This window comes from Euphorbia lathyris, chromosome 7, assembly GCF_963576675.1.
Source record: "Euphorbia lathyris chromosome 7, ddEupLath1.1, whole genome shotgun sequence".
In the NCBI taxonomy this organism is placed as follows: Eukaryota; Viridiplantae; Streptophyta; class Magnoliopsida; order Malpighiales; family Euphorbiaceae; genus Euphorbia; species Euphorbia lathyris.
This window is the reverse complement of record NC_088916.1, coordinates 62,426,179-62,498,267: the sequence shown is the minus strand read 5'-3', so window position 1 is coordinate 62,498,267 and position 72,089 is coordinate 62,426,179. Positions and strand designations below refer to the sequence as shown.

The window sequence follows — 72,089 nt, the reverse complement described above, 5'->3', positions numbered from 1 at the left end:
TTAGCACGAGAACAATTCAACACACTAAGGGAAGCAATTGGTATGTCAAATCCACTCTAAATAATTCTGTATGATTGAATGATTGCTATACTGAGTGGAAATTTGAATGAATGTGCAAATGCCATGCTAAGTAAATTAACAATAAATATCTACTCTCTACTAAGTTTAAAAAATAGAAAAATAACCTCATGCTAAATAGACATAAACATTGAGTGGTTATACTGAGTAGATACAAATGTTGAGTAAATATCCCATGCTGAGTAGATAGACATATTGAGTCTTCATCTTATGCTGAGTAGAAGCACATACTGAGTGCTCAAACGTATGCTGAGTTATTTAGAGATAGACAAAACATTGACACTTAACATCACGAATGCTTCGAATTCTAGAAAAATCAAAAAGAAACCCACTCGCGTAAAATGAACCTACACGTGTAACCTCTGGCACCTTGGAAAGACGCACATTAATGGCAAATCCCATGCGTCGAAGATGTCATAAATGACAGAATCTTTGTCGGTTGAACGTCCCTAGGTAAAAACGGCTAGTTAATGAATAAGGGTCGCCGTAAATTTATATAAAAAGTGGAAGAATCCCCACTCTTCACTCCTTACGCTTGAAATCTCCTGAAATCGAACTTCTTTCTCTCTCTAAAAACCTCAAAACCTTCAAAAATGGCTCCCAGCAAAAACAAAACCCCTAAAAGTCAAACCTCAAACAAACCCACTCAGGCTGACCACGTGGGTCCTTCGACGGAAATAGAAAGGAAAATGATCAAAGTACACACAAAGGTCAACAATCTGGAGGTTTTAAAATGCCGATGGTTTTCTCCAAGTTTTGTCTCGTCTGAGAAACCATTCTGTGAATGGATCGAGAAGAACAAGTGGAAAGGTCTCTTTTCTCTTTCAGGAACAACCTATCCCAGGTTAGTACGGGAATTCTACTCGAATCTACGTGTTGATGCAGATGACTCTGACTATTTGGAGACCACAATTAAAGGTCAGAAAATCATCGTAACCCCTGCCTATCTAGCCACCTTACTAGATTTACCAGACGAAGGAATTCAGTTTAGAACGACGAAGGAGAAAGTGCCAAAAGACACGGCTGAGAAGCTCAAGGGGTTTTGTAAACCTAAGGATCATAAGGGCGAGATACCCAACACTTGTATGGGAAAAGAACAGAAGATGGTCCATTACATGCTGACCAACTTCATCTTCCCCAAACTCAACTCAGCTTCATCCGCATCAAACTTCGAACAGTGCTTCATCTGGCACATGTTGGCCTACACTCCGCTCAATCTTCCCGTCTTCCTCGTTGGCGCTTTTCAACGAAGTGGTAAGAAACTCCGCTTGGGCTCTCTCATTACAAAAATTATTCAGGACAAGCAAATAGAGACGGTGAATGAAACAAGTACACTGGGGAGTGAAATCACTGCAGTTCTACTGGATGGACTGTTGTACAATCAATCCTTAAAGGGATATGAAGGAGCTGGAGATGCTCAGGATGATGAAGAAGCTGAGCAACCAGAAATTGAGCTTGAAACTGAGCCTGCAAAAGATGTTGAGGCTCATGCTGAGTCACCTGAGATAGCTCAGCCTGAGAGAAGGAAGAAGAGAAAGGCTGTAGAAACCTGCTCAAAAGACATTCATGTTGTCCCAAAGAAAGTAAGGCTTTCATCAAAAGAAAAAGCTAAAGCTGACAAGGCTAAGGAGCAAGCTGAGTTAGCTGAGAAAAGAAAAAGGCAAGAAGAGCCTGAGGATAAGGAAGAAGAAACTTCAGAATCCCCCTTAAAGAAAAGGAAAAAGGGTAACTCCTTAAAGATAGTGGAAGCTGTCCCACTAGCCTCTACTCAACCTGAAGGTCATGGAACTGACCAAGAAAAGGAAGCTGTAGAAGAAATTGAGCAACATGTTGAGCACCAAGAAGCTAATACTGAGCAGGAAAAATATCCCAATGTTGAGAAATCTCAGGATGATGCTGAGCAGAGAGAAAAAGAAAATAATGTTGTTGAGGGTCCTGTTGAGCAACTTGTAGAAGAGGAGACAGTTGCTACTGAGTCCAGTGAAGGTATTCGAACTAATCATTCACCACCAAGAGCTGAGACACGGCGAAGACTCAAAAAGAAAGCGCAAAAGCAAATTGATCTCATGGACGACTTTCCCATTGATGAGCTTGAAACTGACCTCTCTATAATCCAGTTTCAGTACTTCTCAAATGAAACTGAGTCACCACCAGAAAATCCAGCAGAAAAACAAGCCTTTGTTACTCAGGATGAGGAACAAGCCAAAAACCCTGCAGATCCAATTCAAACTACTCAAGTTGAGCCAACTCCTGCCTCAACTCCACCTCCAACACAACATGTTGATGACTCAGCTCATCCAATCAATCAAAGTCCAGGTACCAATCAAGGTACTCAATCTGGCAGAGAACCAACTCCTCCACCACCATCAAACTCTGTACCAGCCTCTGAGTCTAATACTGCTAAGTTTGCATACTTGAATGCTACCGAGTCTGGCTGACGTGTCATTGCTTCTGCTCGGTCCTTGCTTCAAGATTTCAATGCTACTCAAGCTGATGGTCACTAATCTACTCAAACTGAGTCCTCCCACCTGTCAAGTATTACTCAGCTTCTGAATGAACTTCGAGGACTAAAGGATCTGGTTAGCGTTATCACTACGGTTCAAACTCAGCAACCGAATCAAGGGCAAATAGCAAAACTGACTGAACTAGTACTTACAATGGCCACCCATATGAATTCGCTTGAAGGCAAAATTCACCAACTGTCAGAAGTCAATCCAGGGTATGCCACTTCCACTGAGCTTCAAAGCTATTTTGCTAAGCTAACAGCGGAACTGACCACCTCCAGCGCAACTGCCAATCCTGAGTCTGCTACATCTGCTGAGTTGCAAGACTGCTTTACCAAGCTGAATGCTGAGCTAACCAAATCAAGTCCACCCGGCAATGCTGAGTTTGCCACCTCTGCCGAACTTCAACAATGCTTCACCAAGCTTCATACTGAGCTGACCAGTACACGTGACTTAGTATCCTCCTCTTCTCAGTGTACTATTGACCAATTAAGTGAAGCAGTCAGACTACTCAACATCGACAGAGCCCAGATGGATGTTGATCCAATCTCCAACACTGAACTCATGAGCTTTTCACAAGCTATCATGAAGGCAATGCGCATCAACAATGCCCAGCGCATGTTTTATGATTCTGCTCTGCTCAAACTATTCCATCAAGCTTTTGGTCAGCTCACAAGCTCACTCACCTGCCTGAGCAAATCTCATGAATGCCTTCTCAGCATGATCAGCAGCTCCCTTCGGGTTCCTAGGCATATCCAGGATGATAGTGTACTAGTCATTGATGGCTTGGGTGAAAGTACCAAAAGGCTTCAGCGCTACTCCCATTATCTCTCCTCTGCAGCACGAAATGAAACCTTCCTCTACAAACCCGATGATGGAAAAACGGGGGAGACAAGTCAAGGAGGAACTCAGCGTCAAGGAGGAACTCAGCCTCAGCCTGCAGGTAATGCTTCTGGAAGCAAAGAGAAAGAGAAAGGCAAAGGAATTGCCCAAGTTGATCATTCGGCTCAGAAAAAGAAGAAGTAGAACTAGCTCAGTCAATATCTAGGACTTAGCTTTATATACTGTCTTTAAATGTATGTGTGTTTTTTGTTTAGGTCAATATGTTTTTTTTTTGTTTAGATCAATATAACAAGTATCAGTTTCCTTCCTGACCTGACTAATAACATTTGAACAAACAAATCAAAAAGATTAAACACACTCAGTATGCATTAACACCAAAACAACTTATGCAATAAACTGAGAGACAACATACTTCCAAAACTGACTTAAATCCAAACAAGCTCAAAACTAAAACTAAGTTAGTATACACAAATGTCTTAAGATCTTGGAAGGTTTAGAATTAAGTTAAAGACAATATGTGTGCAACCCTTACGGGGGAGTCATTTCAAAAATATCAATCATGGGGTAACTTATAACTGAGTTCCATAATTATGTATTTTGCCAACATCAAAATGGAGGAGTTTGTTGAAACACCTTTTCCACAAGATTTTGATTTGACAAAATCATCCATGATTAAGAGGCAATTAAATTTAGATGCTTTGACTTAATTGTACTAATATGTTTGTTCAATATTGAGTATAAAAATATATAAAGTAAAGACAGGACAAAAGTCAGCATAAGCAAAGCTGAGTGGAAAGCAACTCAGCATGACAGAATGGAAGCTGAGTGGAGTAAAACTCAGAAGCAAAACGAAGCTGACTAAAGTTGAGGATTTCTTCAGAAGCGGTTACACAGAACGGAGCTGACCAAGTATGCACTCAGCTTAGAAGTCGAACATCCGAAGATTACGAAGAAAGCTGAATGTCAGTCAGGACAGCATGAAGGATCCGTTCACTAAAGGACAAAGTCTGCCAATCTTCTGCACCAATAATTGGAACCTCGAAGACACCTAAAAGACTAATTCCAAGAGTCATGGGACGTTGGATTATTGGTAAAAGACAACTGGCACAAAAAGACAAGCCAGACGCAAGAAGACAAACCTGACGCCTGAAGAAAACAGTGAAAGGGAATGGCGGAGCAGTCTGAAGACTAACCAGAAATTGTTCCCCAAAAGAGCCGCTTTGGTGTTAACGGTAACAACAATTCAAGGATCCAAATCTACAATTTCCTTCTATAAAAGGACAATGAAGAACCTTGGATTATCACCGAAGTATAAAGAGAAAAATAAAAAGAGAGAAAATCTTGAAAGCACTCAAATACAAAAGGATCTTACACCCACTTTTCTATTCTCTATGTAAATGCTAGTTTGATTGTTGTGTAATCATCTAAAGTGTTCTTTAGCATAAAAGAAACAAGTTTGTGATCAATAGGAATATTGAGAGTGTTAAGCTGAGTGCTTGGTTGTAAGCATTCAGTGGTAGAGAAATCTAGGTGCTGGGTTGTAGCACTTAGTAGGAGTTGAGTAGACGAATAGAGGAAGGTACTCTTGCATATTCAACTGCCTTGTAATTGGTTTGTGCTCTACCGTTAAAGAGCTCAGCATTGGATTCAAAAAGCCCGGAGGACTCTGGGGACTGGACGTAGGCAGAAAGGCCGAACCAGGATAAGTGATACTGAGTAATCTCTGAACTCTCTCTTATATTGTACGTGTTGTTTGCTAAATTTACTCATCATATAAATTGGTTAAGCTGACCTTGAGTAAATAAGTGGTGCTGAGTTAGAAGCTGACCTCCAAGAGTGTCAATTCTCAACTCACAAGAAAACAATTTTAGTCAACATCTGACTAAAGCTGTCTTCAAACATATCTCACCAAGCTGACCAAAAGCAGAGTTAATAAACTCTCAAAATTACTTCCAGTCAGCTTAATTAAAACGCGAAAAAGTTATATTAGTTCCTAACCCCCCCTTGGAACTAATTATCAGGGACCAACATTAGCGACCATCCTCAGTAAATAAAAAAAACTATAAAATAAATAAATACATAAATTATATAAGTCTATAAACTAAGATTCGGAATAAAATAAAACAATAATAAAAAAATCAAATATCAACACCGTTCCCAGTCAACGGCACCAAAAACTTGTTGGGTGAATTCCGCAAGTGCACGTTTTCGCTTGTAGTAATAAAAGATATCGATCCCACATAGAACGTCTGATAATTTGAGTAAAAATTATTATTTTGATTAAATTCGTTTTCTCGAGGTTTATAGAAAATCGTTAATGGTTTAAATGGTTTCTAATTCTAATTTTGGTTATAGTTAAGATTACAATTTATAGAAATTATATTTAGATTAAAGTTCATTTCAAGGTTAATTTATACTAAGCGAAAACACAACTTATAACTTTGATTTGTTTAGAAAGATATAACAAATTATCAATTTACTCAATTTAAAAGCATAGAACTGTAATCAATCTTTCCTCTCGGCCTAAGACTGAAAACCTTAATCAAATTCGATGTTTATATCCGATTAATCGATCTCTCGTAATTACCAAATATAAATCCGAATTTGCTTAAGTGTCCAACAAGTTAGCATGAAAAAATTCCAAGATCATTATAAAAATACTTTGCATGAAACACCCGTTAGAATTACTTAAAGAATATCGCTAGATCAGACTAAAAATAAAAACAACAGTAAAGATGGAATTGAATTAAAAGATATTTATTAGTTTGAGTTGAAACATTTCAAGTTAACAGAGAAGAAGAAGTTTGAATGGCATTTGACTAGGAAGAGTTTCAGGTTGTCAATCCTTTACTCAACTTTGTAGGTTTGTTAGACCGTGGGTCACCCCAACACTGGTTCTTCTCACTGAATCCTCGAAATAGCACATCTCGGTCGATCTACAGAGTATAAACTCGACTTGAGTAAACTCTAATGTAAATAATAAAATCTACATATTGTATCTATAACTATTTGTAGAACTTGTAACTTTTGTAACTTTGTATAACAAGTATGTATCTAACATTTGAACTCTGGATTCTTCCTCTATTTATAATTATCCAAGAGGTGTGCTGAAGAGACGTGTCTGTTGGTGAAGAGTCGCCTCTATCCGGATGAAATGATGCATCGTTTGGAAAATAAAACATGTTAATTGTGCTGAAATTGTTTGTTGTTTCTGTGGAGATTTCAAGAATCTCAACAGAGATTTAGGTGACTCCAAAAACGTGCTAACTCCAAAAACATAGTAAGAATCTTGAGGTATGTTGGGAGCTCATAGTAAGAATCCTCAAGATAAGGTTCTCGCTTATTATGATGGAGAGCACCCATTCAACATTGAACGAAACTGCACATGCATTAGCAAGCTACACAGCTGGCTTAGGGATGAAAGATGAATCAGTGACAATATTGCCATATATGCCAATTTTAGAGAATTATGATCTCCGTGCTACTTGGAAGATCGATTTTTCGCTGTAAGGATAATTGTTAAAGTTTAACTAAAAATTTCATTCAGAATAATAAAATTGTTTGTTGAAGTTTAATTTATATGTTTTTAGGAAGGATGGAAGTGTTCTTAGAAAGGACGGAACTATTATTGAAGAGCATGAGACATGGAAAATCGATTTTCCACGGTAAGGATAATTGTTGAAGTTCAACCGGAAGTTTCATTCAGAATAATAAACATGTTTGTTGAAGTTTAACTAATATGTTTTCAGGAAGTGTTCTCAAAAGTTCCATTCAGAATAATAAAATTGTTTGTTGAAGTTTAATTAATATGTTTTTAGGAAGGACGAAAGTGTAAGTTTCATTCAGAATAATAAAATTGTTTATTAAAGTTTAATTAATATGTTTTCAGGAAAGACGAAAGTGTTCTCAGAAAGGAGGAAAGTGTTGTGGAGCAGCAACCACTACGATTTCATGACCACGAACGAGTTGCTGTTAAACACACACTGCATCAGGTTAGTAAGGAGCTAGCATATGGCAATGCTGAGCTTACCATCAGATTGTTATTTGAAGAAAAGATTCTTCAAATAATTCTTCCATTTTAGGTATACTGTTGATTTTTATAACTCCATCCAACATAACTCAGTGTGATGACGTCTGATATAATAGCTCTAGCTAGTGACTTGTTGCAGGATGCTCATCTTCAGACTGATGTTCAAAGATCACAAAAACCTCAGACAAATATGCTTTTGGTAACTTCTCTTACCATATTTTATATTCTGATAGTTATGATGTCAACTATAAGTTGTGTTGATAAAAGAAGAGAAGGAGTTGAAACTAGGAGATAAAAATTACCCCATGAAAAGATAAGATTGTTTAGGCCTACTAAGATTGGTAAGATTAGAATTTTGGTTGTGCATTATAAGTAGTTTAAATATTATAAAAATTTTAAAAAATCTATAATATGGCCACTATTACTGATAATATGGCAACTGTGCGTAAGTAAACTTTCTTGATTTTTGGAGAAACAATATGCTTTTGGTAACACTTATGGTTAACTGTTTAATATTACCTCAAATATTTTCCACTATTTAATCTTATTTAATGTTTAATCTTCTCCATTATATAAAACTAACACTTTTGGTTAACTACTTAAGATTATTTCAAATCTTTTTCATTATTTAATTTTATTTAATGTTTAATCTTCTTTTTATCTAAGAATAACACTTCTGCTAAACTGCTTAATATTAGCTCAAATCTTTTCCATTATTTAACCTTATTTAATGTTTATTCTTCTCCATTATATAAGATTAACGCTTCTAATTAACTACTTAAAATTACCTCAAATCGTTTATTTAATCTTTTCCATTATTTAATATTATTGCAGTCCCTTCTTCGTAAATTGGACACATATTTTGGGCCAGAAAGACCATGCCATGACAGTTTATGGTGAGTGAGTTTTCTAAAAAGAAAATACATTATCACCCTTATTGTACTAATTAGGTCTATTTTTTAGCAAGGTTGCTTTGTTGGCTTTCCACAAAGCATTGTTGGACAAGCCTAGAGAGCCTTTGGTTGTTATAGTGTTTTGTGTTGTTGTCCACAATGGCGGAAATTTTTCAGCCGCCTTAGGCTATTGGAGGGAATGGATTAGTAAACTTCGTGCCAAAAAATTTCCCGAGTTGGAAGTAACAACAAAAACAAGGAATGACGTGATTAGGGAGGTACTTGATCTGTCAATTTGCATGAGACAAAGTTTGTTTATGATGACAAACAAGGATTCAATTTCTAAGGCAACTAAACAATATTCTGAATTAGTAAGTCCATTTAAATCTCCATTTTAAATTTTGGTGGCTTAATTATAGGGTTGAAGTTGATAGTTACTAAAGTCTAATTCTTTGCTGGTATTCATTACCAAAGAATTGTATGATCAAGCATGCATGATTTTTCAGCATATGAATCATGGTGTAGAGAGGAGATATATCCTCAAACCAAGTGACAACATAAATTATGAGTCACTTGCTTTAGAAAGCATCCAGGAACTCCGATACATATTTAGTAAGATCATTTATGAGACTATATTGGTAGGATATGAGACTATATATCTAGAATTAAACATATAGTTATTGTTGATACTTTTATACTCATTTGAGCTATGTTGTCCGGAGCAGGTCTACAGTTTTTTTGGATCCAACAAATTTTATTGAGTTATTTAACGTGTTTAGACAAAAATAGAATTTGAACTCTTAAAAGTTCTGAAGGTATTTAAAATTTTAAACCAAGTTCCGAATTTATAACAGCAAGTGTTTGAGTAGAGTGGAAAATAACATATACTTGGTTTAAAATTTTAAATACCTTTCAGAACTTTTAAGAGTTCAAATTCTATTTTTGTCTAAACACGTTAAATAACTTAATAAAATTTGTTGGATCCAAAAAACTGGAGACTTGCTCCGGACAACATAGCCCAAATGAGTATAAAAGTATCAACAATAACCATATGTTTAATTCTAGATATATAGTCTCATATCCTACCAATATATAGTCTCATAAATGATCTTACTAAATATGTATCGGAGTTCCTAGATTCTTTCTAAAGCAAGTGACACATAATTTATGTTGTCACTTGGCTTGAGGATATATCTCCCCTCTACACCATGATTCATATGCTGAAAAATCATGCATGTTTGATAATGATATTCTTTAGTAATGAATACCTGCAAAGAATTAGACTTTAGTACCTGTCAACTTCAACCCTATAATTAAGCCACCAACATTTAAAATGGAGATTTAAAATGGACTTACCAATTCAGAATATTGTTTAGTTGCCTTAGAAATTGAATCATTGTCTGTCATCATAAACAAACTTTGTCTCATGAAAATTGGCAGATCAAGTACCTCCCTAATCACGTCATTCCTTGTTTTTGTTGTTACTTCCAACTCGGGACATTTTTTGGCACGAAGTTTGTGTTGAAACACCTTTCCACATAATTTTGATTTGACAAAATTGTTTAAGAATAATTGAAAAAACATATTCTAAACACACTAAGTTTAAATGCTTTGATTTATTCTACTAATGTGTTTTGTTCAATGTTGAGTTAAATTGATTATAAGACATAAGGATTAAAAGGCCCAAGCCCAATACGAAAGTCAAAGCCCAAGTCAAACAACTCAAGATAACTCGGCCCGCGTTTATCAAACGATGTCGCTGTGTGCAAAACGCAACTCAGCATGAGAAGGATCTAGAAGACCTTCAGGGAACAACTTCGGAACGAAGCTGCTGAGTTGATTCGACAAAGCGTACAAGACAGCAGCTGGCTAAGGAAAACTTCCAGACAAAGTATTTCCACTTTGGGTAAGGTTCAGACGACACAGTATGCTGTCTAGTTGACTTTACCATAAAAGGAGAGACATTCTGCCGAGCTGACCCAAAGGCTGACCGAGGACAGAAGATACACAAATCTGATTGGCCAAGAGCTCTGAGCAAGTCAGGATGACAACGACAGGAAGCCGTTTCCCTCCAACAGTTATTTCGAAATTCGAAATGACCGATGCCTCAAGACGTCTCTATAAATAGTGCCATCAGAAGCTTCATTCAACATAGAACTTGATCAAGCCATTACGCTGACCAAATTTCTATACAAGTTCTGCAAGCAAGAAGCAAAGCAAATCTTACACTACATTTCATATATTTGTGTAAAAGTCTAGAGTGATTATTCAATCATCTAAGGTGTCTTAGCAATCATTGTTTAGGACAAACACTTATCATTTCTAGAGATTAGAAAGGAGAGGCTGAGTACTCGGTTATAGTACTCAGCGAGAGATTAGGATTGAGTAGAGGTATAGAGGAAGGTACTCTTGTTATACTCAGTTGCTAAGATTGTAAAAGGTTTGAGGCTCTACCTTTAAAGAGCTCAGTAGAGGATTCGAAATCTCGGAACGTGTTCCGAGGACAGGACGTAGGCTTAGAAGAAGCCGAACCTGGATAAATCTGCTGAGTAACGTATTTCTTACCTTAAACTCCTTATATATATTGCTTGCTTAAATAACCAAAAATTGACCAAGTAAAGAGGTCAAGCTGAGTTGTGCGCATCGAACATCTGAGCTCAGGAATAGACTTAAAGTGCTATCTCCTGACTCAAGTCAAGAAACTGACCTAGTCACCAGTTGACTAAGCCAGTATCTTACTGATCACTCAGCGCCGCTGTTAAAACCTTTTCTCTTAAGAAAAGAAGTTTGCCCAAACTTAAGAAAAAGTTTAAATAGTTCCTAACCCCCCCCTTGGAACTATACTTGCAACGTTATAAGGGACCAACAAGTGGTATCAGAGCCTAAAAACTCACTATAAAAGGTATAACAACCTTGAGCTGATCCCTACCATGGGCGAAAACAGTACTCGGTTTCTCCCAGGAAACCAAACAACTCAGATACTGCCTGAGGGGCTGTCCATCACTCGGCCTCCCCTATTCTTCCGGTCTAACTATACCTTCTGGAAGAATAGGATGAAAAATTTCATTCAGGCTACAAATATGAGTGCCTGGCTATCTATAGTTCAAGGCCCATTTGTACCTATCGAAGTTGTGGCTGGTCAAACAGTTGTAAAAGCTGAGGCCAAATGGACAGAGGATGATCTTAAGAAGCTTCAAAATCACGCTTCGGCTATCAATATGCTTCACTGTGCGCTCGATGCTGCAGAATATAATAAAATCTCAGGTTGTGAGTCGGCGCAAGAGATCTGGAAAAAGCTGGAAGTCACCTACGAGGGAACTAATAAAGTTAAGGAGTCCAAGGTGAATCAGCAGATGAGACTGTACGAGCTGTTCGAGATGAACAATGATGAGGGCATTTCAGACATGAATGCAAGGTTTACCAACATCATTAATGAGCTCAAGAGACTTGGGAAAATCTTCACTGAGGAAGAACAAGTCAAAAAGATACTCAGGAGTCTTCCTAAAGACTGGCAAGCAAAGAAGACCGTTGTTGAGGAAGCTCAGGATTTAACCACCTACAAATATGACGAACTCATCGGCTCGTTGCTGACCCATGAGATATCTATGAAAAACTTCGAGGTGAAGGAAAAATCTGAAGACAAGAAGCAGAAGTCTCTTGTCATGAAAGTTGACTCCACTGACGGGAGCTCAACTGATGACGAGGAGATGGCTATGTTCACAAGGAAGATGAAAAGGCTATTCAGGAAGAATGACAAATATTCTAAGAAGCCTTACAGAAAGTTTGATAAGTATAAAGCTGACTCAAGCGACAGCAAATACAAAAAGGACAGCTCAAAGCCCATTACATGCTTTGAGTGCCATCAAACTGGCCATATTAAGTCAAGCTGCCCCACACTGAGGAAAGACAAGAAGAGCGGCAAGAAGGCAATGGTGGCTACATAGAGCGACAGTGATGAGTCCTCATCTACAGAAGCTGAGGCCACCGAGTCAGCGAAGATATGCTTCATGGCTGACAAACTTGCTGAGCCGTGCGTCTCTGAGCATGCTGACCCATCCGTCGCATCAGATGACGAGGAGCAATCAAATGAGGTAATTACTCTTCCCCAGCTCAGAAACGATATGGTTAATGCCCTGAGTGATCTCTACACACTTGTCAAGAAGTGTAATAAGAAAGTTAGAGCACTCAGCAGGCGCTGTGACGAAGTGGAAGAGGTCAAACTGAGTGACCTCAGATTCCTTCTTCAGGACAATTCAACTCTGCATGATAACATGAAGATCATACACGAGTCTGTCTCTGAAGTCCAATCAGTTTCAAAGAAACTGAGAAAGGACGTCACAACTATCCAGAACCAATTAAAGGTTCCAAATAAAAGAAACATTCCTCTGAGAACTCAGTACCAAGGTACTCAGCAGAGATGGAATCCCCAGCGAAAAGTCTAGTGTGACTTTTGTGGGAAGAAAGGACACACCACTAAGGTGTGCTGGCACGCTCAGCACTGGGGTGCTGACAAGTCAGTGAAACATCCTAAACAGAAGGTCAGCTATGACTTCTGTGGAAAGAATGGCCATACTGTCCAAGTATGTCGCCATAAAATAAAATATGATGCTTTACCTGTTGCACCTAACAAGCAAGGACCCAAAAAGAATTGGGTACCTAAAAGTAACTAGTTACAATACAGGTAAGCCTGAGATATGCCGAGAAGTCAAAGATGTGGTATATTGACAGCACATGCTCGAGGCATATGACTGGTGATGAAACTCAGTTCATCACGTTTGAGCGTAAACGAGGAGGAAGTGTAAGTTTTAGAGACAATAAGAAGGGTAAGATAGTAGGGTCAGGAACCATTGGAGGTAACCCTACTATTGAATCTGTCTCCCTAGTCAGCGGACTCAAATATAACTTACTCAGCGTAGCTCAGCTATGTGACAATAGGAAAAAAGTTATATTTGATGCTACTGGATGTAAAATATACGAGGGTGAATCAAATGAGTTAATTTTAACTGCCCCTCGCATAGATAATGTCTTTATGCTAGACTTAGAGAAAAAGTTTTCAAAAACTGTATGCTTAGTATCAAAGGAAGAAAATTCCTGGCTATGGCACAGGAGACTTGGTCATGTAAGCATGGACCTCTTGGCCAAATTAGCAAGAAAGCAATTGGTTGAGGGACTGCCTGAACTTAAATTTGAAAAAGATCAATTATGCCACGCTTGCCAAGCTGGAAAACAAACCAAACAATCTTTTCACAGCAAAAATATTGTCTCAACTAAGCGTCTGTTAGAGTTACTACACTTGGATCTCTTCGGTCCAGTCCAGCCGCTGAGTCTGGGTGGAAGAAGATTTTCCTTGGTCATTGTAGATGACTTCTCTCGGTACACGTGGGTCATCTTGCTGAGTAGAAAGGATGAGACCTTTGAGACATTTTCAAATTTGGTTAGAAAAATTGAAAATGATAAAGACCTAAAATTAGCTCACATCCGTAGCGATAATGGTGGAGAATTCAAAAACCAAAAGTTTGTTGAATTCTGTGAAGCCAGCGGCATTGACCACAACTTTTCTGCTCCTAGAACACCTCAACAAAATGGGGTTGTTGAAAGGAAGAACAGAACTCTGGTTGAAATAGCCAGGACAATGCTGGATGAGCATAGGCTTCCAAAGTATTTTTGGGGAGAGGCTGTCAACACAGCGTTCTATATTCTTAATAGGGCTCTAGTTAGACTTATATTAAAGAAAACCCCCTATGAACTTTGGAAAGGACGAAAGCCCAATATTGGATACTTTCATGTCTTTGGCTGTAAATGTTTTATTTTAAATACCAGAGATAGCTTAGCAAAGTTTGATTCAAAAGCTGACGAGGCTATCTTTCTAGGTTACTCAACAAACAGCAAAGCATACAGAGTTTTTAATAAACGAACTCAAGTTTTAGAAGAGTCAGTACATGTTGAGTTCGACGAAACTAACCCTGCAGGTAGATACCAGCCGCTGACCGAGGATGATCCACACTTAGTAACTGCTGACCAAGAACCAGCTACTGAGTCATTCACTAAAAGGCTGACCAAGAGTAAGAGTGAACCTAAGATTACTTTCACTGACCCATCTACTTCTGCAGAGATTGTTGAAACACAGACAACACAAGATATAAATCTACCTAAAGAGATAAGGATTCCAAGAGGGCACTTAGAGAGTGCAATCCTTGATTCTGCTGGGAATACCCTGATGATAAGGAATCAACTCAGGAAGTACCTCGGCAATGTAGCCTTCGTCTCAGTTCAAGAACCGAAGAATTTCGCTGAAGCTGAGTACGATGAATTTTGGATGATCGCAATGCAAGAGGAGCTCGATCAATTCAGAAGAAACGATGTATGGGAGCTAGTGCCTCATCCAAAGAGTCAGAAGACCATTGGAACAAGATGGGTCTTCAGAAACAAGATGGATGAACAAGGGAACGTGGTCAGAAACAAAGCAAGACTTGTAGCTCAGCGCTACAATCAGTAAGAAGGTATTGACTACGGTGAGACCTTTGCCCCAGTGGCAAGGCTAGAGGCAATTAGAATTCTATGTGCATATGCATCTTACATGAACTTTAAATTATTCCAAATGGATGTCAAAAGTGCATTTCTTAATGGAGTTATAAACGAGGAGGTTTATGTTAATCAACCTCCAGGTTTTGAGGACCCTAAATTCCCAAACCACGTTTATAAACTCAAAAAGGCTCTGTACGGCCTCAAGCAAGCACCACGTGCTTGGTATGAGAGGCTGACCAGTTTCCTGCTGACTAAAAATTACGTCAGAGGCAAAGCTGATACAACCTTATTCATTAAGAGAAAGGGTAAAGATACCTTGCTGGCCCAAATTTATGTTGATGATATAATATTTGGTGCAACTAACGAATCAATGTGCAAGGAGTTTAGCAAACAAATGCAGACTAAGTTTGAAATGTCCATGATGGGAGAACTCAACTTCTTCCTTCAAATTAAACAAGGAAAGAATGCCATCTTCATCAGTCAAGCCAAATATGCCAAGGAGATATTAAAGAAATATGACTTGGAAAATTGCAAGCCAATATCCACTCCTATGGGCACTGACACTGTCCTCTACGCTGACGAGAATGGTAAGTCGGTAGACAGCAAATTATATCGAGGTATGATAGGCTCTCTACTTTACTTAACAGCAAGCAGACCGGATATTCAGTTTTCAGTATGCTACTGTGCTAGATATCAATCTAACCCTAAGGAATCTCATTACATTGCTGTAAAAATAATCCTTAGATATTTGCAAAGCTCAGTGAATGCAGGTTTATGGTATCCCAATGCTCATGATTTCACACTCATCGGATACACTGACGCTGACTATGGACGGGATAAGCTGGAACGTAAAAGCACCCCTGGAGGATGTCACTTCTTAGGAAGCTGTCTTGTATCCTGGTTCAGCAAAAAACAGGCGTCAGTAGCCTTGTCTACCACTGAAGCTGAGTACATTGCTGCTGGTCATTATGTTGCTCAAGTCCTATGGATTAAGCAACAGCTTGAAGACTATGGTGTTCAAACAAAGACAATTGAAGTCAAATGTGACAACAAAAGTGCAATTGATCTTTCAAAGAACCCAATTCAACACAGCAGAATGAAGCATGTCAGCATCAGACATCACTTCATTAGAGATCATGTACTCAAGGGTGAGATCAAGCTGACCTTTGTCCCAACGGACGAGCAGCTTGCGGATATCTTCACGAAGCCACTGGCTCGTGAGAAGTTCAGCATAATGAGAGAAGCTATTGGTATGTTTAATCCTCTTCAGTAAATTCCTGAACTAAATGAATATGCATGCTGAGTGAATTATTATGCTGAATGATTGTTTTTGCTGAGTACTCATTGAAATTAATTAAACAGCAAATACTGAGTAAATTTGCACATTGAGTAAGTTAGTTTAAACTTAGAAATCACCCCTTTATGCAATACTGACCACTCAGAATATGAAACGCTTAGTATTCTAAACGCTGAGTGTTAGATCCGTTAGAATAAATGCAAAAGCACGCGTATAGCCACCTAGGATGATGTACGCGCCGAATGTGTCATAAATGCCAGGATCATTGTCGATTCACAATCCCGAGGCAAAACTAACACATGGATTCGTTAAGATCCACACTTCACCGCTATAAATAATGGGTAAATCCCCATTGTTATCTTCTTTACGTCTACCGAATTTTAAGGCAAAGAACTTTCTCTCTAAAAAATTCTCAAAGCTTCCCAAACGCATCCTTCAACTATGACTAAAATTTCCTTCAACATTTCCGGTGCCGGCCACCCTAAGCCTAGCTCCGATGAAACTTCCAGGCAAACCTCTATGCCGGAATCTACCAAGGTCACCTCGCCGAGCAAAGGAAAAACTGGCCAAACCTCCTCTGGTAAGGGAAAGCCTGAAAAAGTCAGGACCTATTCAAAGGTCTTCGAAAACGTCCGAGAATGGAAGGTTGAGCCCTCAAGATGGGTATCTGAAGCCTTGGTACAATCCGAACAACCCTGCTGTGAGTGGATTTCACAGAATGGATGGACTGAGCTGTTTTCGAATAGGGATCCCACCTATCCTGACCTTGTAAAGGAGTTTTACCACAACCTTCGCGTTGCCAATGATAACCAGGACTACTTGGTAACCGTGGTGAAAGAGAAAACCATCTTCATCAACCCTCTCTACCTAGGGAATCTGCTCAAGTTAAAAACTGAGGGAGCAAGGCTAAGGAGATCTGGAGATCAGGATGGTACTGGGTATGAGGTCAACTTCTGTAAACATGCAGGCCACTCAGGAGAAGTATCCAGTTCCTCCATGGGCCAGCACCAGAAGATGGCTCATTATCTGCTGAGTTATTTTATCTATCCCAAGATTAACTGCACCACCTCAGCAACAAACTTCGAGCAATGCTTCATTTGGCATATGCTGACATACAAGCCGATCAACATGCCAGTATTCCTCGTTGCTGGCTTCCTAAGGAGTACCGGAACTCTAAGGCTAGGATCACTCATCACCAGGATCCTCATTGATCATTAGGTAGACCTAACTGATGAAGTAGAAGCTAAAGGATCTGAGATCACAGCAGCTTCACTGAGAGCGTTGAAGTTCGGTCAGCCTCTAAAGAAAGGAAAAGCTGTTGCTGCTGCTGGACATGCTGAGGAAATAGTTGTTCTGCAGAAAGGGAAAAGATCTAAGGCCCTCGCTTCTCGTAAGAGGAAAGCTGTTGAGACTCCTTCACATGATACTGAGTCTCCAGCTAAGAGGCAAAAGTCAGCTAGTACTAATGGTTAGGAGAGACCTAAGTCAGCTGATAAACGAAGCAGGCAAGATGAGCCTGAAACTGAGGACAGAACTGATGCTGATGTGCAACCTCAGAAAAAGCACAAGTCTTCTGCACTGACTCCCCTCGATGCTATCCCTACTGACATTGTTGTGCCTGGTGACTCTCACTACACACAGTGTTTAGGAACTGTGTCTGAGGAACAAGAAGAAGAAGTGCATCTGGATGACCAGTTCATTGCACAAGTTGAGGAAGAATTGGATGGGGATTCTGATGACGATGATGAGAACAACGATGATGCTGACTCCGAGGAGACAGCTAGTGAAATCGACGCTGAGCAAGCCAATACTGGGTTGGCTGCTGGAGAAGAGCAAGAACTTGACCAACACAATGTTGATCAAGTCCAAGTACAAGCTGACCAGCTTAATAATGAACAACAAAAATCTTCTCCATCTCACTCAGGAGAGTCTATCCAGGCTGACAATCCTCCTAGAAAAATAAGGTTGGTTAAGGCATGTGAGAAGACAGTCAGTGAGCCTCCTGTACAACCACCAAGTCTTCCTGACTTCGTTATTCAAAAGCCAACCCAGGACCCTTCTGCTCTGAAGCTAAAATTTTTCAAACGACAACAACCTTCTACTGCATCGGCATCTATAGAAAAGCAAGCCTCTGTTTCTTCTCAACAGGAACATGCCGACTTAAGTGCTTCAGCCACCTCAACAAGTCAGGTTGAGGCGATTACTGTCAATGCTGTCCATCCAAGCATTGTGCTGACTCTAAATGTATCTGCCCCCGTCAGCACCGACAGTATTCGAATTTCTACTTCTCCACTGAACAACTCTGCCAATCAATCAACCCTACCAGAACCTCAAGTGCAGATTGGAACAACACTACCAGTCACTGACCATGTCATTCCTTTGACTCCTTCCACCGGTCATACTGATGCATCTGGACAATTGAATGAAGGTTCTTTAAGCTACATGAATGTCACTGAGTCTGGCAAATGCATCATCGACTCAGTACAAACCTTGATCAAAGACCTTCAATAATCGTCTACTCCTGCTGCTGGGTCTTCTAATGTGGAGACTACTCAGCTTTCCCAGGTAACTCAGCTTCTAAATGAAGTTAAGGGATTTAAGGACTTGCTTAGTATCATCATCTCCTATCAAACACAGCAAGCTAAGCAGGATTCCATCGCCAAGCTGGCCGAGATCCAGTTGACAACTGTGCAACACTTAAACGCTCTACAACAGCAAGTATAGAACTTGTCAGCTGTAAACCCTGGATATGCAACTTCTGATGAAGTAAAGATGCTCTTTGCTCAGCTTCACACCGAGCAACTCAAGACCAATGAGCAAATGGTTTCTTACTCTCAGTGCTCAGTGGAGCAAATTGGTGAAGCTGTTCGATTGCTGAATCTGAACAAGCAGGAGATGGACACTGACGCAATGAAACAAAACGAGATGCTGTCTATCACAAGACAAACCTTCAATCACATTCGTCACAGCAATGTTCAACGTCAGTACTTTGACACCTACTTACTCAAAACCTTTCATCAAGTCATTACTGGACTGACTGACGCGCTTATATGGATTGGTAAGTCTGAAGCTTTCATCGTCAGTATGATCAGCGCTGCCGCACTCAATATACCTGATAAAGTCTCCAATTAGGGAGTTGCCATTTTTGATGGTGTCAATGAAAGTGCTGACCGACTTAAAGCGCTGTCCAACGAACTAACCAGGGCTGTCTTAACCGACAGCTTTAGGATTCCTCCTCCCGATGCTGACAAAACGGGGGAGAAAGAACAAGCGAGAACACAACCAAGAACACAATATGGATCTAGTCAATCCCAACAAAAGAAAAAGAAATAGATATAGGCTAGCTCAGTATAGACTAAGTATGATGTAATCTATATGCCTTGTCTTTTGTAAACACTGACTACCGATATCAATATATCACACCTGCATCTTTCATTCTATTCCTGAGTTATGATATATGTTGCTGTGTACTGAGTTATTATTTATCTTCAAATTGAATCAGCTATGTCTAACACTTGTAAAACTTATTGATTGAACCCAATACTGATAACATGTTTGACATTGACTTATATGTTTATAAAACACTGCCTTATAAAACTCATTGAACAACAAATTACTCAGCGCCCTCTGAATGATAAAACCTTCCGCGTAAACACTGAGTAAAATAGAATATGTTCCATGAACTGACCTATATCTGAAAAACTGACCTTAGACTTACTCGATTAAACCTTTAAATGTTTAGAGTAAAACTAAGTCAGTAGCTCAACCCTTACGGGGGAGTTTGCTAAGTTATATTAGGTCAACTATCATGGGGGAGCTCAACACTGAGTTCCTCGCTGAAAAGTTTTGCCAACATCAAAATGGGGGAGTTTGTTAAAACACCTTTCCACATAATTTTGATTTGACAAAATTGTTTAAGAATAATTGAAAAAACATATTCTAAACACACTAAGTTTAAATGCTTTGATTTATTCTACTAATGTGTTTTGTTCAATGTTGAGTTAAATTGATTATAAGACATAAGGATTAAAAGGCCCAAGCCCAATACGAAAGTCAAAGCCCAAGTCAAACAACTCAAGATAACTCGGCCCGCGTTTATCAAAACGATGTCGCTGTGTGCAAAACGCAACTCAGCATGAGAAGGATCTAGAAGACCTTCAGGGAACAACTTCGGAACGAAGCTGCTGAGTTGATTCGACAAAGCGTACAAGACAGCAGCTGGCTAAGGAAAACTTCCAGACAAAGTATTTCCACTTTGGGTAAAGTTCAGACGACACCGTATGCTGTCTAGTTGACTTTACCATAAAAGGAGAGACATTCTGCCGAGCTGACCAAAAGCTGACCGAGGACAGAAGATACACAAATCTGATTGGCCAAGAGCTCTGAGCAAGTCAGGATGACAACGATAGGAAGCCGTTTCCCTCCAACGGTTATTTCGAAATTCGAAATGACCGATGCCTCAAGACGTCTCTATAAATAGTGCCATCAGAAGCTTCATTCAACATAGAACTTGATCAAGCCATTACGCTGACCAAATTTCTACACAAGTTCTGCAAGCAAGAAGCAAAGCAAATCTTACACTACATTTCATATATTTGTGTAAAAGTCTAGAGTGATTATTCAATCATCTAAGGTGTCTTAGCAATTATTGTTTAGGACAAACACTTATCATTTCTAGAGATTAGAAAGGAGAGGCTGAGTACTCGGTTATAGTACTCAGCGAGAGATTAGGATTGAGTAGAGGTATAGAGGAAGGTACTATTGTTATACTCAGTTGCTAAGATTGTAAAAGGTTTGAGGCTCTACCTTTAAAGAGCTCAGTAGAGGATTCGAAATCTCGGAACGTGTTCTGGGGACAGGACGTAGGCTTAGAAGAAGCCGAACCTGGATAAATCTGCTGAGTAACGTATTTCTTACCTTAAACTCCTTATATATATTGCTTGCTTAAATAACCAAAAACTGACCAAGTAAAGAGGTCAAGCTGAGTTGTGCGCATCGAACATCTGAGCTCAAGAATAGACTTAAAGTGCTATCTCCTGACTCAAGTCAAGAAACTGACCTAGTCACCAGTTGACTAAGCCAGTATCTTACTGATCACTCAGCGCCGCTGTTAAAACCTTTTCTCTTAAGAAAAGAAGTTTGCCCAAACTTAAGAAAAAGTTTAAATAGTTCCTAATCCCCCCTTGGAACTATACTTGCAACGTTATAAGGGACCAACAGTTTGCTGATCCATTCCCTCCAATAGCCTAAGGTGGCCGAAAAATTTCCGCCATTATGGACAACAACACAAAACACCATAACAACCAAAGGCTCTCTAGGCTTGTCCAATAACGCTTTGTGGAAAGCCAACAAAGCAACCCAGCTAAAAAAATAGACCTAATTAGTACAATAAGAGTGATAATGTATTTTCTTTTTAGAAAACTCACCCACCATAAACTGTCATGGCATGGTCTTTCAGGCACAAAATATGTGCCCAATTTACGAAGAAGGGACTGCAGTAAGATTAAATAATGGAAAAAATTAAACACTAAATAAGATTAAATAATGGAAACGATTTGAGGTAATTTTAAGTAGTTAAGGAGAAGCGTTAATCTTATATAATGGAGAAGAATAAACATTAAATAAGGTTAAATAATGGAAAAGATTTGAGCTAATATTAAGCAGTTTAGCAGAAATGTTATTCTTATATAAAAAGAAGATTAAACATTAAATAAAATTAAATAATGGAAAAGATATGAAATAAACTTAGGCAGTTACCCAAAAGTGTTAATTTTATATAATGGAGAAGGTTAAACATTAAATAAGATTAAATAGTGGAAAATATTTGAGGTAATATTAAACAGTTGAGCAGAAGTGTTACCAAAAGCATATTGTTTCTCCAAAAATCAAGAAAGTCTACTTACGTACAGTTGTCATATTATCAGTAATTGATGGGTGTCGAATTCACCAAAAATAAAATACCTACTCTTGGAATCCAAAAACTGTCGTAAATATGGAGTAGGGTCGAATCCACAGAGACTGGTAGAATTATAACTTTTCAAAATTAATAATTAAAAGTAGAAGGGGGGTTTCAAAATTAACAATTAAAAGTAAAAGGGGGAATTTTGGTTTGTAGAATGAAATAAATAGAAAATAACAAATAATAATAAAATAGAAGAAAATTAAATAGTTGAGAAATATGTATGAAAAAGATTCAAGCTAGAGGTTATGTTTGAGTCTTGAATTGAACAATTGATCATCGATCATAGAAAATGTAAACTTCAACCCTTCAAATAAATTAGGTATGGTTATTAAAAAGCATTAACAACCTATCTCTTCTTATCGATTGGGCAATTAAGAAAAGTTCACTAATTTTCCCTAATTAATTAAACAATTCCAAACAAGCTTCATGATTTAATTTTATTGAAAGCATTAAAGTATGAAAAAGATACCAATTCTACTCAATAATCACTAAAGCATGATTATTTAAAGCATATCGATTACATTCACAACATAGGTTAAAAGCTTGTCCACAATTAACTATGTTATTTGCTACTTGCATTAGATGAATTAAATGATTACGTATTTAAACATCTAATTAGAGAAAAGATTACAAGTAAATAATCAAATCAAGGATTCAATTAAATCATGCAATACGAACAAGAACAAAATAGAAATTGATTACTTGAAATAAATGAAAAAGATTAAGTATAGAATGATCTCCCAATTGATTGTTCAAGACCTAAACACCTTTAGCTAGAAATTGGAAATTAGTTCATCTTGGAGGAAGAATAAGTCATGGAAGAATGATGATGCATGAATAACCCTTGATATTTTTTCTTTTTCTCTCTGTGTGTCTTCCCCAAATGTGGTTCTGATTGTCTCTTCTTATAGCTTTCACAATTGTGCCTCTTGGCTTCCAGGAGATAGAAAAACTGACTTTTATTAATTCCTCATAAAAATACTAAGAGAAACTCCCATTTAGAATTACACTCTAAAAGAAACTCCCTTTTAGAATTAAACTCTAAAAGAAACTCCCTTTTAGAATTAAACTCTAATTATTACTATTTAAGAAAACCCTAACAGAGTTAAAATCTCATAAATATTATATATGTCATAACATAAGTCATCAATTCTCCATTAAATGCTTATTAATCCACATATATAGGTTAGGAAAAATCGTCATTTGAAACTCTTTTTTAGCAGAGGACTTCAAATTCTCTTTAAACTCCATAGAATATCACCATTTTAACCATCAATTTAAAATTGAGTCTTAAAAATACCTACAAAACAGACAACAAGGTAAACTTGCACTTAAACAACAAAACTAAAACTAAACCCTAAGGAATTAAGATATAAAAATATGTATAAATATGGACCTATCAAAATTCCCCCACACTAAACTTTGTTTGTCCCTAAGCAAGAACAAAACTAAAACCAAACACAAAAACAATTATCAATATCCTCCAAAACTATCAAATTCGAATTACCAAGCATTATGGAAATAAATCTCAATAATAATCAAAACATCAGAAGTTTTCACAGTTACTTTGTATTCAATAGTTAAGTAAGACACCAAGTTCAACAATGCTATCGAAATCAAATACACAAAGCTTGATAACTCTCACAATATGATCACTCAATTCACATATGTGTTTATGAAAAAATGTACTTGAAGCTCTCAATTCTATACAAGGAATGCACTACTATGAATTTGCACTTCAATCTAATCTCCACCACTTTGTTATATAATCAAAACAAAAATTCGAAGGTCTTTGAAAGGGTTGTAACAGATAACAGGGTTAGGGTTAAAGGTATGGAAAAAGGGAAATTTTAGGTTAACAATAAAAAAAATTAGTAAGCAAATCAAAAGAAACTAAATCTATTAACATCTGCACTAGAAAGGAATAAAGTTTACCAAAACTGAATATTTTTTTCAAACTTCTTTTTTCTTTTTTTTTCTTCGATTTTTTCTTTTCTTTTTTTTTTCATTTTTTTCTTTTTCTTGGATTTTTTTATTTTGTTTTTTAGAACAAAAAAGGAACAAAAGTTAGAACAAACTTGATTGTTAAAAAGATGTGAAACAAAACAACCAATAAAGAAGAGACGAATTCAGCTGTCAACTATTGGTGACAAACAACTGATAAACAAAACTGAGAATTTATTTCTTTTGAATAGAAGTGAATAAACAAAAGATGAGAACGAAATTGGTTGCTAAAAAGATATGAAACATAACAACCAACAAACAAAAGACAAATTCAGCTGTCAAATATCGATGGTAAACAGTTGATAAACAAAAGTCAGAATTTCTATAGTGACAGAATCTATTTTCTTCCTCTTTTGGTTATGTGCTTCAATTCTTTGACGCGACTTTTGATTCTCGTACGCGGCTTTCACTGGAAACTTGATTTCTTACTCATTTCTACTCCATTTTTGCTCATATTTGGTTTTTTCCAAATAATTAACACATTGCAGATAAATAACAAATACCAACGTGAAATCTTTCCAAAATAATATAATTAATGTATTTTTTACATGAAATTGACATATTTACACATGCTATTTTAGGTATATTTTGGGCTTATCAGAAGTACGAGCTCTTTTGGACCCCAACTTTGGTCCATCAACCTCTGTCGTATCATTTTTTCCTGGTGATGCTCTTTTGGACCCTAATTTTGGTCTATCAACCACCACCATATCAGGTCTGGCTACTGATGCTGATGCTCTTTTGGATCCTAATTTTGGTGCATCAACCTTTCTAAATGTTTTCTTGATGAGAAAGTTCATCTATTAGTCTTTGACTAGCTTGGTCAACTACTGTCTCCATTTTTTACCTATAAGAGAAGACAAATAGAGACTATAAAAACTCAAACAAACAAATAGAGACTATAAACATTTCAAACAAATAGAGATTATAATAATTAAGCATCTTTTATTCATAATTAATTTTATGATAATATAGTTCTGGTGGATATATGAATTGAGACATTGCTAAATATCAAGGGCAACATTATGGATTTACTAGCAGACAAACATTTATACATTATTATATGATTATATGAATGCCTTATGTTTGGGTTTTGAAGATTTTATGTTAATTTATTATCAATGAGAGAGTTAGAAATTAAAATATATAAACTTGAAGAGAGCCTTAACTGATTATACGAATGCATACTGCCAATATATTATTAATTTTTGATGCTGCAGTATCCAGGGAAATTAAAATATATAAACTTGAACAGAGCCTTGACTGATTATACGAATGGCTACTGCCTTGACTTATTATTGTTAATGCAACTCATGTTGCTGAAGAACTAACATGATTTCAAAATGAAGACCGACCAGTGCGACTTTGAGATTGTTGCAGTTGGAGGTGCGACTTCGCCACAATCGCTCCCAACCTTGAGCGATGACGGAACAGTGGGCGGTGGATCGGTGGGATAGAGAAGGAGAGGAGACTCAAACGACTGGTTTTAGGGAAAGAGATTGAGAAGAGAGGAGAGCAGCGACTGAATAGGGAAGGAGAAGAACATAGACTCATTTATTTAGGGATCTTAGTAAGAAGAAAAGGAGAAGACCTAATTAATTTAGTTTTAGGTTTATTATAAAATATATAAAAAAACAAGTGATATGTTTAAAGAAATGATTTTATCAGTGATATGTTATATGTTCCAGGTCATTCCTTACTTATATGTTATTTATTTATTTATTTTTTTGTTTAATAGGTTACTTTTATATTTTTTAGTTTATTTTTTTTATTGATTTAGGTATTTAGTCGGGGATCCCTGTTGGGGACATTCGGGGATGGGCATGGAACACGTATAACCATACCCGTCCCATCCCCATTTGTCGGACGGGAAATACAAACCATCCCCGCCCCATGGGGATCTCAAACGGGGATTCCCTGTCCCCAACGGGTCGGGTCTCCAACGGGGATGGGGAATCCCCAACCAATTGACAGCCCTATATACATATATTGACAAATCAATCTAAATTTTTTGGAATATCACTAACATCAAAATTATCATCAGCCACATCAACGACCAATATCTTTACTGAAAATTTTATCAATCCATACAAAAAATTGAAAATAAAATCAGAAAATAACATTGAAGCAAAATTAAAATGATGTTAAGATACCTGCAAGGACCAAAGCCCATCACAGTCATCATAAGCAACTTGATCATTTCTCCTCGTCGTTGAACGCTGAAAATAACACCACTACTGAGATTGAAAGCCAAATTCTATACCAGGTCTTGAGAGTAGTTTCGAAAGCACTAAATCAATATATTTTCAATGAAGAAAAACATAATTACCATGAAGAAATCACGAGGAAAAACACTTGCCAAATCCTATCAACGATTATAACGAAATTAGATAGCAGAATTTGAATTTGAAATGACAAATACATGCAAAAACGCTAATGTGAAATTTGAAATGAAAAATACCACTTCACAACGTGGTTCTTCATATCTGGTAAGAGAATTTGGAATCGCATGTCGAGTACATAACAATGAAATTAAAACCCCAAAAATTGAATACTGAGAAGAGAAGAAAAATGGATAAGGATATCTTATAGTTCTTCAAATCTAGTTAGAGAATTTAGAATCGCCCAAAGAATACATAGCAAATATTAAAACTCATGAGAAACATATGGAAAAAATAAGAATAGATGGATAAGGAGAGACTCACAGGGATTTTGTGAAATCGATTTTCCAAAGAAATAGAGTAAAGAGAGGAAGCAGTACTACCAAGGAAGTGTCTGTTGCTACATAAACACAACAGTTAATTCTAAAAAGGAAAGTGTGAAGTAGCAATTAAAGAGAAAGGTAGATACCATAAATAGAACCTTCTGGTGATGGAGGGACCAATTACGGATCTACAAAATTATAGCAGCCAACATACAGAAAACCTAGGAAGAAGAAGATGCGATAAAAAAAAGATAAGCAGTCGAGGAAGAAAATGTTTACCTCATGAAGACTATGTTCATATCCACATATTAGAAAGTGGCTTAAAGGCGAAAAGAAGTTATTGTGAAGAGAAAGGGAAATGTCGTACAGTTGTGCAAGCGTGGAGATTGAGGGAGGACGTGCGAGAACCGTATCTGAGGAGGTGAAAAGAAATGATACAGATAACCACAATGTTTTAAAAACCGGACCGGATGCCGAACCGGATTGACAACTGGGTCAAAGGTCAATTGGTTCAACCGGTTGACTCGGATTGGTTGAACCGGATGACATCATAAATAATATATATATATTTTAATTTCATTTAAATTATAAAATTTATTAAGAGTTTGAAATTTTATTTTATGTATATTTAGAATTTAAATGTTAAATTAACTTTGTTTATATTTCAAAGATTAATTAAGTTTTTAATAACATTTATCAAAAAATATAAAAAATTAATACTAAATAAAATTTTAAATTTTAAGTATTAGTATAATATATAAGTATATGGTGTTGTTTTTAATCATAAGTTGAAAGCTAGTTTAGTGGTAAGATGTATTTAATGGTCCCTAAAGGCTTAGGTTCGAATTCCACCTACAACATATTTTTTTTAAGTTAAACATGTGTGACTAGCTAATCGGACCAAACCGTTCAACCCGGCCGGTTCAAGCGGTTTAGTCCGGTTTGTTGAACATATTAAGAACCAACATCAATCGGACTGGAGATCTGATCGGTTCGCGGTTGAACTGGTCGAAGCTCTTAGTGCCTTTAATTTTTTTTAAGCAATAATGACATTACATGTGATCAAACGATCGAAAAAGAAAGCTAATCGAGTATAATTGGTAATCTAGAAAAAGCAGGCTTCAAACTATTTTTGTTTTTTTTTTTATGAAACCAGACTTTAAAAAAACCAGCAATCCGAGAGTGGTTAAAATGATTTGGAATGATATCGTAATTAAAACAATTAAAAATCATAGATAAAAATTTTCTTTATCATGTCAACGAAATATATAAGATTTGGTGAAAATTTGACGATTTGGTAAGTTACTCGGTTGTTTCTCTTTTTACCACAAAATATCAAATTACATTATTATTGTTATTAGTAATTCTTTTTACCTATTTTTTTTTTCATAAGATCATATTTTTCTTTTCAGGATTAAATGTATTATTGGTCACTATATTCCAATTCCAATTTATCCCTATAAATTAGAAACTTTGAGTACACCAAGACTATGGATATATGGTGGTGGATCCTGTCACGATACGAACCAAGTTCCTTGCTCATCAGTTGCGTTCACATGGATCCTGATGACCATGTAAATTTGATCATTCACCATAGATCCAACAGTGAATAACCAAATTTACATGATCATCAGGATCTATGTGAACGCAACTGTCTGACTCAGGGGTGGAGCTAGGGGGTAGGGGAGGGTCTCCCGACCCTCCGACCCTCCGGAACACCCTTGACGAACAATGGTTCAGTCCCGAGCAGCCCCCTCAAAATAATTAAAATTAGTACTTATAATGTAGAATGTGATTATATGATATAAAGCTAAGTTTGCATAGTTGGTTATAGTGTAATTAAAATTGTTCTTAGGTGTAAACATTAGAGTATTTTTGCACCATATCCTTACTTTATATTGAATCTCTTGTTTTGTACCTTAATCTTTCTAATTATGATCAAATTTACCCTTATATTATTAAAAATTTGAAAATTTTAATTTAACTACTATAAATCAAAGCCTTAAGTTATAATTAAAAAAAAAAAATCTTCTAAAACCCCTCCGGACTTTGAGCTCAGGCTCCACCATTGGTCTGACTCATACAACTTCAAAATTAATATGCATTTAATTTAATTTAATTTACATAGATTTAGAATTGGACGGTTCCACCGAAAAAAATAAAAGCATTCGACGTTTCTTTCTTCTGTTTTTAATTTAGCACCGGCAAACTACAACAGCGAGGTAAACAGGAAAAGCTTCGAAACGATGGCGTTTGATGGTTTTCCTCCTTTCATCTCCGCTCAGCTCCAGTACCTTCTCCACAACTATCCTCACACGATCAAGGTACTTCTCCAAATTCCAATCTCTCCCTTCCCTCCTTTCAAACTTTGGTTCAAAACAAGCATAGGGTATAATATCTGATCCTTTGTAGCTATGAAATTTTAACGCAGTTAAGCAAATAGGTTGGGCTAGAAGTATGAATACAGTTAATCTGTTTAGTTACGAATGCCGCTTGAATTAGGGTTTCGTTCTGCGATTAAATATTCCTGGAGTGTAATTAGGGCTGTAACGGCTCGATAAACTAGCTGGCCAAAGCTCGGCTCGAAAGCTGGCGAGCAGACTAGATTAGAAAATATCTAAACTTAATAATATTTCATTCATAGCGCGAATTGAGAGACAAATTCAAAATGCTATAAAAAAATAAAATATTAACCATATTTAACTTTAAATATTAGTCCAGAAGTGCAATTTTAATATCTAAATTGAAATTATATCAAGTTATAAATGAAAGTAGAGACAACCCGAACATAGAAAATAGAGAGAATAGAGACTAGAAGAAGATAATAACAAATGAATAGAAAAGAAGAGGGAAGGTTTTGGAATTTGTAAATTGAAGAGTCATCTAATTGAAACTAATTGTATTTCATAACTTCGGTACGTTTTTTTGTTTTTGTAGAGTGAATAGTCATCTTCTTCAAAACTTCTTATGTTGTATGTTTTTGAGTTGTTAAAAATTGATTTTCCCCCTAAATGGTGGCCTAAATCGATCGAATCGGGTGACTCGGGTGACTTGGTGAATCGGCCGAATTGGTGGTGACTCGTCCGATTCATAAAGCTTCCAAGTCGTACCATAGATACGACTCGAATTCTTCATGAATCGAATCGGATCGTATCGTACAAGTCAAATCGCGACTCTTACGATTCTAACAACCATGATTTCATTTGCTATTAGATGAGTTCGTTCACAAATATAATAAATGAGTAATAGACGAACTATTTGTAAGCATCTTGTGTATTTATTCACAAACTTTGATTGTGAGCTTGTTTATATACACATTTAGAGAGCTATTTGTGAGCAAACTTCATTAATATAATTAACAATTTACTCGCAAACAATTCATGGTTAGATAATTTTCTTAATGAACAAGTTCAAAGAGGATTTTGGGCTCGAAACAAGCTCGAAGCTCGGCTTGAGCTCGTTTATTTTCTAATGAGCTGAGCCGAGCTTGAGCAAGCCAAAGCTCGGCTCGGCTCGATTACAGCCCTAAGTGTAATGTGTTTTGCAGGTTGATCAGGTGTGGTCAGGTAGCAAGTATTTCCCTGCAAGTCTCGACCGATTCACATTGCTCATCCCATACTGTCTAGACTTTCTCAAATGTCAGTACTATTTCACTCACTTCTGTTTGTGCGTTCAGTTGATTTATGATTTTTATTTCTAATTCATTAACTTCTTTTGTAGTTTATATATTGCAGGGGATATTATCTACAATGTGGAATTTCCACTAGCCGCTCCAGATGTTATATTTGGAGCGGATGATGTAGATTTTCATCCATTTCAAGGAACGGATGGTGAGGAAGGAGATTCAAAGTTAGTCAAGAACAGTTTGACTGATTGGAATAACAAAGATCCAACACTTCTGTTGGCTCTCATTCAGGAGTTGAGGTATGGGATTTGAGTTTCATGGAGTTGCCTGGTTCAAATAAGTAGTCATGGCTTATGATTGAGATCTTATTTTTATTTTTCTAGAGAGAAATACATGGTCTATCAAAATAAGCGTGTTGAAGAAGTTGATGATGATCGGTTGAAGTTTGAAATTTGCACCATGTTATCTAGAGAGGTAATCTTTTGATTCCATGTTAATATGTTTTACAAGTAGGTGATTTTCATCTTTTATAATTGTAGCTCTTAGTTGCTAATGTCATTACCTCCAACATTACTGAGGTTGATTGTTATGGGTCCGCAAATAGGATCTCGTCACGGGTCTTTCCACACAGATGAGATTCCTTTGTTGGTATTTCTGCCCTTCTTATTGAAGTCGGGTATATTTTGGAACGGTGTTTGAATTTCGGTGTTGGCCACCGTAATGACCTGTTGTCTCTGATTCACTGCTTCCAGTTGCAGCTCCACCTTCACGTTCCTTTCCTTTTTCCCAAAACGTGTAACTCCAACATACGTTGGATTCCTTTCATGCCTTCTCTTAACTCTCGCAGCTCTTGGCTAAATTTCTTATTAGATTCTGCTACCCTGCGATCCAGTTCCTGAACCTTGGCTGTCCATTGTTCAAAATCACCCATGACGATAGGCTCTTATACCAATTTGTTATGGGTCCGCAAATAGGATCTCGTCACGGGTCTTCCCACAATGAAATCAGATGAGATTCCTTTGTTGGCATTTCTGCCCTTCTTTGAAGGACCTATTTTCTTAAGATTGATGGTGGATTTTTTTATTTAAGAGATCACCAGCTCTTCCTGATATTTTTGATTTAAAATTCTGCATAAGTTTATTCAATGAAAAATCCCCTTTTATAGAGGTACAATGATTCCTGATCACATAAGGTATCCTTTCCCAAATAGGATTCTAACTGATAACTACTAAAGACATTCCTAAATAATAAAACTCCTAAATAATAAAGGACTTTTAAATAATAATAAAAACAAGTAAATCTGCCTAATTAATAGAAGACTCCTAAATAATAAAAAACTCTAAATAATATAACCTAAAATAAGACAACCGTAACATTGATATATTATTTGACCATGTTAATATGCTTATTTCTGTGTCCAATGTGGTGGAGTGGGGAATGTGATAGTGTGTGTACCACCATTATTCCTATTTTCCACTAAAATTTCTGTTTGTGTATTGGCTCCGTAGTCCTTATCATGTTATCTTGGTCTCATCTGCTCTAATTTAGCAAACAATTTGGAAAAGGGAATATAGCTGGCAACATCATTGGGTGACCAGGCTTAATTGTGTTAAAATGTAAGCTCACATGTTTGTTTCGATGGTGCTGTTGGCAATGACATGGCATGACATGAACAAGGTAAGGTTTTGGATTAAGTTCTAATCATTATCTGAAGGTGACCAAATTTCTGTGATTGAACTGATTTTTTTTTTTTAAAGTAAATAAAGAATAAAAAAATAGCATGGAATTAAATATTGTATATGAACTGAAACCATTATTGCTTTAATATCCTATGTCTCATAGGAACTCCTAAAGCTGATTTTCTGCTGCAGGGAATTGAAATGCGCACAAGTTCAGTTGTTGACAAGGTATTCTTTTGAAATGTACATGTTTGGGTTTCTTCAACATGTTTTGACCAGTCATGTAGTGGCTGTTGTTCTGGAATGTGGCTGTTTAAATTTATCTTAATCATGTGTTTGGTTTTTATGCCTTTGCATTTTAGCATAGCCCGAGGAGGTCAGGTTTTCAGTGCCTCTTATGGACATGAATCTAAACAAAATGGTACTCGCATGTCCCTGGAGATATCCTCAAAAGATATACTTGCAGGTTGCATGTCCCTTTTCTACCCTTTATTTTAGAGTCATAATTCCTAGTTATTTTTCACCTGTCCCTCCTTTCCTCGTTTATTATACTTTTTTTTTTGGCCATATCTTACTGTTTAATGTGATTTTTTTTTTTTTTTTTTTTTTTTTTTTTTTTTTTTTGTTGTTGCAGGTTGCATACCCTGTTGCTAAAAAGTATATGTCTGTCCCATCAGCACCTCGTCTAAAATTAATATCCACTCCTGAGTTGAAAGCTCTATTTTCTGTTGATGATGTTAAACTTCCTTCTTGGGTGGATGGAATGTCAGTATACATTGTTTTACCTTTATGCTGCACCCTAACATGAATTTCTTTCTGTGAAGTTTTGTATGATTTGTACTGGTAACCAAATCTAATTTTTATATTTTTATTATAAAAAGGTGCATGGCTGAATATCTTCCCCATTTAGAAGAACTCCTTCAGCGACAGGTTTTACTCCTTCTCTTTTATATGTTGCAATATCATATGTTAAATTAAATGTTAAAGCAACTTGAATTTTCTGTTCATAACAAAAGGTCTTAGAAGCAGTTTCATTAATTGATGTAAGAAGGCGCTTTATTGAGGCATCAGTCCCACTGTTTGGAAGGCCAATAGAAGCTGATCCAGTATGCCTTTGTGACCTTTTCATAATCACTTATTTAAGCTGTTAACAGTGCTGTTAATTCATCATTGTTTTTTGCTGTCAGGTCTTTTGTAGAAAAGCTACATTCCTTGCTTGCTCTGGACCATTTACATTCCTGGTAATGATTATCCCAAAGGAAGTCAATGAAATATCAGAAGTTTTCCCTTTCATTGTATCATTATAAATTATGGATATGGTTTCATTTATGGTATGTGCTGGATGTGTGTTCAACTTTGTAACGTTAAGATTTATTCTAAGGAATTTATCTAGATTAGAAAAGTTTTCACCTCTCCCTTTCACCAAGAACATAACTAGTTGCTTGAAAGGTATCCTTGAAAATGGTTTTGGCAGTTAACGTGGAGGCTGATTGAAGAAATACGTAAGTCATTAACTTTTATGTTCGCATAAGCTTACCTCTCCCAAGAAAATAGGCTTTCTACCAATTATGTCCAAACTAAACACCCGAGAAGAAAATTTAGTTTATTTGTTCCTTGGCTTTCAAGCTGGTGTTTTGTATGAATTTGTGATTTTGATAAGAAGGCTTTGGGAATTAATGTGGAGGACATCTTGTGTTTAATGTAGATAAAGACTGCGAGTAAAATGATTTATTTATTTGAACTGTCATTTTCATCTTCTGACAATGCTGTGTCCTCCGGGATCTATCCTGGTTTCACTGCCATATATTTAACGTCAACTCGTTACCTTATTTGTAAACAGTTTTACTCAATTTTCTTTTTGCGCATGTTGCCTTGTTCCATACAAAATGTGAGTCTGAGATGATGCTGGATGGGTTTGTAATGCATGCTATAGATTTGTGGTCCTTGTTATTGTTAGCGAAGGGTTGATGAAATTATCTAGTCTGTCTCTCGCCCTGCATTTTATTAGAATTTTGATTTTATGCAAGAGCCTGCTTAATTTTTCCTTTGTAGCTATAAACTTTGAATTCCTACAACTGCAGGTGCATTTTCACCTTTCAACTCAGTTTCCAAAACAACAGCCATCTCTGATGCTTCAAAGTATTCAGGTGCCAAGCTTTCTTCTTTGTGGTTTTCTTTTTACTTCCGACATAAAAATTTGTTGTATGTTTGTTCATTATGCATGCTGCTGCTGACTATTGTTATCAACATCAGTCTTTGTTGATAATTTTTTGTTGAAAATTGAATGTTCAAATTGCTCCAGATTATTGATGTCTGCCTGCACATATGCATTGTGAAACTGTTTTATAATATATTGGACAAATTATGTTCTTTGTAATCCGTTCAATGTCGATGCATCACTTATTTATCATAATTTTTCTGTAACTTTTCTACTCAATATCTCATGAGATGGAATCAAGAGATCTCTAAGTTTCTGTGCTTGACAATTGGGTCTCATTGCATTCCAAGTGCATGGTTTCGTCCAAATTCATTCTGCATTTTTTTGATCCTTATGTTGTGCTCGAAAAATTCACTGTGGTGTTAGGGAAATCTTCATGTTGGTCTTCTCAGTTAAATTCTATATGGATAGTGCTCTGGATTTATTGTCTGATACAATCTGGTGTATTATCCACTTGCATCAAGTGGATCATAAACAAGTTTTGCTTACAAATCCTCTAACAGTTTCTATTTATTTGTTTGTAGCATTTTAATAGTCATGGCTCACCAGCCAAGACATCCCTGTCTGAATATCCATGGAGTCCAAGATGGGAAGCATCACTAATGGCAGAGCGTGTCTAGTGAGTTCATTTTATTCTTAGTGCATATATTATTATATATATTGAAACGAAATTCCATTGCTTCTATTTCACTCGTTCTAACATTTTTTATGCATTTTTTTGTTAGTGACTTTTTGTTGGATGAGTCCCTGAACTTCAAAAGGCAATGTAATGAAACTCAACTGCAACAGCAACAGCAACAGCACTAAGCTAGTCTTCTGATGATATGTTGTAGTAAAACGCAGCGTTGAAGCCATGTAGTCCTGCGTCTTTGAGACATATGTTTGCTACTTTTCAATGTCAGCGTAGCGCCTGATACCTCTATGTAGTATTCACTCAAAAAGCATGTATTATTACTAAGTCAATCTGCGTTTTAATGTTCAATCACTACAAAGCCATTAAAGCAAGCATATAACTGAAACTTGTCAAAATGGTAATAATGAAAAACATACGGCTAGAGGTGCTGAAGTAGTCCATCTTTAAACTGCTGCTTAGGTTGGCCGATGGGTGTGAAGTGATGACCTCTATTCCTCTGCCCCTGGGCGATGGCATTTCCTCTGACAAGAGGTAAACTTAAATTTAGGATGGCTTTTAGAGGTAAACTTAAATTTAGGATAAAATTGAATGGTTAAAGCTAAATTAATTCCGTTTTAAAAAGAATCCAAATTGTTTTTTCTACAAATTTAATTGATTTAAAACAATTGATTAGGAGGGTGTTTATTTTCAGACTAAGTTCTAGCTTTTTACTCAAATACCAAAAAAAAAATGTTTTGGAGATTTTAGGAAAAAGGTCCTTTTTACAGCCTTTTACAAAATTTTATTAGTATTTATTTGATTGATCTCATAAAATTAATTATCTAATTCTACATAACATATTTATTCTTTAACATGATTATTTCGAACTCTATGATGCAAGTTTTGTTTTTTTAAGAAGAATACAAGTTTTGTGTAGCTTAATGAGTTATTGATGAAGTAGATGAGGGATCGACCAAACGGACGCAGTGCCGACCTCCCACCTTGACTCCGTATATTGGTTGGACTCGGATCTCTAGAGAAAACTCTTCAGGAGAACGCCCACGTACCAGAGTCATTTGTCTCCTACACATAGGAAATCTACAATACCCCATAACAGTCCATACAAGGGGTATTATTTTCTCTCTCTAACTATTGCACTTTATCTCTATACTCTTGTATTTCTACTGACTTTAGCATCAAAGTGTCTTCAGGGGACCATTCTCGGCACAGGAGGAGCTTCCGGTCAGCTACAGGATCCATCCCTCACCATTTGGTGTAGTGAGCGTGGATCGAACATATTAAAATCCTTCAACTTTTTTCACCATGACTGAAACACTCCAACCCGTGGAACCTACACCTATTAAGGAGATGGTGGGTACGAGCCAACCTACCCGACAACAGGAGCTTGAGGCGACGATCACTCACCTTACCTTCACGGATGGCGCAATAACTAGCTTTGACTTGAAAAGCCATCAGGAGCCTACTGCTCAACTCCTAGAGACTTTACACCAGTTCTAAGCGGTCAAGCCGAGGCACACCACTAGATGCTGGCTACGTAGTCGAAGTGTTACACCAACCCGCCCTTCACTTTCCAAGAGCTCATTGCAGTAGGGCAAAGCTTCGTCCGATATAATGATAGCCTCCGACCGACAGACTATAAAAAGCGCGACGAAGATAAAAAGCTGAAAAAGGAAGGCAAAGTCAAGTCTGCAGCACACAGGTAGGATCCCTGCCGCACGAGGGACGACAGTCCCGTCCCTTACCATCCTTGCAACGACAGCTCCCGCGACACATGGGAGGAACGACACACATAGGGGGACGAGAGGTCCACTATTTAGAGGACATTCGAACACAAAGAAGCATGAACCAATCCATGAAGTCCACCCCCTCACCCCTAAAGCTTCCACCTAAAACCTCGCAGGGATGTGACAAATTTTGCGAATACCACAAACGCAGCAGCCATACCACCGAAGAACGCAAACACTATTTTCGCGAATGTAAAAATCTCTTCCTCCAAGGCCCTACGCGTATCATCCAACCACGAGATGAGGGCGCGACACACGACACACGACACACCTCAACGACGAGATGACCCATAATGTAAACGCTCATGATATCATGGCAAAATCAATGTCATCCGTGAGGGTACACCATCCATCCCCTACATAAGCTCAAAAAAGCTCAAGGGGTCGGCATGGGAATCCCTAGCCATTTCCCCCCTCCTACGGACCTCCCATAGTGAAGACCTCGTCATTTCCCTCCCCATCAACAACTTCATGGTCCACCACATTCTCGTTGACACCGGAAGCTCAGTCAACTTATTGGCCTGGCAAACTCCTAAGGCAATGGGGTTGCACAAGAAAAAGGCTCAGGGAAGGGACCTTCCCCCCTGGTCAGACTTTCCGACATCGAGCTACTAGTGCTGGGGATGATCTCCCTCAATGTGGTATTTGAGAAACCAAACCACATGATAGAAGTTCAGATCATTTGGGTCATCATCGACATCCCCTTGGCATACAACGTCATCCTAGTCGATGTCCAGCCTCACGGCATAATACATCGACTCCATCATTCGCCACCCATTCCTTGTAATTTGGGCAGAAGCCAGGTTGAACTCGAAGAGAACTTCAACAAAGTAGGGTAAAAGGGGCAGTCTCATCCCAGCGTCCAGCTGATCCTCATAAACGAACATCTCGTTTGGAGCACAGTGGTCATTAACCCTCTCCTAAACAAACATCACTGGCGAAATCAGAGGCCTCCCCAAATGATACATTAAAGACATCGCCCCTAGATCCTTCGAAATGATAATAGTGTGGGCCTCCGCCAAGGTCTTCACCTTCGGCGCATGCGATTGCTTCTCAACACTGAAGCGCAGACCCACCGACGAGCTGTTCTTTCTGGGCCTCCGAGGCCACAATCGTCCTGACATATCATCATAGATATCGGCCACCGTCAAATTTGTGGCCACAAAATTTTGCAGAATTTCGATCGACACCACCACCCGATTCTCACAAATCACTCCACCGCCCGGATGCGGTAGAACCGATTCTTTCTTTAAAGCAGTTCTCTTTCTCACTCCCACCACTTCCTCAAGACGACTCCCCGACCCAGATGGTCCTACCTTCGATTGCGCACCACTCTCAACACTACTGTACATTACAACGATTTGTTTAAAAATGGAGAAGGATGTTGAAACACATTTCCACAATGATTTTGATTTGATAAAATTATTAAATCCCATTGATAAAATATTCCAACACATTAAATTTAAATGCTTTGATTTATTTGTTACTAATGTGTTTGTTCAAGTGTTGAGTATTTAAATTCACAAGTATTGAAAGACATTAAGATAAATGCCCAAAACCCATGAAGACAAGTCAAAGCCCAAGCAACAAATCCAAGCTTATGGATCAACTCAGCCCAGCAAGAAGAAGGATCCAGAAGGCTTGCTAACTGCTTCACAATGAAGTTGCTGAGTTGAACGGACAAAAGACAAAGAGAAGTTGACTCAACCAACTTGTAGACAAAGCTAATCCAATTAAGGAAAAGTTCAGACGAAACAGAAAGCTGTCGAGGAGACTTTGCCATAAATAGAGAGACAACCTGACAGTTATTGACCAAAAGCATCTGAGCAATGATCAACGCAGAAAAGGCAACGTTCTTATTGGCCGAAGACTCTGAGCACTGAGGAGTGAAATGGACAGCAGAGTCGTTTCCCTCCAACGATTATTTCGAAATTCGAAATCACTGAAGGCTCAGGTGTCACTATAAATAGGCCCTTCATTTACTTCATTCGATGCAGATCTTCACCAAGTCGAACCGCTGAGCAAATTCTCACTTGAAGTTTTTGTGCAAAAAGCAAAGCAAATCTTAAATCAATTCCAATCTTTGTATAAACGTTTAAACTAGATCTTACGAGTGTTCTTTGTTAATAGAACAAAATTATCAATTCTTAAATTGTGAGGAGACTCTGAGTTGCTGAGTAGTTAGCATTCAGAGGTAGCTAGTGCTGAGTGTAGTTAGATATAGAGGAAGGTACTCTGTAACTACTCTTGGTACTGAGTATAAGTTTATAGAGGAAGGTACTCTGTAATTATATTGTAAGAGGTTTGTGCTCTACCTAAAAGAGCTCACTAGTGGATTAAAGCTCGGAAGGATTTCCGGGGACTAGATGTAGGCAGGAGGCCGAACCAGGATAAATCTGCTGAGTAACATTCTCTAACCCTCAACTCCTTATATGTTTGCTTTACATTGTGCCTAGTAAAACGCTTAACTAAATTAATATTGAGTTGTGCTTATTGGTGCTGAGCTCAGGAATAGACTCCTTAGTGCTATCTCCTGACTCAACGGTAGAAGCAGCCTTAGTCTTTGATTAACTAAAGCTGCCTCTGACCTCACTCAATATCAAGTGCTAAGTATTAAAAGGAAAATCTTAAGTGATATAAAAACTAAGTCAGTCTTTAAAGGATACTTTTTTTAAATAGTTCCTTATCCCCCCTTTAGGAACTAATCCTTATATCACAAGGGACCAACGGAGGAGAGGGATGCAAATAAAGAAAGCAAAAGGATAAGGCACTGACCTTGGCAATGCACCATCAGGGAAAATAATAGGCCACCGAAGGTAAGCAACACTCGTCGGAAAAAGCTCAACTCACCGGAGAAGAATATTGAAGTACAAATACGGCAGAAAAGAAAGGAAGAAGAAAGTAGAAGATGATTCAGGCGCAAAGAAGAAAGGATCATTTCCTTTTTATAGGTTGGATCGAGCATACGAAGAGTCCCACATGAAAAATGTAAAAACACCATTAATGACACCTGACATGCAATGATTGAAGATCGATACACATAAAAAAGCACCATTAAAAGAAAGACAGTGACAATAAATAGAGTCGCAAAAAAAAAGCATGCTCTAAAAAGGCGCATTAAGTACCCAAAAGATGGTACAACTAAGAAAGTCCCAAAAGTAGACGTCGCATTAGTGGCTTCTCCTACTAGTTTGGGGGGGGGGGGGGGGCATCTGATGAAGTAGATGAAGGATCGACCAAACAGACGCGACGCCGACCTCCCACCTCGACTTCATATACCGGCTAGACCCGAACCTCTAGAGGAATCCCTTCAGGAGAACGTCCACACTGAGGGGTTCTAAGGTCATTTTCCTTCTACACATAGGAAACCTATAAATGGCCCCAGAGCAATCCACACAAGGTGTACCCTTTTCTCTCTTCAACTATCACTTTATCTCTCTACTCCTGTATTCTTACTAACTTTAGCATCAGAGTATTTCTAGGGGACCATTTCCAGCACAAGTGGAGCTTCCGGCCGGCTACATGATCAACCCCTCAACAATTATTATTATTTTTAATTATTATTTAGTTTTTTGGATTATTTTTTTTATTAATTTTGTAATATATTTTTTACTTTTATAATTTATTTGTTAAATAATTTAAAATATATTTATATCAACACTATTCTAAAAATTGGCTCAAGCGAGGATTTTTACAACACCGTTTCGATTTCTTCAAATTGGAAATATAAATCAGTTTATGGATTTTTGGATGTTTAGATAGTTGTGGACAACGTTATTAAAACATGCTGACCCTTAAGTTTTATGTAATTTCTTTTTTAAATTTTAAATAAAATATTCAAAACTAAAATAAAATATCTAAAATTATCAAATTTTGTGTTTAAGGATATTAATACTCTATCCGTTTCATATTACATGTCTTTCTAGAGATTTTTATGTTTCATATTACATGTCATATTATATGATCAATACACAATAAGTCACATTCTGTGTGCTATAAAATATGAGTTTATGGAGATTAATTAAAATAATTGATTTATTATAAAATAAATAAATAGTAGAATCAATAAATAAGGGACAACTTTTGATTAAAAAAAATAAATAAATAAGGGACAACAAAATATTTTTCCTAATATTTTTAATTTCAATGCAACTCTTTAAAAAGACATGTAATATGAAATAGATGAAGTATTATTTTGTTGCTTTATTTTTTAAGGACATTAATCTAATAAATATTATCTTAAAAAAATCTAGTAAATATTAAAATAAAAATATATTTTTTATCTTAAATTTTTTTATATTATTAATTTTATATAGTGTAATCAATGTTTTAATTATATTTATATAATAATTTTTTTATTAAAAATCTTAAAAATGTAAAAATATAAATTTGATCAATTTCCAATTAATTTTTGGAATGTTTATTCGACGGACTAACACCTAACATTTTTATAACCTTACATTTTAGTTGGATACTAATAGAGTTTATTATTACCAAATGGGAAACTTAAATAGATTTTAAATAGATTTTCTAAATACTAAGATATGTTTTTATATTTGAGCAAATGAATAAAAAGGTAAAATTAGACGGCGGTGGATACACTTACAAACAAAACGAAAAAAAAGGTAAAATTAGAAGAGAAAAAAAAGTTAATTTTGTACTTAAAAAAAGGCCTAAAAAAGGGCGGGTTGAATTTGAAGGGGTGGGCTGTGTGAAATTAAACAGAAATTGAGCTGAAAATATTTTGGGCGGGGTCAAGTTATGGAACCATATTTTGGAGCGGCATTCGCGTCGCCCACGTCGTGCGGGTGCGCCCCTAACCCAATGGTTAGTCGATCGCACCCCCCCTGCGCGTGAGAGAGCATTTTTCCTAGTAATTGGTTAAAGTCTTGTAAAGCCTATTTACTTATAAACTAGTTAAGTTTCTCATTTCTTTCCTATGTGGGATGTAAGTGTTTATTTTCATTTTATCTTCTTCCAAACCATTTCAAGTAGTTCATTTTGAGCATCAATTTCTCATTCATAATTTGTCTGTTTTGAGTTTATAATATATTTTCAAAAAGATCTTATGGCATAGAATACGTTGATATATTTCAATTTAGTCTGAATTTAATTTATTCGTTATATATTTAAGACTCAAATTAACAAAAAATAACAAACCAAAAGTTGTTTATAATTTATTTTGGATATATATAATGTATAAAAATATTTTTAAATTAATTATATATATTTAATATATATAAATATTATTTATTTATTTATTACGTCATCCGGTTCGATCAATCCGAGCCATCCGGTCCGACCAAGTGACCCGTAACCCAGTCATCAATCCGGTTTGATGTCCGGTCCGATTCTTATAACATTGTAAAAATGTAAATTAAATTTTATTCAAAAGCGTCAATGGACTCCATAAGAAATAATTTCAGGGAACAAATTGATTCATTGGTATTCTCTATAGTTGAAAAATTGTGGATGGTCTTAGGAGAAGATCAACAGTTGAAAAGAACGGTCCCCCTCCCATTTATGATCCTGTCCGTCCATTCAGTTTCACTGCGCGTCGTAACAAAAGAAGATCAACGGTTACTCTCACCCACTCACTCCCAACTTACAGTATATCCACTAGATGCTAACCAAACACCGACATCCAGAGAGGTAGATGCATAACCCCCCAATCCATTGCGGGCAATGCGGGTCCCATCTTCTTAACATGCGCACCCCCTGTAAGGCAGGCAGTTAGCTGGTGCACCCTTCTTCTAAACGACACACTTCAAAAATATCCCGCTCTCTATTTTTACCATCTTGTCCTCCGGTTTTCCGTCCCCACTCTCTTCATATACCCTTTTCTCTCTGAAAAAAACTACCTACTCATTTCTCTCAAATCGCCAGGCGAGATTTTCTTTTCTTTTTTTCTCTCTGTTCTTTCTCAATCTAGATCACAATGAGAGAAATCTTACACATTCAGGGCGGCCAATGTGGTAACCAAATCGGCTCCAAATTCTGGGAGGTTATCTGCGATGAACATGGCGTCGATCCTACCGGAAGGTATAAGGGAGATGGCTCGTCGGATCTCCAGCTTGAGAGAATTAATGTGTATTACAATGAGGCTTCCGGTGGAAGGTATGTTCCTAGGGCGGTTCTCATGGATCTTGAACCTGGTACTATGGATAGTATCAGATCTGGTCCTTATGGACAGATCTTTAGGCCTGATAACTTCGTGTTTGGCCAGTCTGGTGCGGGTAATAACTGGGCGAAAGGTCATTATACTGAAGGAGCTGAGTTGATTGATGCCGTTCTTGATGTTGTTCGTAAGGAAGCTGAGAACTGTGATTGCTTGCAAGGTAATTTCGATTTGGATTTCATTTTCTTTTCCATTTTGTTCTCTATTTTCTTGCTTTAAGATAGTGAACGATCTGAATTTTTCGCCGAATCTTTTGCTAGTGTAGGAATCAGTGAATTTGCATAATGCATCTGGATTTAGTGTATCACTAGGTTAATTGCGCATTATTTATATTTAAAGAAGGCGTTTAGGATAATGTGATTCCGAAAGCATGTTTTTCATCTGGTTTAATGATCTATTGAACTTTATGTATAATCTTCTGAGATTAACGAGTTTATATATTTTACAAGCATGCCTGTTTCAGTGCAATTATTGTTCTGCTGTTTTTGATATTCATCTTTTCGCCGTTGTGACTCGTGAGATACTTTCTCTTATCGAAGTTGCGGTGTATCTTTCATTAGTGCTTTCAGTAATCCACCAAAACTAACAATGTACCTTCACCAATCTTCTTAATTTTGCGCATTATTTCATTAGTGGCCTTCCCTGTCTTTAACATTTACTGTATAATTTATATGATGTGGGCCAGACATCTATCACTCTTTTTTGGTGCTTAATCAGTTTATCATTTTTGGAAGTAGGTGCTCGATTAATTATTCTTTCTTGTCGCTATGATAAAGATGAGCTGTATATGTACTAATAGGCTTCTTTTTGTCTGGTGTGGAGGATAGAAGAAATAAAATATATCATATTTGTTGTTCCTTTTGTGTTTCCTGATACGTATTTGGTAAAGATAAGATAAGCAGATGCAAATCTGATAATCTCTCATTTGTAATAAATCATGACTGTTATGGGCCACTGCCCCGATATTAGGACCGCACCAACATTTCTCTCTTAGGTTGGGACGCTGTCATCAGTCAATGGTAAACTTCATCTAGATCATTCAGCTCAGTACAAGAAAGTTATGCAACGCATGTGAAATAGTGGGGGAAAGAAAGTTATGCACGTAAATGCATTTACCAGAATCTTTATCTGTCCAATCTTCAGTTTGGAAAAGATTAGAAGTGTTTTGCTATTTGAAAGGCTTTGGTATCTGCCTTAGAATTACAACAAACCTCACCATAACCTTAACTATGATCCTTGATGTTTATGCTCGATTATCTTTCCTTTTATTTGTTTTTGTTACTGTTGTGCTGCTTTTATTACTGTCTTTGCCAACAATCACTTAAAGCACAAAAGAGAATAAAAAGAGGTATTTTTATTAGTGATTGGAAATTAGGATGTAATTTAATGTAGAGATTAAAAAATTTGATAAGTTAAATAAACTTGTAGCTTTTTCTTCCTCCTTACTACAGGTTAGTGCCCCTGGGTTCTTAGTTATAAAACTCTATCCTGTCCGATGTCTATGACGAGAGAATTAATCTGTTGGAATTTCTGTTAACAGGTTTTCAGGTATGCCACTCACTTGGAGGAGGCACAGGCTCTGGCATGGGGACTCTACTCATTTCAAAGATCAGAGAGGAATACCCAGACAGGATGATGCTTACATTCTCTGTTTTCCCCTCACCAAAGGTCTCAGACACAGTTGTGGAGCCTTACAATGCTACTCTCTCTGTGCATCAGTTGGTAGAGAATGCTGATGAATGCATGGTACTTGATAATGAAGCACTATATGATATCTGCTTCAGGACCCTAAAGCTTAGCACTCCAAGCTGTAAGTTATAAATTGAGTATTAGATTAAGTATTATAATATCAGATCCCATGATATTAAAGCTTGTCTTATTTGTTATTAATTCTGCAGTTGGTGATCTGAATCACTTGATATCTGCAACAATGAGCGGTGTAACATGCTGCCTGAGGTTCCCAGGACAGCTCAATTCAGACCTTCGGAAGCTTGCTGTGAACCTGATCCCATTTCCGCGTCTTCACTTCTTTATGGTAGGATTTGCACCACTGACTTCACGTGGGTCTCAGCAGTACATCTCCCTCACTGTGCCCGAGCTAACTCAGCAAATGTGGGATTCCAAGAACATGATGTGTGCTGCTGACCCTCGCCATGGCCGCTACTTAACTGCCTCGGCTATGTTCAGGGGAAAGATGAGCACCAAAGAGGTTGATGAACAGATGATTAATGTGCAGAACAAAAATTCATCATATTTTGTGGAGTGGATACCCAACAATGTGAAGTCTAGTGTTTGTGATATTCCTCCAATGGGTTTGAGGATGGCATCGACTTTTGTAGGGAACTCCACATCAATTCAGGAGATGTTCAGGAGGGTAAGTGAGCAATTCACTGCTATGTTTCGTCGCAAGGCTTTCTTGCATTGGTACACTGGGGAAGGCATGGATGAAATGGAGTTCACTGAAGCTGAGAGCAATATGAATGATTTGGTGGCAGAATACCAGCAATACCAGGATGCAACTGCTGAGGAGGATGGGGATTATGAGGATGAAGGCGTGGAAGAGAATTATGAAGGCTAAGAACTTGTGGAATATGGGTATTTTTGCTGAACTGGGATGAGGTTTGATGGGCTTTTTGTATCTATCTATCTGTCTTTCATATGACTGTTCATGTGTTTCTGTATTGTTTTGATTTTCTGTTTTAAGGTGATAATGTCAGGTTTCTCTATCAAGCGTATGAATAAGAAATTTTCATGTTTGATTCAAAAAGAAGAGGAAGGAGAGGGCCGGTGGATTTTCCAAGTGGGGTTGCTGAGGGATGTGTGCACTGCATTGAAATTTAAACTAGAATGTTCTTAAATATCAATGAATTTCATTTGTACAAATATTGGATTTTTTTTATATGTATGCCTGCTCTTTTATCATCCACAAAATGCTACAGTTTATGCATGATGCATTACTTCGTTGAGCAATATTTGGTAGCAGTACGTTAGGGTATGGAATGTTGGAAAAGAATCAGAGACCATTTAGAAAATAAGTTATTGGGTGTCGTAACTATTACACAGCAAGGCATTACAATCATCCAAAAATGAATGGTGTTCTTCAAACAGATGAAATGAAGTTAACTTCGATTTGGACGAAAACAAAGAATTTGGTTTAATAATTCCATTGGTTTATCAAAATTTTGGAAAATCATTAATTATATATATGCGAAGCTATCTTATGTGGGCGCTATTAGCAGATTAAAAACATCAACGTGTTCTCTAAAACGAAAGGCCAATATGGAGTGTCGTTTTCTTCAATTAAAGACTGCTGTGGTTGTACCAAGCAAAGAAGAAGATGAAAAAATTCAAATGTTGGGAGTTCTCGTAAAGGATAAGAAGTCTCTATCATCAACGTCAAATAACGATCTTGATTCAACTAGAGCTAAGCCCTTTTATTGCTGCCACTCAACCATGGTTATTTTTTTTAAAGGAAATTTAAAAGTATGTATAAAAAAGAGGATTAAAACTAGGAATAATGTACAAAAATATTTCTAATAGTCCAGAGCAAATTTAATGGGATTAAACCTTTGTTTGGGGTCAAAATTATAAATAATTACATAATTGGTAATGGTTAGAAAATTATTCAATAAAAGGGGCTGTTTTCTGACCTTGGTTAATTTTTTTGTACCATTACGGCAAGAGGTACGCCGTAATGGTTACAAAAGTGCTTTGCGTAGAAATTTACCCATTCCGGCATCAGGTACGCCGGAATGGGTACAATATTCCTGCGCAAATTATTAAATATTCATTAATAATCTTTGCTTTGTGTAGGTGAAAGGATGGGTCAATTTATTTTGTACCCATTCCGGCGTACCTGACGCCGGAATGGGTACAAAACAAAATTCACCCATCATCACGGGAATGGTTCACTGCGCAAGTGAACCTTGCGCAGTGGTAACCATTCCGGCGCCAGGTGCGTCGGAATGGTTACATTTCTCAACCATGATTGAGAAACAGCCCCTTGATTGAAAATATTTTTCAACCATGACCACCCATGAAATTAAGTCTAATTTTTACCCCAAACAGAAGTTTAATCCAATTTAATGGTACAAATTTCTTCTTAATGTTAGCGACTAAAAATAATTTTACTGCTAGCCTTGACAAGTTAAGTCTATTTGAAAAATAATTAATTAGATTCTCTCAGTCATAAATTCTGCCATCTCTACTACATATGTACATATTACTTTATCACTATTTTTATATAATTAAATTGTACTGTTTTAAATGTTATGAATATTTAGAATATTTTTGAGAACTTTTAATGCAAGAATTGAAAAGAGAAGAAGAAACTTGTCAAATATATTAACTCTTATATTTGTAAAGTTATTTAAAAAACCCTTACCTAATTAACTCTGAAACGTATCTCTAAAGTATCATTGCGTATCCTTTGCGTATTTCCACAATTAAAAGAAAAAAGGAAAACGGGTATACATATAATTTTTTTTTCCATATCCTGTACATATCCCCCGTGTATCCATATCTCCAGAGTATCCCGATACGCGTACACCAACCTCTTAGAAGTATCAGTGCTTCATAAATCCTTAATCTCGAGAATTTCTCCTCCAAGTTAGAAACGGCGACTTCAGTGAGGAAGCTAGTTTAAAGGGTTGAATTCTCTTCCCTTTTTATCTTGTTAACTTAGTTGTGATCTTTCTAAATGTTAGGCTTGTTTGTAAAGATTGAATTTTTCCCATCATTTAATTATATAAAATTTTAGTATTTATTTCTATCGAGCTTGTTTTACTTCTTGTTCTTGCTTTGATTGACTAACTTAGGTATAATACAATTATAGGTATTGAAAACACCTCGAGTTACGAGCCCTAGTTTTGAAATCATTGATAGTTAGCTTCACCTGTAATTAGGGAATCTCGAGGCTAAGTCCATCATGAGATCGATAGGTTACTTTAATCATCCTTGCACGTTCTGTCACACCCGACCCTAAACGACCTCAATCGACATTGGGCGTGAAATAGAAAGATCACAATCAACACTTAATAGTCTCCAAATATCATAAATATCAATTTTCTATGTATTTCTCTTAAATGTATATTCTAAACAAATCCATATTCCTATTACATTAAAATCTCAACATATATACCAACTTCATCATATTACCATTAAATACTAAAGTTCTAATGATAATTCTAACAATAAGCAACACTTCCGATCCTCGCTTAATCGGTCGGTAACCTTCTCTCTATTTTGTACTTTCTCACCTAAAAACATTAAAACGTTTAAAAAGGTGAGACAAAAATCTCAGTAAGTAATTATCAACTACATAAAATACTTATACTCAAAATAACTATATATATATTTTAATTTCCAAAATACATCATATAAAATTCATATTCTTAAAAATGATCCTTTTTATGGACTAAACCATAATAAAATACTCCAAATAGTACCTTTAACCAATTATGCAATTTAAAATATCAAGCTTGCTATCAATTCTCAAAATACCACACATAGTCAAAACGTAAATCACTGTATTAAAATACTTAATATAAAAATCATATCCAAAATAGCTATATATATTTTATTTGTTTAAAATCTCAACTATACAAAATAAATAGGTTCGTAATTAACCATTTACTCAAAGCAACCGTAAATTTATAAATACTTCATAAATCGTATTCCGATAAATACTTCATAAACTGTATATCGATAAATACTTTATAAACTGGATCTCAATAAATACTTCATAAACTGTATCTTAATAAAAGCTTCATCAACTGTATCTCAATAAATACCTCACAAATCGTATGTCAATAATTACTTCACAAATCGTATATCAATAAATATTTCGCAAATCGTATCCATCCGAGAGATCATCCCCATATGTATCAATCCCCACAATATAATAGAATCGAGATATCTCATAATTTTGCCTAACCCGCATGGTCTTACTCAACACTTCTTTGCCATACTTGATAGGTCTTTCAACTGTGTACACAAGCCGTATTTCTCACTAAATACAGACTTTAATTAAAGCCACCTATCCGGATTACTCTTGATGGATACTAAAAATATTATAATTCATAATATAACTTAAAATCAGAAATATATCATAAATCAACATCATAAAGTTTCCAAGTACTTTCCTCAATCAATTTCCAAAATATTAAATCATACTTCATTATTGAACTAAAATCACCAATAAATAATTTAAAAAAATATACTTATCAATACTAACTTCAATTTCTTAAAAATAAGCACATAAATCATCATATATAAAAACTTTATTTTAATAAATCACAAATTCATCAAAATTACTACTTTAACAATCTTTAATTAAAACTAAAATATACTTTAAGAAATAAACTTATAGAAAATCACTTAATATATACATATACCATTCTTCATAAATTAATTATCAATAAAGTTTCTCAACACATTTTTCTTTAAATTCTACTCCTCAAAATATCAAATCTTTCATAACTATTAATCAAATATACTAAGTTCATCAAAACAAAACTCAAATCATGCATACATATATTCATATTATAAGTAGAATTTTGCATGCAAAGATGTATATGTATATATTCTTGCACATAGTTTAAACTCATATTAAAACTAATCATAAAAACCACATTTAATCAAATGCATGGTAAAAATCACCACAAAAATTTAATTTCTGGAAAATATGGAGTGATTTATACATATATATATACATAAAAACTTAAAAGGGTAGTTGATAGTTACTTACTTTAGCAATAATTGAGAAAATAAACACATTAAGCCTCAAATCTTTCCCTCTAGTCTGCTTAGGACGAATCTATGATAGAAATCTCCAAATCAAAATCACATCGACCACAATATGTATTAGGATGTCTAGAACCTACTGTAAAAAAATCGGCTCAATCGGACCACACAAACTCCATATATCATAAGATCAATGTAGTTGGGTAATTTGAGATTAATGGAGAAAATATGGAGGAGATGAACAAATAATAATTTGAAATTGTGATTTTTTTTTTTATTTCACTCATTTGGTATCCGAAATATAGCCAATATTAGAAAATGTCCCTTTGGTCCCTCTAAACTTTAACTTCTTTTAAAACTTATCCTAAACTTTTAATTTTACACTTAAAGTATGAAATTTGTTTCCAAACTATATCCATAATACCCAATTAGCTCTCCAATCAATAAATAAATATAATGTAACATAATATTAGGGTATAATAACTAAAATTAGGGACACAGATGTGACACGTTCATTGTGTACTTGATTACTTACTTGAATTGTTATTCTTTTGTGTTAAATTCTCTATCACCATTTTCACCTATAAGGAGTATTTGCAAGTCTGTTCACTGGTTAGAATTAAGAGTAGTTTATACATAAACAACAAATTCAAAGTTAATAGTCGATTGAATAACAATCCGAAATCGAGTAGTTTGACACTTGTGGTATAAATCTCGTTTGATTTGATACCTAGACTTACACCTAGATTGTTACTTGATAACAATGGGGTATTAGTATCCCTTACTTAGTCTTTAAGCGTTAGCTTTAGGCGTATCAAGACTTTGGCATCGTTGCCGATGATTTATTTTTCTAGCAATTTCAAACCAAAGCTTTCATTGTTAATTTGAGAAATTGTGAATATCATTTTTGTGTGAATATTTTTTATTTTGTTGCCTCTTCCATGATGTGATGGCTTATGACCATTATATATGGGGTTATTAGAGCAACTCTAATGGGTGTTGCAAGCTTGTTGCTTGCAACACCCAACTATTAGAGTGCAAGTTATATCATTATCCCCAATTTATGTAAGTTACATACAGTAGTAACTTGAAAATTTTGAACTTTGTGACCTTTGTCTGCCACCATAAATTTTTTAATATTTTTGTTCTTTTTGTGAGTGTACGAAGGAACAAGGCCAAAGCCTCCACTACCTTACTTTTAATTAATAATTTAATCATTCTTTATTTATTTTTAAATTTATTTTGGCTCAAAAAAATACTAAAGTTACATAGCCTCTACTGGCTTGTTACTTCTGGGCCTGATTTATGTCTAGGTGGCACCACTTTGGTGGTGCCACCATTAGACATGCTCTTATATAGATGACCAATATTTACAAGAACAATCAATCTCGCAAGTTGATTTGGTAATCTCTTTACTTAAAGATATTCAAATTAGATTATCAAACAATGAGGCTTATTGTAGGGATTTAGGGGATCAAATTGTCTAATTGAGATATCCACTTTATTTAACTATGGATTAGTAATTAGAGATACCAAATCAATTAGTCAGAACGGAAATCTAGCCTTAGTTGAGCATTCTCAATAGACTCCCCAAATGATGAAAAATCCCTCAAATATGAGGAAATATAAGTTTTAATCCTAATCGATAAGCAGATTGAATGTGGACCTTCAAATAAAAACCCAAAATGAAAAGACTTCGAGTTTCCCTTACCTCCAAATTTTTCATTCTATATGAATTAGCAAGAGAATAAAAAGGAAGCAAATAAATTCTTCCATAATTTCTTTTGTTTTTATTCTCTACTCTAGCAATAATCAACCAAAAATACTCCAAATTTGAATCAAAATATACTTGTTCAGTTACTTACAATATATAGATATTATAATAACTAAGAATCGTATTACACATGGCAATAAATGAATGCATGTTGGCACACTAAGAATTACATACGTGGTGTATAATCTTTATCATATTTCATATTTTGGTATATAACTTTCAATTTTACACATAAAAATATATAACCTTTTGGTGACCTCTCACTGAAGTGCACAACCGGTAATTGTGACAGGTCAACATGAAATCAATACACCACGTCAGCAATTTAACCTCCATAAAAGTCAAAAGTTGACCGGTGGACACAAAGTCAACACGTCACACCAACAATTTAGTCTTTATGGATTGTTGATGTGGTGCGTTGATTTTGCATTGACCGGTCACAATTACCGGCTGTACACTTTAATGGGAGGTCACTGAAAGATTGTACATTTTTATATGCAAAACTAAAGATTATATACCACAATGTGAAATAGAACAAAAATTGTACACCATACATGTAATTTACCCGAACTATTGCCCTTTGTTTTGCAGTGTTAGAAATTTCCAATTAGAATTTGCTATTGCATGACTATTAATAAGAGTCAAGTTCAGACCCTTTCATGTGTTACAGATAACTCAAAAATGTCCCAATTCGTCTTCTATGATCCTTTTATGAAGAAATATTTTTTGGTTCGTAAGTGTATCCACCGCCGACATCAGTGGCTATTCACTTTCGCAGATGGTTTGCACCTCTATGGGTGGGACTGCTAGCCACGGAAATTCTTTCCATTCCCAAAGGCGAGGATCGATCCCTGGACCTTTGGTTAAGGGAGGAGGAGCCTTTACCACTCTATCACAACCCCATGGTTTTTTTATGAAGAAATATTTAATGGCTTAGTTTAAAATTATTAAAAATGTTTTGTTTACATGTAACACAAGAACATTGAACTTGTTCATCAGGTGGAGGTTGGTATTCACACTGCCGAAGTTGTTTTACAAAAATATGGGGTAAATTACATATGTGGTATACAACCTTTACCTGTTATCACACTTTGGTGTACAACCTTTAATTTTGCACACTAAAGTGTACAACCTTTTGGTGACCTCCCACTAAAGTGTACAACCGGTATTTATGACCGGTCAACGCAAGTCAACGTTGCCACGTCAGCATTTTGACCACTTTAAAAGTCAAAAATTCACCTTCCTAACATGGATTTACTAAAATACCCTCATCCCTTCCAAATTGAAAAAAAAGTATAACCCACTCTCTCTCTCTCCTTCCATTTCTCTCTCTAACTCCTCTCTCTCTCTCTAGAAGCTTTCAATCTCTCTATCTTTCCCTTTCTCTCTCTAACTGTTTTCTCTCTCTAGAAGCTTTCAATCTCTCTCCCTTTCCATTTCTCTCTATCTATCTGATTCTTACAACAAGTTACAGCCCTTAACCTCATTCTGGAAATTAATACAACCAAAACGAAACGAAGATGCTTCATAGAAATTAATATGATCATTCTCCCCACCATATTATCTGTTCATATCATATTTATCTTCTCTTAATCAACACACATTTACTTCAACATAATCATTATTATTTAATTGCTAATTATTTCTTACCAGGGTGAAAATTGTTTGTTGCATTTGCAATCTCTTCTTAGCTGAAACAATTCATCAAAGGATGTTGCTGCTGATTTTCTTTGCTGGAAAAACTTTCTTTTCTTCTTCGTAGAGGCGAAGCGAAGATTGATGAGATAAGTTTACATCCTGGAATTTGATACCTTCTTTTCGATTCGGTTTTCGTTAGAGAATGCGGGGAATACTTTGTACTGTTTATCGATCCTTCAAAGCTGATGATGTCTTCTTCTTTTGTGCTCTGAGATTCTTCATCTAGTACGCTTCTTGATGAAACTTGCCTTTTACAGTAGCCGAGTCTAAATCTTGCGGAGGATTTTCATATTTCCCAATTGAAACCACTGTACAGCTTTCAGGGGTATATTTAAGACAGTAGCTAATAGCTCCATTCCAACTTCTAAAAAAAGAAAAAAAAGTTATAAATGACAATATTGGAAATAACAAATAAATATATATGTATTGAAATTTTTCATACCTGTTTGATGTTTTTCTAAGACCACGAAGAATAAGATAATCAGCAGAAATGGAATTAGCTTCCTGAACGAGACCTTTAGCAAAAGCAGAGCTAAAACCTACTCGAGCTTCCAAATTGATGTGCTTAATTTGGGAAATGGTAGAAAATTCAGCAAGAACAGAAATAACATGAGCTTTAGCAAGACGAATATTCACTTCGTGCTTAAATTGATGTAAGAATCAGATAAATAGAGAGAAAAATTAGAGAGAGAAATGGAAAGGGAGAGAGATTGAAAGCTTCTAGAGAGAGAAACAGTTAGAGAGAGAAAACAGTTAGAGAGAGAAAGGGAAAGATAGAGAGATTGAAAGCTTCTAGAGAGAGAGAAAGAGAAGAGTTAGAGAGAGAAATGGAAGGGAGAGAGAGTGGGTTATACTTTTTTTTTCAATTTGGAAGGGATGAGGGTATTTTAGTAAATCCATGTTAGGGAGGTGAATTTTTGACTTTTAAAGTGGTCAAAATGCTGACGTGGCAACGTTGACTTGCGTTGACAAGTCATAAATACCGGCTGTACACTTTAGTGGGAGGTCACCAAAAGGTTGTACACTTTAGTGTGCAAAATTAAAGGTTGTACACCAAAGTGTGATAACAGGTAAATGTTGTACACCATGTATGTAATTTACCCCAAAAATGTGTGCTACAAAGAAAATTCTTTTGTTTTTTAATAGATTATTCATGGATGTGTAGTACCCAACATATATTTAATTTGATTTGCTAGTCAAGTTAAATTAGGAATTAGTTAGAAAGAGTTAAAAATATAGTTATTTTTAAAAGATATTATAAATATAAGGACTAATATGAAATTTACCAATCAATAAGGGAAATGAAATTCTGCACTTCAGTATTTGCACCTTCTTCCTTTCAAAAATCATTTTATCTTGTTGTTCCTCACACAATCCATTTTTTCACAATGTTTCTACTAAATCGAAGCTCTAAACTCTAGCTACGTGAACATCTAATTTCTAGTGTGAGATTTTGAGTTTTTTCTAAAAATTAGATAGAGAAAATTCGTCACTTTTGTTATCCCTTCTATTTCTCTATCCAATGTTCATTTGTTTTGCAATTCTAACGCTGGAACTGAACTCATGAGGCTGCATTACCTATGAATATGGTGGGTTGCATGCACGCAAAGTGTTTTTGGGGTCATCAAAGCTACGCGAAGAAAGTACAAAATCTATCGATTTTTCAAAATTTTGACCAAATTTGGGTATTTTGAAAGCGTTTTTGGACTAATGGAATTACAAGGAGCAATGTGGTATAATTAGTTTCTCTGAACAACTAATCTGAAATTTTCCGGTGGGCAGAATCCGATGACCGTGATATTTTCTGGTGAGATACGAATATATTATAAAAAATTAAGTTAATTAATTCCAGGCTATTCTAAATATTATTTGAAGCAATATTAATTCTTGGACCTTGGCTAAATTCCTCACTGTTTAGTCTCTATAAGACTATAAATTACGAAAATACATTGGTTGAGTAAAATTGAAAAAAAGAAATTAATCGGGGTTTAAATATAATTTTGGATCCTCATTCATATAAATTTAAAAATATATAAGTTGGAAATAATGGTTAAGGACATATTGGATTGAGTATATTTAATTTGATCGGAATATATATATATTATGAATACGGATTATAAATATAAATGTTTATATACTGGTTGGAGATGAGTAATTTTGGGAGTAAAAAATTAGAATTATTGATAATTGTGGAGTTCATGGAAAATTAATATCTAGTCGCGTTGTTGATGGCAGTGTGAGGTCCTGAGATGGACTATGATTGTATTGAATATAGAAGTATATTTTTGTACAGGGTTGACCCTAGTTATACTAGGTGGATGTCCGTTTTATAAAGGAGACTTTACCAAATTTTTCGCTAGAAAATTCATAAAACGAGTAAATTCTAAATATATTTTTTTTATCTTTTAGATACTCATCCGATAAGCGGACCTGGAAGCTAGGACCGATAACTAGGGGAAATTAGTGAATTAATTATTATATTTTGCATTTTTAATTTAGCATTTGAATACATTATATTTCGTTTCATAAGTATTCCAATTTAAATATTATTTTAACTTATAAAAGAGTGTCATATATTTATAATATTTTTTACATAATTATTAAATACATGTTATAGACATATATTTTCTAGTGAGAGACATCAAGATCTTGTGCATACGGGTACTATCGAGTTATTGTTGACATTATGGTTTATAAATTAGCTCGGTTGAGTTATTCTTGGGCTATATGTTATATTGGAATTGAATTAAACGAGGTTGGGTACGAAATCAGTTGAGTTATTCTCGATCCTCCAGTCGAACAAGTGCATGATCGGTTGAGTTATTCTATGTCCCCAGTCATTAAATATAAGAGAGCCTTATGGATTGAGTATTAAGATTTAAGGTCCAATATGTACTAAACCACCTATCTATTTATAAAACGATTTTGCAAAAATCAGTATTTGTATGTACATTATTATTTAATTATGGTGTTTGGTTATGAATGTTAAATTAGTCCTGCACTACATATAATTAATTCACATTGGAGGTTTGACTCCTCTAATTTATCAGGTGACTAGGAGTCAGTGGCAGCTCAAGATCTTCCTCCGGGCAGCATATACTTATCTTATTTAAGTACGATTATTGTGAGAATTATGTTAAGTTTCAAATTCTAAACCACAATACCAGTTTGAGAATTATATTACCCGTGTTTTGAAGGATTTAATATTTAAATATATTAAGACTGTTGGTAAGGTTGATCAAATGTTTTAAAAGTTATTTACTGTATATAAGGCTTCCTACGGGTTACGGTAGCATGAGCTTATCCGTTCCTTAACCCGTTCATGATTCGTGGGATGGATCGTGACACATGTAGAGCAAAGATTAAAGATATTGATCTGTCAGAAGGTTTGTGATATCGAATATGCCCGAAGTGTAAAAGCAATATCCAGAATGTTGATGACAAGTTATAGTGTAGAAATTACAAATTTATTGATGATTTACCTTTGATATATGGTATAAGAAATGTAAATATATTATTTACTATTGTAATTTGATTCCCATTATTATATTATAAGTTTTTAATTTTTATTCTTTTTCATAGATTACAAATAGTTTTTTCAACAATAAATTAATGTTTAATACGTCATATTCTTGATTACATCCTAAAAAAGCGTCATATACACATGCTATATACTTAAATTTTTATTAATACATAAAATAACCGTTATTAATACATAAAAGTTAAAGAAGAAATATGGATTTAATATAAATACCTCTATATTCAATTGAACAAAATAATAATTAAAATTTTAGTAAAAAACTATAAAATATTGTTGAATTGATACATGTTTTTCGAATTAAATCTTTAAAAAATGTATGAAAACCTCATTTTCAATAGATCTCAATTCAATTGATTTCAATTTGTTCGAATTTCCAAACGAAAATAATAATAATTAAATGAAATAAATTCTCTCATATTTAATAAATTCTCTCATATTTAAAGCTCGCTTCTTGTGTGAACTTTCTAGAGAGTGTTGAGCAGGACGACTGGTGCTGGCCGGTGTCTCCTATGGGGTAGTTCACGGTGGCATTGGCTTATAATCTCCATAGACGAACTGGGGCCACTCTGGTCTTAGATCCTCTTTATTCCTTAATTTGGAAATTGTGGGTTCCGGAACAAGATCTGTTACTTTGTTTGGTTATTGCCAAGAGAGTTTATTTTATCCAATGTTGTTAGGGTCTATCGACATATTGCTACAGATCCGATTTGTCATTTTTGCTCCCAACCGGAAACTGCTCTGCACATTGCTCGTGACTGCTACCGCGCGAAAGCTGTCTAGGATCTGCTGCGACTAGAGCAAGAGATCATGGATTTTTATTCGGCAGATTTAAGACCCTTGGTTCGTGTTAATTTGGATTGTACTGAGCAGAGAGAAGGGGTTCGATGGGAGAAATGGTTTGCAACGATAGTTGGGTGGTTGTGGCCCTGGAGAAATGAGGCAATTTTCAACCCCGGACTATCGTTTGTCGGTTAATCAGTTGAGTTTCTTACAGAGCAAAACCTCGGTTTTTTACAGCCTTTTCGCTTCGTAGAGGGGGGCTCGACGATCTCGGATGGAGATAAATGTGGGTTGGGAGCCACCCGAGGTTGGATGGTTAAAATTAATTTTGACGAAGCAAGTAGAGGAAATCTGGGTTATGCAAGCACGTGTAGTCTGATCCGAGATGATACTGGTCAGTGGAGAGGAGGCTTCTTGGCTAATCTAGGGGTTTGTATTGCGGTTTTGTCAGAATTGTGGGGATTATTTTTCGGCCCAGAGCTTGCCTAGAGGAAGGATTTTCGGCAGATTATCATAGAAGTAGATTCCCAAGTGGTGATTCGGCTTCTGTAGAATAACGAACCTCGTCATCAGTATGTTTGGTTACTCAGGAAATGTAAAGAGCTGCTAGCTCAAAACTGGATTGTTAGAATTCAACACGTTTATAGGGAAGGTAATCGTGCGACTGATTGGATGACGAACTTTGCGGGTACAGTTTATTTCGGTCATCAAGGGTGTGGTGTACCACCTGCATGCATCCGAGATATTCTTTTTAGTGATAGGTCGGGATCGTCTTTTCCCCGTTTAGTTTGTAGGTAGTTTTGTTTCTGGGGTTCTTCCCCACCTTTCAGGTAAAAAAAAAAGTAGTAAGTAGGGATAAAAAGGTCTTTTAATATAAAATTTTCAATCCTCTAATTGAAAAATCTCATAAACTAGTTTTTCTAAATTAACGGTTTAAACATAATCCGATATCTCAAATCGCGTTTCACCAAATATAATTATTAGAAATTTTGATTAGTCAAACTTCTAAAAACAGTTCAAAACTCAAAGTTTACTCCAAACCTCAATTTTCGAAGCACGAACCTTATGTTTCTTACATATAATGAGTGTGGTCTTTATTTATTAGATCGACATTAATGTCAGCAAAAAAAACATGGGTAAGTAATTTCTTAGTTCCATTCTTTTTATCTAACACACTGTTTAGTTTCCCTATTTTGAAAAAACACATTATCAGGTCCATATCTTTTGCCAATATTAACCATTTGGTCTTTTTATCTAGTTTTTTTTAGATTTTTAACCGAATATATCTTAGCTTTCAAGACAGCTATAGTAAATACGAATTGGTCATGGTACTCTATTATTTTTTTTATCTGTCTGTTATGCCAAATACAACGGCTAAAAATCTAGAAAAAAATATATAGAAGGACCAAAGAATTAATATTGATAATAGATAGAAATTTTATAATGTATTTTTTAAAGTAGAAAGATTAAACAGTGTGTTAGGTAAAAAAAAAAGAACTAAAAAAAACACTAAAGAGATAAATCGGCAATGACACGATTAGTGTTTAAAAAGTAGTTTCACGTTAGCTATTTTTTTTTCTCTAAAATGTTTATTAGAGTAGCTTTTTATTGGATCTACTTAAGTCACCTCACGACTTCTATTCTACTTCCACATTTTATTTAAATGACAGTCTATGTAAATATTGAACAATTTCAACAATTTTAATTATATTTTTTTTTTATCTTATGACAATTAGATTTTCTATCATGTTATATTGCATAACTACACTACCATATATTAATTATTTATTCTAGATTTTATATCCACAAACACATATTTAATGTTTATGAAAAGATTACCTTCTAAATTTAATTGTTAAACTGAAAATTCTTGATCGAATTTAAAATTAATTAAATCTTAACTATTAGTTATAAATGTATTAAACTCCACCGTTTTGAGAGAGTTTGAAACCTTTTCAAATTAGTCATGTTTACAAAATCTCAACCTTTAATTATACAATACAATCAATACTCAAAATTTAATTATTTAATAAATAAATAAATAATTTTTAAATTGTTTATTCATTTATTATAATTAAATTTCAACAATTTATTTTGTAGTTAATGATTAAAACCAACTTGGAAAGATTTTAATCCATAACGGAATTCATACGAGCATAAAAGCTAAGTAACTCTTTGTTTTTAATTTTCTAAAGCCCAACATCTTTACCTTAATTATCCCCCTAACCCCAAACATAACCTCAAGTTTTGGATGAGATTCGTTACACATTCATTTCCTTTTAACAGAAACGTTGACCCATAAATTCAGACCCTTTCCATTACTACTTCCCCGAAATAAAATAAAATAAATCAAATTCATAAATATGTGGAAAATAAAATAATATTTAATTGGACAAAAATTTCCTAAGTAAACTGAGCTGGAAATTAGCTCCTCCGATTTACAGTTTTCTTTCTTTCATAGAATTTAATTATATACAAAAAATAAGAAAGAAAAAGAAAAAGAAAAAGAAAATCTCACTTACGAGAGTTTCGTAATTTAGTAATAGTAATGTTCTTATCCCTACAAATCAGCATCCTTCTGTGTCTAGCTTGAGCAGCCATGGCTTTAGTAAAACTCTTATTATCATCTAACGGCTGAAAAAACTCCATCCAAACAGGAAGCGAAACGTTCAGATCAGGAATCCCACTTGCCCCCACTACTTTCTCATTCATCACTTCTCCTTCCAATTTATTACTCCTCACTTCAACTGCCACCTGCGCATCATTATCTTTCTCCTTTTTACTTCCTTGTGCTAGCTGTAACAGTTTAGCGATTTTGTTTTAATGGCGATTCGCTGAAAATTACATAGAATTGATTTGGAAAAACAAAGAGACAAACAAACAAACCTCTTGTTTTCTTGCTTTCAGGTTAAAATTTTGTGATTGTAAACGCATTAGGTATTCCCTGCTCTGCTCTACCTCCTGAATGTTTAATTTAGGGGTTTCTCTTTTAGTTATCGGAAGCGGATATTCTTAACAAAATGACAAAATTCACAAGATCAATAAGGAAATAGAATAAAAAATAAAATGAAAACTCACCTTTCTCAGTGATTCATTGGTTATGGTGCATTCCTTTGTAATTTCCAGCAACTCTTCTTTCTTCTGCAAGATTGACCACAGATCGGTGAGCAATGGAGATTTTACTTAAACTTCGCAAAAACAGGAATATGAAAATCGACTGGAAAATTGCAGATAAAATCCAAACTAAATTGAGATTAACGAACAAAATCAAATCAACAGAACAAACCTTCTTAACGGAGAGTTTTCTCTTCAAGCGTTTCGGCTTCCCGTCGGATTCGCTCGGAGAGAAAGAGAGCGGCGTCGCAGGGCTAGACGCCTTAACTTTAGCGGCGGGCTTCTCAGGCTGAACAACAGGGACATCAAGCGCAATAATCTCCTGACAAGAGGATTGCGGCGAATTAGAGGAGCGAACGCGGCGAAGCAACGAGAACTCTTCGGCAGATCTCTTCCGTTTGGTGCCCCAAGCAGGCCACGATAATGGAAGTCGATTTCGAGAAGCGATTAGGCTTGGAAGTTCAAGCAAGATTGAGGCGACCTCAATCTCATCCTCATCCATATCGTAGTTAAGCCTTAAGGAGGCGTCAGTGGTGGTGGTGATGGTGGTGGTTCTACTCTGTTTCATTGATTCTTCTTCTTCCTCTTCTTCTTCTTCAGTAGTCTCTGTTTGATTGAAGTGTTTCGTAGAAAGAAGAAGAAGAAGATTGGATTTGATTCGATTTACCAAGAAGAGAGAAGGGCAGAGTGTGGAGGAGAGATGTGATGGTGTGTTTATGTTGCTTGGAGACGGGTTTTTTTATATATAGCAAAATCCATTAGTATGACACGTGTCTTTCAATGGGAGATTCAACCTATTCTTCCTAGGGTTTATACTTTCCAAAATTTTCCCCTTTTTTTCTTTTTATTTCAATTAAATGCAGTAACGATTAAAATGGAAGGAAATCGAGAATGGAGAGAACAAGAGTGGATAAATGTTAAATTGGTCCTCAAAGGTTCTATGGATGGTCAATTTAGTCCAAATAAATCTTTAGATACATTAATTAATAGTATTATTTTGAAGAATTTAGTGATGCTTTTTCCTGTTTCGATGAGTTTCTATTGTAATTAATTGTTCGTGACTCATACTCATATTTCGATTCTTAGAGATTTTTTTATCAGTGCGGTTTTGACTCTATTTATTTTTCTCACATTTTATCACTTAATATATCTGAAAATTATTTTTTTTCCATATTATTATTTTATTAGCCAAATTGAATTATTTACAAGAAATAAAAGAACTTAAAACAAAATAAAAAATAAAAGAATAATTGTACACATTCATGACTATAAAAGGGTTATGTATTAGTGTATAATATTGATTCGCTAATATTATTTTGAGGGATTTAATAAGGATGTCATATTAGAATACAATTAGGTTCATGTATACTATGTTTAGGTATTGTATTAGAAATTAGTTTACTAGTTAGAGTTGGTTTAGATTTGTCCAACTCTGTCTATATGCATATTCTGTGTTCCGTTAATCAAAGGTAAGACAAAATTATTTCAGTGAGATACTATATCAGAGCTCTAAGTGTTTAATTCTCAAAGTATTCCGGTCATCTGTAGAATCTTTTCAGGTTGTTTTCTAAATTCTGTTCTCACCCATCATGTTTTTTTTTTCTGGATCAGTTATTATTTCTTGGTCAATTATTATTTCTGCCGTGGGTCAGTTATTATTTCTAGACCAGTTATTATTAATTATGTTCTCACTTATCGTTTTTTTTGTCAGTTATTATTCTGTCGTGGATCGTTCTTTTTTTTTTCTTCTTCCCCATCGATCAATTTTTCCTTTCCTTTTCACAATCAAATTTTCACCCCTCTAACTTTCTCCTATGAAAGAGCCAAGTGACCAATATTTTGAAAGGGGGCTGTTTATTTTCTCACATCTCGATCTCAGCCCCTCTAACAGGCATGAATGTAGATGATTGGGAAGCCCAGAATTCTCAAGTCCTCGCAATTATCCAGAGGTCCGTATCTGATAACATTCTCTCACAGTTAGTGGGTTCAGCCACTACCAAAGAAGCATGGGACAAGTTTCATACAACCTTTGCTATAGGCATCTGTCCTCAAATTCGACAAATAAGGAATCAACTTCTCACCCTTCAGAAAAATAACGATCCTATTTCTACTTATATGCAAAAGGCTAAAATTTCGTTTGATCAGTTGGCAGCCTTACAACATCTTATGAATATAAAGTAAAACCTTTATAAATTAATACTCGATAAATTAATAACTTTTTTAAAATAATAATTTTTTCTGGTCCCAGCTTGGGTCAGTTCGGTAAATTTATACTCGATAAATTAATATTTCTATAAATTAATAACATTTCATGGTCCCAACATTATTAATTTATAGAGGTTCTACTGTAGATGATTTTGTTGATTTTATTATTGTAGGACTTGGAGCTACTTACATACATTTTGTCGCTATTTGGAAGCTCGCCTCGAGCCTATCACTTATGATAACCTTTTTGGTTTATTGATCAGTGAACAAATTCAACTTGCTTGAGATACGATAATGGATTTAAATATATCCCCATCTGCTCAGTATGTTTCTTGTGGGGGATTCAACAACCGGGGACGAGGGCGCGGTAGTGGACGACAGTCCCATGGTGGACGGTCTAATAACCAAGGCGCATCCCTCGGATATGGACAACAATTTCAGTCCAGATGCGACAATTCGAATTCATTGGTGTTTAATACCAACTACTATGCAATAACATGTTATAACTGTAATGATAAAGTACATTATTCTCGTAATTGTTCTTCACCAAATTTCAATAAAAGCCAGCGATAGAACAATCAACCTTCCGGTCATCTTGCAATTGTTAATCGAAATGAGCATCCGGTCATGGATATCGGTGATACTCGTCATCTCACCTCTGATTTGCAAAATCTTGCACTTCATTCCAAATATCACGGTCCTGAAGAAGTCACTATAGGTAATGGTTCTAAACTCCCTATCCACTCTATTGGTGCCTTTGATTACAAGATGAACAGGAAAAATCTTAAATTCAAAGATGTGTTATTTGTTCTTTCAGCTTCTCAGAATCTAATCTCTGTTAGATCTCTTACTTCTTCTAACAATATTTCTGTTGAATTTTCTGTAAAGGATTTGGCAATGAAGGAAATCATCCTTAAGGGACAGAGTAAAAATGACTTATATTACCTTCCGGTTCAAGCTTCAGTTCCAGTTTCAATAAACTTTGATGCTTTATCTACGTGACATACTCGTTTTGGCCATGCAACAATTTCAATAGTTAGAAAACTCGTTTCTTCTAATGTTATTTTAGCTTCAGATAATGAAAATGATTCTCTTTGTGAACTGTGTTCTTGAGCAAAATTCATAAACTTCCCTTTGTTAAATCTAGTTATCTTGCTAAACAACCATTAGAATTGATTTGTTCATGTATGGGTCCTACGCATATTAAATCTCATGATGGTTATTCATATTATGTTCTTTTTTTTTTATCATTATACAAAATATTCGTGGATCTTCTTTATCAAAAAGAAATCTGATATGTATGACACCTTTATTAAATTACGTTTACTTGTGAAAAAATATTTTGGACTCCCAATTAAATCTTTTCAATCAGATTTGGGAGAGAGAGAGAGAGAGAGAGAGAGAGAGAGTTTCATGCCTCACAAAATATTTTTCAGATAAGAGAATACTTCAGAGGTCCTCTTGTCCTTATACACTTGAACAAAATGGTTGTGCTGAAAGAAAACATCGTTATATTGTTAAAACTGGTCTACCTCTATTAAATCATGCTCGTTTGCCTGTCTCTTTTTTATCATATGCGTTTGATACTACAGTGTATGTAATCAATTGATTACCTACATCCACGATTAATTTTGCAATTCCATATCAGTTACTATTTGGCAAACTTCCGGATTAACTCAAATGCGTATCTTTGGTTGCTTATATTATCCTTGGCTTCACCCATATAGTCCATATAAACTTGCATCTTGGTCTACTAAATGTGGCTTCTTGGGTTATAGCCGACTTCATAAAGGGTATCATTGTTTTGATCCTGTCTCAGAAAAAATCTACATCTCATGTCATGTGTTGTTTTATGAACATGATTTTCCATTTGAGGATCTGAGAAAGATAGTTACTAGTATCTATGACTCTCAACCGACCTTATTAGCAACTCCCACAATCACTTTTCCTCTTCTGATACGTCAACTAGATTCTTCCACTTCGGTAGCTTCTGCGACTGGTTCTAATGATGTCATGTTAAAAATGAAGGAAAATAGGCAAACGTTTGGCAGCGGAAATATAAAATTTTTACCTATTTCCTTTTCCCAAGATCCGTTAATCGTTATTTCATATAAAGAGGGATTAAACATAAATACCTTTATGATGATCAATCTACCGTTGCAAACGAAGTGCCCACAACTTCAAAAGAGATGGAATCTGTCAACCAATCTGCCCCTACCCGAACAGACCTTTCAGAGCTCCTAATGACAATCCCAACAGTGAAAACAAGGAAGAATGTGTCTAGAAGCTTCTGTCCAAAAATTGTGATGATCCGACAGTTCAATCTCCGGGAATCCGCGAAATCGTGAACTGACCCGTTGTGGGGGGAGCAAACCGAATTTCTCCTTTTGTATGTCTTTTCTACTTTCATGAACATAACAAAACATATAAGTAAACGAATAGAACTCAACCAAGTAATAGCAATCAAGATAGATTGCCTCTAATTAATCAACACAAGATCAAGGAGAAAGAGGAGGAGATAAAATCAATCGAATGGAAGCAATCGGTGGAATCCCATCCTCTACTGTAGGGGTCGAAAATCTCAGTCTGCGGGAGAGACTAGGGTTGGCCGAAATTTGCAATGGGAGGGGTATATATAACCTCTTGTATCTAAACCCTAGTTAGATAGAATTAGGTTACCTATTAAGAGTTATATTCAGAATAATAATCTTGTTATTATTATCTATAATTATATCTAAATATATAAAGATAATATTAACTTATTTAATAGGATAATAATTAGAAGCAATTTAATCTCAATAAACCTTCTAACTTAATTATCCTATAATTAATTTAATCCACAATTATAATCTAATTAAAATTGTCGAAATTAAATTACAGTAAAACCTCTGTAAATTAATGCTCGATAAATTAATAAACTGTTTAAAATAATAATTTCTTCCGGTCCCGATTTGGGCCAGTTCAAAAAATGACCAATTTTAATAAATTAATAAGATAATAATTTTCCGGAACAACCCTTTATAAATACATTGTATTATTACCTCTATAAATTAATAATTTCTCAAATACATATGCGAAATATATATAGATATACATACTTATGATAATTTAGCAAAATATGAATATATAGTATTTTGTTTTTTCTTGAAATTTAAATCTAGTTAAATTTCATCTCTAACCATTCTCCGTGCATTCAAAAGTTCCGATGTATTCTTGTCAAATTGTAACAAAAAATTATAAAGAGTGGATGATGCTATAATTGTTTCATTTCATTTGACTGGTTTCAAAATTACAGAATTATCCTTAGCTTCATCCTCATTTTTGGTTTGATTTGAAACAACACTTTATATAAATTTATATAGTAATTCATTAACTATGATACATTGAATATTTTTAACTTAAATACAATGAACTTCCAAGTTCAATTCACTTATATAATGCACATTTAATTTTATTTGTCCATTGATTTTAGACAAAAACTTTATTTAAATTAGTAATTTAAAATTTATTTTTAAAAAATTTAAAATCACTCTATAAATTAATAATTATTAATTTATCGATTAATTAATAACTCTATAAATTAATAAAATTCTATGATCCCAACATTATTAATTTATAGAGGTTTTACTGTAATTCCCACATGTGTCCCAACACATGAATTTCACCCCCTCCATATATGGGCCTTAGTGGACTAAGTTGGGCTTCCATCAATTAATTAATATACATTCCTCTTTTTGGTTCCAAGTCTTATGTGTGACCCATTAGGTTCTTATTGCTTCTAGCCGTATACAACCATTAAATTAATTTCTCAAAATTACATTCAATCTTTGTATAACAGAACAAGTGCGCGAACTGTGATTGACAGATCCGAAACATTCCCCCAGAGCTATAAGAAGATAGGTTGATTCCGTCGTTGACCTTTCCGTATTAGTTATAGTATAATTCGATCCTTTATCAACTACATCCTTGAACAGAATCTTATGACTATGGATTATGTCAAGTCACATATAGCGAGACATTCGTTTTACTTGTACAGGCCGAGTTAACTCCAATTAGATAGGTTAAGTGAAATCTTCATTTCAAGTTTTAAGCTATCACCTTGCAAGGATTTAGAGTCAAGTCTTCCACAAGCGATCCTTGGACGTATCTCTTATTTATCAGAAGTGACAAATGCTCAATCCAATGTTAACTACCCTGCAATTACTTCCTGTGATACCCAACGTCTGCCGAACACACCCCAGAGTCATCCCTGTTATGGATCGTGTACGAACAGGATCAAAGCATCACATTCCATAATCCAGAATCACTAATTAACATTCCTTTGAGTCTGAGGATTACTTATACCTATTAATACCAATGAGATGAACATGTGACAAGGATAAATCTATCCATCCTGTTATCTCAAGTCGGGTCCCCAATCCTAATGAACTCTTTCACTGGATTCATGTAACTGTCCAGATATCTACATATCTGAAGCTTGTGAGATCAGCTCTCTGTCTCGACAGAAAACATTGTTACATGCAAGTCTCAACAGTATTATGTCAATCCCTATTCAAAACATATTACTTGACTTGGGGTGGTTTTAAGTTTATTGGTTTATTATAATGTTTTGTCTCACTTCATACTTGTATGAACACTTTATAATCACTTTAAATAAACTCAGAGATTTCCTTTTATTTAGACTTATTTAGTTCTTAAAAGTAATTGCCTTTATACAGTTATGAAACCATATCTTATTAAAACAAATGACATAAAGAACAATTCATTTACAGCTGGTTTATATCCTAGAACAATTGTCTATAGGACACTAAACCCCAATAAAAAATTCCTACAACATCACCAAAGGGTTCTGAATCTACATCAATAGTTTCGTCTAAACATCCACACACCGGGTCGGCCACATCATCAGGACAGTTAAAACTATGATTACTCATTCACATCCTCTATCTGCCATTCCAATTGACCCTGAGTTGTCATCCGATACACAAAATAGTACTGCCTCTTCACCACTAGTTTAAGCTCTTTAAGAACCTTCTTCTCGTCTTCATCAGATGCTGACTAGATCCTAGGTTGGGACATTAAAACCAAGGATACTCACAACTACAGTACAAAGAGAGCCCACAACCTTCTCACAAGCTTCAAATCATATGAGAGAGATGATATGGGATCAGAATATAATGTATTAATGGTAAATGGCACATGGAGCTTGGTTTTGTTACCCCCAAATGCTAACAACATTGGTTGTAGATGGATTTTCAAAATCAAAACAAAGGAAGATGGCCAAATAGACAGGTATAAGGCACGATTAGTGGCCAAGGGTTATCATCCGAGACTAGGGATAGATTACTCCAAAACTTTCAGTCTTGTGGTCAAACCCACTACTATCCATCTCATTCTGACATTAGGTGTTTCCTTTGGATGGAGAATTACTTAGTTGGATGTCTCAAATGCCTTTTTACACGGTAATTTACATGAGGAGGATTATATGACTCAACCATATGGTTTTGTGGGTCCTACATGCCCCACATATGTTTGCAACTTGCACAAATCATTGTATAGTCTCAAACAGTCACCACGCATGTGGCATGTGAAGTTAACTTTTGAACTCCTTATGTTTGGTTTTTGATAACAACCCAAATTATTCTAGAATGAGGAATAAAGGGAAAATTAATAGAAATAATGGCAAACCATTATTTCCTATAAAAGTGGGATTTATGCATGATTAATATGGAATTAATGATAATTAATGCAAGATTAATGCAGGGGTCACTAAACCGTTATCAAGGAGAAACCTCCGACATTGATGATACTAACAACTCCATTAATACTGAAACCATCGAGTATAACTAAAGTAACATCAAACCCCACATTCAAGGATAATAAAAGGGGATTAATGCGATTGTTACAGAATTGCATATAAATACCTCAGCTTCCTAGGATCAAAGGTACACACATTATTCTAACCCTACTTTGTGATTACAGATTATTCTCTCAAGAATATTACTGACTTAAGCATCGGAGTGTCCCCGGCCGATCCCAACGGCACCTCACAGGGAAGTGCTCCGATCAAGGATTTTTTCACAAGTTATCAATTGGTGCGGTGAAGGTGGAATTCTAAGATTAATAGATTTTGCATGCTGAACATAAAATGTCTTCAAAAGGGCTCAACCCTCCCACTAGAGGAACCTCTATATCAGCAATCACAGGAAGGACCCCATATCACCATTTACTGAAGGGATCTCTAACAAACAGAAGATCACAAAATCTTGATTGTATATAGTTTCACAAAAAAACAAAACAATGGAGTCAACGTAATAGGAATCCCGACCTCAAACCTTGGCTCAATCAGTACAACAAATCTATCTAGTGATAAAGTTCTCTATAAATTAGTGGTAAAGAGTTTTCTACATTAAATCTGGAATTTTATGATAAACAAGATAAGTTTCTTCCCCTTTCTTGTTCCATTTTTAAAGAAAATTGAAATTCCTTACCCTTATAAAATGTTATGAATATCATATATTTTATTATGATAAATCTAACAAATTGTGAAAGATAAAGTCATAGGCACAGATCTTTCATTAAATCTTGCAAATTTAATATGCCTCATATTTTTATGCATGACGAGTATAGTATGCTATTATCATTAAATTAGTACAAAATGCATGTATAAGACCCGTAATCTTGGGATTTTATAAAAAAATCCATCCATTCAAGGTGATTTTGTCGTTTGATATTAAAATATCATAAAAGAGCTCGTGTAATTACAGATGATTTAGGTCTTATCAGTCTTTTGGATGAACATGCATATAATTATTAGAAGAAATTACAAAGAAAATCATATTTGGTTTCAATCGATTGATTTTAGAGGGAGAAATTAACAGAGCGGGGAGAGAGAGAAAAGAGAGAAAGAAGAAGGGAAATAAAAAATTAAAAAGAGATGGAGAAGATGATATTTTTTATTTTGGAGTTTATTTGTGATAATTAGATAATTAGGGGGGTTAATTTATGAAATAAATAAATATAAGGACCAAATTAACTCTTTTCTCTTTGAATTTTAACACCGTTAGTCAATTTGGTATGTGTTTGCTAATGGTGTTTAACACATACCTCTGTTTGTAAAAAAAAAACCACAGGTTTGCGTTTGCAAATCAGTAAAACCACGAGTATTTTTTTTGTACTTATCCCTAATATGTTTTTCAAAATAGAAGGATTAAATAGTTTGTTACGTAAAAAAAATAGAAAAATATATTTACCTTTATTTTATAAAGACCAGTTAGTTAAATACTATTATAAAACTCAGAACTAGTAATTTCAATTACAATGGTGCTATTAATTTCCAACGTTTATAGAGATCTCTTAAATCCAATTCCACATACTAAATTAGACATATTGGCATAACAGTGGAAAACGATATTATAATATAGAAACTAGAAATATTTTTGTTCTGTTTGAATTATTCAATGGATCGAATAATTAATTCGTCCGAAATGAAAACGGACCAAACACATCTAAAAAGATGGAAGATTAGGATTAGGGTTTTATAGCCTAAATGTAGGCTATAAATAAAAAGCTATCTAATCCTAATCAAAAGTTGATACATAATTTTTCTGTACCTCATCCGTCTTCTGTGCCACCCTCTCTCTCTGTCTCAGATGTCAGCTTTAGTTTGTAGGCTCACTATTTTCACCTCGTGCTTGATATCTACGTGGTGATTCATGACTAGTGATACGAGATCGTGGTTGATCTGATTCTTCCACTGCATATCTTTCCAACTTATTCTGCTCTACAAGAGGTAAGCTTTAAACCCATTTTTGTATTAGGATTATTTGTTAGGATAATATCTTCATTAGTATTAGAGCCACAAATCTCGTGTTCAGATTGTTTTCATCCGTGAATATGAAGAAAAACATAGTTTCGGCAAGCTAGGATTAATATTTGTTTTAAATCTCTGTTTAATGGGCAAGTATACGAGTTTTTCAGATTGTCTTTGATAAAATGACGCTGAAATCACAGAAAACTATGTATTTTGTGTTTTGGGCTTTTCTGTTTCGGATTAATACAAATTTGAGTCTCAACCGTCTTATAGACAAACGGACTTCACCATCGTGACTAGGAACCACTATTCAAAACTAAGGCCTCCTGGAGCACATATGCCTCGCCTAGGCGCTCAAAATTAAGAATCCGCCCCAATTTTCTCCAATTAGTCCCTCTATGCGTTTTTGCAGTCCCTAAGCGATTTTTAGCCACTTGGGCCGCCTCAACACCACCTAAACCGCCTAGGCGCTACCTAAGCGAAGATGAACAAAAACATCTTTTGTTATGAATTTTTTATTGTTATTATTATAATTCAATTTTGAGTTGTTTCAATGGTATATTATTAAAATGTTTATGTTTTCTAATTTTGAAAGATATATATTACAAATATATGTGTTTTTCTATGTTAAATAATTTTATAATATTTTTTTAGATATAATATAAATTTTAATTGAATTTATATAACAATTTGTTGTTGATTAAAAAATAAAAAATCAACTCTGATTAATCCCTGATTAATCCCCAGCTAATCCCAAATTAATCCTCAAAGGCTCTGTCCGTTCGAGTAGCGCCTAACGGTTTTTACAACCTTGCTAGAGACCCAAAAATAATAGATGACTAGTAGTATGGCCACCACACGCCACCTATGGAAGCCATGCGCCTGTGTGCAAGTGCACAAAACATGTTGTGCGTGTAGCACGCACGCCAACCACGTTGCGACATGTGGCATCTTGCGCCCAATAACAACATGCCACATGGCATGCATGTACGAATGTGGGGGGACTTTCCTGAAGAAAAAAATCATTCTTGAAAAATTATAGAAATTTTTATAAAAAATTCTAATAATCATAAATAATTTTTTGGAAGTATTTTTGGTTCAATCAAAATGCGTTTATATTGATAAGGACATTTTTGTATATGTTCATTGACTCATTTTCCTTTTTAATTACTTTTTTACATTAATGACTTCTACTAAACACACTCATGTGGTTTCTCAGATTCCTACTCAATTCGCTAAGCTACAAAGATTGCGAAAGGAGATGAGAAAATGCAAGATGACATATTACGTCTAGTGGGATGATGCCGATGCAATTGTGCGTCATGTGGTCAAGATGTAAAATCTCATGCAAAAGTTAATTCTTCTTGGTGGTCTAGCACAAGCTCAAAAACTCGCCCTTATCTTCAATGTGTTGAAAAGATCGTTCACAACTCCAAAGCTTAGGCGTTTGTATGCCTCAAGT

General features: G+C 35.5%; 3 protein-coding genes across 3 annotated transcripts; 2 read left to right on the top strand and 1 right to left on the bottom strand.

Moving 5' to 3' along the window:
- The first annotated feature begins 28,990 nt into the window (after window positions 1–28,990).
- Window positions 28,991–35,367, top strand: LOC136200648 (uncharacterized). Its single transcript, XM_065991070.1, has 13 exons — window positions 28,991–29,164; window positions 30,388–30,478; window positions 30,575–30,764; window positions 30,849–30,939; window positions 32,337–32,372; window positions 32,512–32,610; window positions 32,779–32,909; window positions 33,026–33,074; window positions 33,161–33,250; window positions 33,332–33,385; window positions 34,226–34,291; window positions 34,887–34,981; window positions 35,088–35,367. The coding sequence occupies exons 1-13, from the start codon at window positions 29,087–29,089 to the stop codon at window positions 35,167–35,169; spliced, it is 1,152 nt and encodes a 383-aa protein (XP_065847142.1). The 5' UTR covers window positions 28,991–29,086; the 3' UTR covers window positions 35,170–35,367.
- Window positions 35,368–42,600: 7,233 nt separating this feature from the next.
- LOC136235180 (tubulin beta chain) lies at window positions 42,601–45,880 on the top strand. Its single transcript, XM_066024730.1, has 3 exons — window positions 42,601–43,118; window positions 44,499–44,768; window positions 44,857–45,880. Exons 1-3 carry the CDS (start codon window positions 42,719–42,721, stop codon window positions 45,534–45,536), a joined length of 1,350 nt encoding a protein of 449 aa, XP_065880802.1. The 5' UTR covers window positions 42,601–42,718; the 3' UTR covers window positions 45,537–45,880.
- A 13,979-nt stretch (window positions 45,881–59,859) lies between these two features.
- LOC136200574 (uncharacterized) lies at window positions 59,860–61,310 on the bottom strand. The gene is made up of 4 exons (XM_065990945.1): window positions 60,782–61,310; window positions 60,574–60,636; window positions 60,382–60,456; window positions 59,860–60,291 (listed from the first exon to the last, which is right to left on the bottom strand). The coding sequence occupies exons 1-4, from the start codon at window positions 61,175–61,177 to the stop codon at window positions 60,010–60,012; spliced, it is 816 nt and encodes a 271-aa protein (XP_065847017.1). The 5' UTR covers window positions 61,178–61,310; the 3' UTR covers window positions 59,860–60,009.
- Between the last annotated feature and the right edge of the window lie 10,779 nt (window positions 61,311–72,089).

What these genes read in the sequence shown, in the direction of transcription:
- LOC136200648 (XM_065991070.1), top strand. Translation starts at nt 29,087, where the DNA reads ATGGCGTTTGATGGTTTTCCTCCTTTCATCTCCGCTCAGCTCCAGTAC. An exon ending in CTCAAAAGATATACTTGCAG is followed by an intron (nt 32,611 to 32,778) that starts GTTGCATGTCCC and finishes TTGTTGTTGCAG; the next exon opens with GTTGCATACCCTGTTGCTAA. An exon ending in CTGGACCATTTACATTCCTG is followed by an intron (nt 33,386 to 34,225) that starts GTAATGATTATC and finishes CTACAACTGCAG; the next exon opens with GTGCATTTTCACCTTTCAAC.
- LOC136235180 (XM_066024730.1), top strand. Translation starts at nt 42,719, where the DNA reads ATGAGAGAAATCTTACACATTCAGGGCGGCCAATGTGGTAACCAAATC. An exon ending in GAACTGTGATTGCTTGCAAG is followed by an intron (nt 43,119 to 44,498) that starts GTAATTTCGATT and finishes TTCTGTTAACAG; the next exon opens with GTTTTCAGGTATGCCACTCA. An exon ending in AAAGCTTAGCACTCCAAGCT is followed by an intron (nt 44,769 to 44,856) that starts GTAAGTTATAAA and finishes TTAATTCTGCAG; the next exon opens with TTGGTGATCTGAATCACTTG.
- LOC136200574 (XM_065990945.1), bottom strand. Translation starts at nt 61,177, where the DNA reads ATGAAACAGAGTAGAACCACCACCATCACCACCACCACTGACGCCTCC. An exon ending in GAAAACTCTCCGTTAAGAAG is followed by an intron (nt 60,637 to 60,781) that starts GTTTGTTCTGTT and finishes TCAATCTTGCAG; the next exon opens with AAGAAAGAAGAGTTGCTGGA. An exon ending in TGAAAGCAAGAAAACAAGAG is followed by an intron (nt 60,292 to 60,381) that starts GTTTGTTTGTTT and finishes AAACTGTTACAG; the next exon opens with CTAGCACAAGGAAGTAAAAA.